The sequence below is a fragment of the Schistocerca piceifrons genome, chromosome 5 (genome assembly GCF_021461385.2).
Source record: "Schistocerca piceifrons isolate TAMUIC-IGC-003096 chromosome 5, iqSchPice1.1, whole genome shotgun sequence".
NCBI lineage: Eukaryota > Metazoa > Arthropoda > Insecta > Orthoptera > Acrididae > Schistocerca > Schistocerca piceifrons.
This window is the reverse complement of record NC_060142.1, coordinates 142768258-142840346: the sequence shown is the minus strand read 5'-3', so window position 1 is coordinate 142840346 and position 72089 is coordinate 142768258. Positions and strand designations below refer to the sequence as shown.

Here is a 72089-nt window from a genome sequence, read left to right as displayed (position 1 = left end):
TTCGCTCCCTGTATTTTACCCCTGCCACATTCAGAATTTGAAAGAGGGTATTCCAGTCAACTCTGTCAAAAGCTTTCTCTAAGTCTACAATTGCTAGAAATGTAGGTTTGCCTTTCCTTAATATATTTTCTAAGATAAGTCTTATGGTCAGTGTTGCTTCACGTGTTCCCACATTTCTACGGAATCCAAACTGATCTTCCCCGAGGTCGACTTCTACCAGTTTTTTCATTCGTCTATAAAGAATTCGTGTTAGTATTTTGCAGCTGTGACTTATTAAACTGATAGTTCGGTAATATTCACATCTGTCAACACCTGCTTTCTTTGGGATTGGAATTATTATATTCATCTTGAAGTCTGAGGGTATTTCGTCTGTTTCATACATCTTGCTCACCAGATGGTAGAGTTTTGTCAGGACTGGCTCTCCCAAGGCCGTCAGTAGTTCCAATGGAATGTTGTCTATTCCCGGGGCCTTGTTTCGACTCAGGTCTTTCAGTGCTCTGTCAAACTCTTCACGCAGTATCGTATCTCCCAATTCATCTTCATCTACATCCTCTTCCATTTCCATAATATTGTCCTCAAGTACATCGCCCTTGTATAGACACTCTATATACTCCTTCCACCTTTCTGCTTTCCCTTCTTTGCTTAGAACTGGGTTTCCATCTGAGCTCTTGATATTCATACAAGTGGCTCTCTTTTCTCCAAAGGTCTCTTTAATTTTCCTGTAGGCAGTATCTATCTTACCTCTAGTGAGAAGCCTCTACATCCTTACATTTGTCCTCTAGCCATCCCTGCTTAGCCATTTTGCAATTTCTGTCGATCTCATTTTTGAGACATTTGTATTCCTTTTTGCCTGCTTCATTTACTGCGTTTTTATATTTTCTCCTTTCATCAATTAAATTCGATATTTCTTCTGTTACCCAAGGATTTCTACTAGCCCTCGTGTTTTTACCTACTTGATCCTACCCCCATTACTGTCAATTGTTCCCTTATGCTCTCCCTGAAACTCTGTACAACCTCTGGTTCTTTCAGTTTATCCAGTCCCATCTTCTTAAATTTAGTTTCTTCAGTTTTAATCTACAGTCCATAACCAATAGCTTGTGGTCAGAGTCCACATCTGCCTCTGGAAATGTCTTACAATTTAAAACCTGGTTCCTAAATCTGTGTCTTACCATTATATAATCTATCTGATACCTTTTAGTATCTCCAGGATTTTCCATGTATACTACCTTCTTTTATGATTCTTGAACCAAGTGTCAGCTCTGATTAAGTTGTGCTCTGTGCAAAATTCTACCAGGCGGCTTCCTCTTTCACTTCTTAGCCCCAATCCATATTCACCTACTACGTTTCCTTCTCTCCCTTTTCCTACTCTCGAATTCCAGTCACCCATGACTATTAAATTTTCGTCTCCCTTCACTACCTGAATAATTTCTTTTATCTCATCATACATTTCATCAATTTCTTCATCATAGGCAGAGCTAGTTGGCATATAAACTTGTACTACTGTAGTAGGCGTGGGCTTCGTGTCTATCTTGGCCACAATAATACGTTCACTATGCTGTTTGTAGTAGCTTACCCGTACTCCTATTTTTTTATTCATTATTAAACCTACTCCTGCATTACCCCTATTTGATTTTGTATTTACAACCCTGTATTCACCTGACCAAAAGTCTTGTTCCTCCTGCCACCGAAGTTCACTAATTCCCACTATATCTAACTTTAACCTATCCATTTCCCTTTTTAAATTTTCTAGCCTACCTGCCCAATTAAGGGATCTGACATTCCACGCTCCGATCCGTAGAACGCCAGTTTTCTTTCTCCTGATAACGACGTCGTCCTCTTGAGTAGTCCCCGCCCGGAGATCCGAATGGGGGACTATTTTACCTCCGGAATGTTTTACCCAAGATGACGCCATCATCATTTAAGCATAAATTAAAGCTGCATGCCCTCGGGAAAAATTACGGCTGTAGTTTCCCCTTGCTTTCAGCCGTTCGCAGTACCAGCACAGCAAGGCCGTTTTGGTTAGTGTTACAAGTCCAGATCAGTCAATCATCCAGACTGTTGCCCCTGCAACTACTGAAAAGGCTGCTGCCCCTCTTTAGGAACCACACGTTTTTCTGGCCTCTCAACAGATACCCCTCCGTTGTGGTTGCACCTGCGGTACGGCTATCTGTATCGCTGAGGCACGCAAGCCTCCCCACCAACGGCAAGGTCCGTGGTTCATAATTCTATTACATATTGGAAAACTCAGATGGATAAGCCTCAAAATCTGAAATACATTTTATTGTTTTTCCATTCATAGCTATGATGCAGGATGGTTTCAAAGTTTAAAGTGTTCCAAGTAACCTCAAAAGGTAATAGCTTTTTTTCTGTATAAGGTTACATACGCACCGAGTCTACGATAGGTAAGTACGATCACACATGCTCGCGAATGTACGGGGGGTATCCTACAATCATCACTGTTGAAATAATGGAGGCGAAGACAATTTTGGTCGAATAGTATGAACTTCTGGCACTTCATATCACTTTCATATTTAGTTCTTCATTTTTAGCACCGTGGGGCTTCCAAATAGACCCTACGTGGTGCTAGTGATCATATACTGCAGCCTAAGGATTCTACTTTTTCGAAGTTAGGCGGCTATATATACAGTGTGATCAAAAGTATCCGGACACACCAAAAAACATACGTTTTTCATATTAGGTACATTGTGCTGCCTCCTACTGCCAGGTACTCCGTATTAGCGGCTTCAGTAGTCATTAGACATCGTGAGAGAGCAGAATGGGGCGCTCCGCGGAACTCATGGACTTCGAACATGGTCAGGTGATTGGGTGTCACTTGTGTCATACAGTATGTCTGTACGCAGGATTTCCACACTCCTAAACATCCCTAGTTCCACTGTTTCCTATGTGATAGTGAAATGACACATGAAGGGACACGTACAGTACAAAAGCGTACAGGCCGACCTCGTCTGTTGACTGACCGAGACCGCCGACATTTGAAGAGAGTCGTAATGTGTAATAGGCAGACATCTACCCAGACCATCACACAGGAATTCCAAACTGCGTCAGGATCCACTGCAAGTACTATGACAGTTGGCAGGAGGTGAGATGTGAGAAAACTTGGATTTCATGGGCGAGCAGCTACTCATAAGCCATACATCACACCGGTAAATGCCAAACGGCGCCTCGCTTGGTGTAAGGAGCGTAAACATTGGACTATTGAACAGTGGAAACACGTTGTGTGGAGTGACAAACCCAGTACACAAGCCGATGGCAGGGTGTGGATATGACGAATGCCCAGTGAACGTCATCTGCTAGCGTGTGTAGTTCCAATAGTAAAATTCGGAGGCGGTGATGTTTCGGTGTGGTCGTGTTTTTCATGGAGGGGACTTGCAGCCCTTGTTCTTTTGCGTGGCACTATCACAGCACAGGTCTACATTGATGTTTTAAGCACCTTCTTGCTTCCCACTGTTGAAGAGCAATTTGGGGATGGCGATTGCATCTTTAACACAATCGAGCACCTGTTCATAATGCACGGCCTGTGGCGGAATGGTTACACGACATTAACATCCCAGTAATGGACTTGGCTGCACGAAGTACTGACCTGAATCATACAGAACACCTTTGGGATGTTTTGGGACGCCGACTTGGTGCCAGGCCTCACCGACCGACATCGATACCTCTCCTCTGTGCTGCACTCCGTGAAGTATGGTCTGCCATCCCCCAAAGAACCTTCCAGCACCTGATTCAACGTATGCCTGCGAGGATGGAAGCTGTCATCAAGGCTAAGGGTGGGCCAACACCGTACTGAATTCCAGCATTATCGATGGAGGGCGCCACGAACTTGTAAGTTATTTTCAGCTAGGTGTCCGTATGCTTTTGATCACATAGTATACATAGTTATTGGTTTCTGGAGTAAAGTTCTTAAATTTCTCTTCCCAAAGGCGGGTCAGAGCTGGTATTAGTGTATCTTGGCTGAGGAGTGCCTTACGCACTTCCTGCTCTGTTTCTGTGACCAGTAATGTGTCTTATTTCTGTATACAGGGTGTACATAAAGTCCGCAAACACTTTCAATTATTTATTGCAAAAAAATGTGTGTGCAATCTTATGGGACTTAACTGCTAAGGTCATCAGTCCCTAAGCTTATACACTACTTAACCTAAACTATCCTAAGGACAAACTCCGAAAGTTTTTTTTTTTCCCCTCCCGGAGCTCTGCTTCATCACGTGGTAGATGCGGTTCATACACCAGATTTTTAATGTGTCCCCACAGAGAAAAGTCACACGGAGTGAGATCTGGTGATCAAAGAGGCCATTTCATGAAACAGCTGTCCCCTCCTGTAGCATGGCCGATCTATCGATGCAGCCGCTCTGTGTTCAGGTACCCACGAATTTCACGATGAAACTGGGCTGGAGCCCCATCCTGCTGAAAGATGAATGGAGAGTCCGATTGCATTTGAGGCATCAGCCATTGCTGCAACATGTCCAAGTAGGAATATCCTTATGAATGTCTCTTGTACGCGCTCCACATTCACTTCACTCACATTGGGACATCCGCTTCTCTTGCCGGGCGTAAGCAGCCCGCCGTAACGAATTTGTTGTGCCAGTGGTAAGTAGCCTTCCTTGTTGGTGGCTTCATACGGTACTTGGTTCTAAACACCCGTGGACAGCTGTAGCACACTTATTTCTGTCGAACTCCAACACATAGAAAGCTCGCTCTGCACGTGAGCTCGCTATGTTTGCGACTAGCGCTGATTATCGGCAAATTAGCAGACTCCGCTGTGGCGGTATACATGAATAAAAATTCTCAGGGTTCCTCTTCAAAATGACATATGTACGATATCTGTACAATTGTTGGTTCTTGTGTAATAAATAATTTAAAGTGTTCCCAGACTTTATGTACACCCTGTATTTCCCTTATGCTTATCAATCGCTAATAATGAGGTGGTGAAAAGACTTCCATCGAATATCATGCACTAGACTCTTGCAGTAATGGTAAATCTCTTGCTTCAGGTCAGTGTTAGCAGGCAAAGGGCATTAAATCCGGAAATCCGTGATCAGTATAAGTAAACAATCTGTACAATGTTTTAAACCCCCTGACATGCGGATTCTGATGCGCTGATTTCAGAAAAAAACTCCCGAGTTCGTGCGGTTGCCATTTTCTGTTAAAACTAACTGCGAGAAATAAAGAAAAACATATTTTCATAACATTATAATCACAGTTTTTTAAAAAGATTTTTTTATCAAAATCGTCACATCATATACACTTCTGGAAATTGAAATAAGAACACCGTGAATTCATTGTCCCAGGAAGGGGAAACTTTATTGACACATTCCTGGGGTCAGATACATCACATGATCACACTGACAGAACCACAGGCACATAGACACAGGCAACAGAGCATGCACAATGTCGGCACTAGTACAGCGTATATCCACCTTTCGCAGCAATGCAGGCTGCTATTCTCCCATGGAGACGATCGTAGAGATGCTGGATGTAGTCCTGTGGAACGGCTTGCCATGCCATTTCCACCTGGCGCCTCAGTTGGACCAGCGTTCGTGCTGGACGTGCAGACTGCGTGAGACGACGCTTCATCCAGTCCCAAACATGCTCAATGGGGGACAGATCCGGAGATCTTGCTGGCCAGGGTAGTTGACTTACACCTTCTAGAGCACGTTGGGTGGCACGGGATACATGCGGACGTGCATTGTCCTGTTGGAACAGCAAGTTCCCTTGCCGGTCTAGGAATGGTAGAACGATGGGTTCGATGACGGTTTGGATGTACCGTGCACTATTCAGTGTCCCCTCGACGATCACCAGTGGTGTACGGCCAGTGTAGGAGATCGCTCCCCACACCATGATGCCGGGTGTTGGCCCTGTGTGCCTCGGTCGTATGCAGTCCTGATTGTGGCGCTCACCTGCACGGCGCCAAACACGCATACGACCATCATTGGCACCAAGGCAGAAGCGACTCTCATCGCTGAAGACGACACGTCTCCATTCGTCCCTCCATTCACGCCTGTCGCGACACCACTGGAGGCGGGCTGCACGATGTTGGGGCGTGAGCGGAAGACGGCCTAACGGTGTGCGGGACCGTAGCCCAGCTTCATGGAGACGGTTGCGAATGCTCCTCGCCGATACCCCAGGAGCAACGGTGTCCCTAATTTGCTGGGAAGTGGCGGTGCGGTCCCCTACGGCACTGCGCAGGATCCTACGGTCTTGGCGTGCATCCGTGCGTCGCTGCGGTCCGGTCCCAGGTCGACGGGCACGTGCACCTTCCGCCGACCACTGGCGACAACATCGATGTACTGTGGAGACCTCACGCCCCACGTGTTGAGCAATTCGGCGGTACGTCCACCCGGCCTCCCGCATGCCCACTATACGCCCTCGCTCAGTCCGTCAACTGCACATACGGTTCACGTCCACGCTGTCGCGGCATGCTACCAGTGTTAAAGACTGCGATGGAGCTCCGTATGCCACGGCAAACTGGCTGACACTGACGGCGGCGGTGCACAAATGCTGCGCAGCTAGCGCCATTCGACGGCCAACACCGCGGTTCCTGGTGTGTCCGCTGTGCCGTGCGTGTGATCATTGCTTGTACAGCCCTCTCGCAGTGTCCGGAGCAAGTATGGTGGGTCTGACACACCGGTGTCAATGTGTTCTTTTTTCCATTTCCAGGAGTGTATAAACTATATAATATCGAGTGTTTTCGAATACAGAAAACAGTTTTGTTTCCCCATGATTATTTCTGAATTATGAAATATAACGAACCTGCGTCCGTGGCAGAAGACGTGTACAGACTTGAAATTCCAAGTGACACTATTGCCACTCGAGTGGCAATATCAACTGCCATATTCTAACCTCCTTAATTAATTTATTCCATCAACTAAGAATTATTCTGTGCACAGGGTCAACACATATTCTATCATGCGAATGACGAGACAAAATTAAGATATTGTGCGAATTTCAGAGTTAAAAGCTTTGTTGCTATCTAAAATATTTTTTTAAAAAAAACTTAAAAATTTACTTGGTTCTTTCATTATTTTGTTGCTGTCTGTAACCTGGTTGTCTTTCGTTGATAGTTGGAGTATGCTGACTGTTTAAGTTTTCAGGCCCATTGCGCCTCGTAGAGGAAGACATTTTATTCTTGTGTCGTTCGACACGCTTAATCCGCCAGTGTTTCGTCCTTTTACATTACAAACCAATCAACCAATCAACCGCCTCGCATTTTACGCGTCGTCCCCACAACAATCATGCTGCTCGAATTTCACGCTGGTCGGCACGCACCATGCAGCTTTAGAGTTCTACCGCACTGGGATCCAGGGGAGGTCTCCTGGCAGAGACACGAGACAGAAGCGTGGGATGCAATGGCGCCTCCCGCACCTGGCACCTACCTGAGCGTGGCAGCTCTGCCAGCCTGGGGGCGCTGCCAGTGGAGTTCATGGCGGCTTACGGCCGCTCCAGCACCTCGACGCGGGCAGCATTCATTTCACGCTAGGTGAGGAGAGCGCTACGTCAGCGTGACGTAGGCACGCGTCATCATGAGTTTCACGAGCTGTCCTATCGACTGTTGTGTGCGTCTTGAATCTGCACTGTTCATTGTTCTTAGTTGATTTACAACATGAAGGCAAAATTAAATGGAACTAGATGGTTTAATATTTCCAGCAACATTCGAAATTACTTCGAACTTAAGTTTCTCAGTTTAACGTTTCTGCCCACATGAATTATGTACAATTCATTGGCTTTTATAAAAATACGAAACACTTTAATTTCTCCCTATTTCACGTTTTTATCCACATGATTTACGCACGATTAATCGGACTAAAAAATGCCTAGACACTTTCGTTATGGTTATGATTCCTTCATTCAGATATTCTTTATGTTCATGAAACACACAATAACATCCCACATTCTTTGGATTGCAGATTAATAATTAATTATTTCATGTTCCTATCCACAGGATTTAGACACGATTCATCGGATTTTTTTAAATAAAATGGGGTAGCATTCATTTCGGGCTAGAAAAATAACAAGACGCTTTCGTTATTGTTATGATTCCTTCATTCAGATATTCGTTATGTTCATGAAACACACAATAAATCCCACGTTCTTTGGATTGCAGCTTAATAATTAATTATTTCACGTTTCTATCCACACGATTTATGCACGATTCATCGGATTAAAAAAAAAATTGATCAAAGCTTTTTTTTTTTTTTACTTTCGTTATGGTTCCTTCGTTCAGACATTCATTATGTTCCTGAAACACAAAATACCATCCTAAATTGTCGGGATTACAGCTTAATAATTAATTCAACTGGGATGAGCTTAACAGATAACTCCTGTCACTTCGTTTGTACACATGTATTTACATTTAGCTTTGACGTTATCGGTACAACCGCAAAGATCGATATACGCACTCATGTAGTCGATTCAGGTTATTTACGTCACGACGACGTAGTGTTACGACACTATGAAATAGGGTTCTCCTCACCTAGCGTGAGATGAATGCTACCCCCTGGACGCCAGCAGGGCTGCCGAGCGCTACCTGCCGCTGACCCGTACCTAGTTTTGTCCGCCCACAAGAGCGCTATGGATAGTTTTGACACCGAAACTTTTGTCTGTGAGGTTCAGATGAGATCAGCAACTTGGGACACTCCATCTCACAATTATTCAAAGCGTGAACCGGAAAAAAAGTATTGGGAATTACGAGGGTTATAAATAAAGCTCAGTTCGAAGAATATTCCTCTCCACATTACAATCACGTTCAAACTACTTACGATGGCTCACTTTGTGGAACCTGGCTGACTGGAGACCGTGGAAGTTATCGATCCTCAATTTCTTCATAACCTGTTCCTGATGCTCCACTCCAGCCGCAAGAGCTTTACACGACAGACAAAGAACGTTTGCTATCCGAGCTATACAGGGTGGTCCATTGATCGTGACCGGGCCAAATATCTCACGAAATAAGCGAAAAACGAAAAAACTACAAGGAACGAAACTTGTCTACCTTGAAGGAGGAAACCAGATGGCGCTATGGTCGGCCCGCTAGATGGCGCTGCCATTGGTCAAACAGATATCAACTGCGTTTTTTAAAATAGGAACCCCCATTTTTATTACATATTCGTGTAGTACGTAAAGAAACATGAATGTTTTAGTTGGACCACTTTTTTCGCTATGTGATAGATGGCGCTGTAATAGTCACAAACATATGTCTCACAATTTTAGACGAACAGTTGGTAACAGGTAGGTTTTTTAAATTAAAACACGGAACGTAGGTACGTTTGAACATTTTATTTCGGTTGTTCCAATGTGACACATGTACCTTTGTGAACTTATCATTTCTGAGAACGCATGCTGTTACAGCGTGATTACCTGTAAATACCACATTAATGCAATAAATGCTCAAAATGATGTCCGTCAACCTAAATGCAATACGTGTAACGACATTCCTCTCAACAGCGAATAGTTCGCCTTCCGTAATGTTTGCACATGCATTGACAATGCGCTGACGCATGTTGTCAGGCGTTCTCGGTGGATCACGATAGCAAATATCCTTCAACTTTCCCCACAGAAAGAAATCCGGGGACGTCAGATCCGGTAAACGTGCGGGCCAATCCACCTGTCATGAAATATGCTATTCAATACCGCTTCAACCGCATGTGAGCTATGTGCCGGACATCCATAATGTTGCAAGTACATCGCCATTCTGTTACGCAGTGAAACATCTTGTAGTAGCATCGGTAGAACATTACGTAGGAAATCAGTATACATTGTACCATTTACATTGCCATCGATTAAATGGGGGCCAATTATCCTTCCTCTCATAATGCCGCACCATACATTAACTCCCCAAGGTCGCTGATGTTCTACCTGTCGCAGCCATCGTGGGTTTTCAGTTGCCCAATAGTGCATATTATACCGGTTTACGTTACCGCTGTTGGTGAATGACGCTTCGTCGCTAAACAGAATGCGTGCAAAAAATCTGTCATCGTCCTGTAATTTCTCTTGTGCCCAGTGGCAGAACTGTACACGAAGTTCAAATGATAAGTGCACAGAGGTACATGTATCACATTGGAACAACCGAAATAAAATGTTCAAACGTACGTACGTTCCGTATTTTAATTTAAAAAACCTACCTGTTATCAACTGTTCATCTAAAATTGTGAGCCATGTTTGTGACTATTACAGCGCCATCAATCACAAAGCGAAAAAAGTGGTCCAACTAAAACATTCATATTTCTTTAAGTACTACACGAATATGTAATAAAAATGGGGGTTCCTATTTTAAAAAATCGCAGTTAATATCCGTTTAACCTATGGCAGCGCCATCTAGCGGGCCAACCATAGCGCCATCTGGTTTCCCCCTTTAAGCTAGACGAGTTTCGTTCTTTGTAGTTTTTTCGTTTGATGCTTATTTCGCGAGATATTGGCCCGGTCACTATCAATGTACCACCCTGTATAAGTTTTCATCGAAAACTACTTTCATACCGAAATGGCACAGCCACATCTCCTGCTGCAGCAACAGATGCTAATGGGCCAGATACCTCAGACAGGCTACAAATATTTTAGACCGATTTCCGACTTCTTGTCTGAAACTTTTATAATTTTAATTTCAGTTTATAATAACGTACTTTTCAAATAAAAACTGAAGAGCACTTCTATGTATAGTTTACAGTTACAACTAAAACTGTAAATATCGCTGCAGAAAACAAATAGCTACCGAGTACACAGGTCACAAAAATCTTTCCCTCTTATGAGATTACTTTCCTTAAAACCATGACTTTTTTCGTCAGTTAATTGCGGGAGATCTCCACTACCTCTTCAAATGAACAGTATGACGTTCTCGGGATATTGGAAAATTTAGCACTGTAATTTCTTAAATCATTATAAAGCGAGTCGAATAACCCATTAATTTCACGATCAGCAATTAAGGAATGTGCCCAGAAATTCTTTTCCTGCATTCCCTTTTTATTTCGAGCTTGCACACAAAACATGTAGCTCTTCTACTGAGCGGAGACTGAAGGCATTCCTCTGGCGTCTCATGCTGCCAGACCTGAGCACTGCCAGCAGACCTACCGTGGCGTCACAGTGCGGTAGGGCCCTTAGCGCACACGTTCTGCAGAGAGTAAGACAAAGCGATACGTGCGGCTCTTGCAGTACGCTCCAATAAATGCACTCTACATCGCAGGCGTTTCGCTTGACTCGTTATTTGATTAATAGTCTGCGCAAGCACGGTGGAACTCGTGGCTGAGACGTATTCGCTACTTTGGTCTTCAGTAATACACACCTCAAAAAAAGCTTTGCATCACCTCGAATCCGAGAGTTCCGGAACCTGTACAGAAAACTGGAATAGAGGTCAACATAAACATCATTTCCGTCCTTTCCATTGCTCATGAAAACCACACATTGCATGTGGTACCACCATTGAGACCTTCAGAGGTGTTGGTCAAGATTGCTGTACGCACCCGTACCTCTAATACCCAATAGCACGTCCTGTTGCATTGACGCATGCCTGTATTCATTGTGACATACTATCCACAAGTTCCTCAAGGCACTGTTGGTCCAGATTGTCCCATTCCTCAATGGCGATTCGGCGTAGATTCCTCAGAGTGGTTGGTTGGTCACGTCGCCCATAAACAGCCCTTTTCAATCTATCCCAGGCATGTTCGATACGGTTCATGTCTGGAGAACATGCTGGCCACTCTAGTCGAGTAATGTCGTTATCCTGAAGAAAGTCATTCACAAGACGTGCACGATGGGGACACGAATTGTTGTCCATGAAGACGAATGCCTCGCCAATTTCCTGCCGATATGGTTGCACTATCAGTTGGATGATGGCATTCACATATCGTACAGCCATTACGGCACCTTCCATGACCACCAGCGGCGTACGTCGGCCCCACATAATGCCTCCCCAAAAAAGCAGGGAACCTCCACCTTGCTGCACTCGCTGGACAGGCTGTGTAAGGCGTTCAGCCTGACCGGGTTACCTCCAAACATGTCTCCGACAATTGTCTGGTTGAAGGCATATGCGACACTCATTGCTGAAGAGAACGTGATGCCAATCCTGAGCGGTCCATTCGGCATGTTGTTGGGCCCGTCTGTACCGTGCCGCATGGTATCGTGGTTGCAAAAATGGATCTCTCCATGGACGTCGGGAGTTAAGTAGCGCATCTTGCAGCCTATTGCGCACATTTTGAGTCGTAAACGACGTCCTGTGGCTGCACAAAAAGCATTGTTCAACGTGGTGGCGTTGCTGTCAGGGTTCCTCTGAGCCATAATCCATAGGTAGCGGTCATCCACTGCAATAGTAGCCCTTGGGCGGCCTGAGCGAGGCATGTCATCGACAGTTCCAGTCTCTCTCTGTATCTCCTCCATGTCCGAACAAATCGCTTTGGTTCGCTCCGAGACGCCTGGACACTTCCCTTGTTGAGAGCTCTTCCTGGCACACAGTAACAATGCAGATGCGATCGAACCACGGTATTTGTCGTCTAGGCATGGTTGAACTACAGACAACACGAGATGTGTACCTCGTTCCTAGTGGAATGACTGGAACTGATTGGCTGTCGGACCCCCTCCGTCTAATAGGCGCTGCTCGCGTAATGTTGTTTACACATTTGGGCGGGTTTAGTGACATCTCTGAAAAGTCAAACGGACTGTCTGGAAAACTTTTTTCGATGTGTGTAGTTAACAGTGGCTTGCATTTCGGATGCACTATTCTTTCCTATTATTTTTCCACTATTTTTATTGCTACCGAAAAATTGAATGAATATTGACATAAATTACTACGTGATAGGCCTCTATATTACGACGCCACTTATATAATCAAGGAATTCATAATATGGTCGTAAAACATGACATGTTAAAGAACAAAACTCTACAGGCATAGGCACATTAATCATAGCAGCTCACTTTTCATACTTCCCGAGTCATAACCTTCTTCCCTCCAATAACATTTGAGTCAATATTGGAAAATGGTGAATTTTAATTTTAATCAATATGGCTGTCATGATTCCGGTTGATGTTTTTGATGTGGGAGTCAAAGTCTACGGCAGTGCTCTATTTTTTTCGAAATTATTTAAAAATTTCCAGTTCTTTGAAATGCGTCACTATTTTATAAGAATGCTTTGAGGTATGAAATATAAAACAACTAAAATATGAGTTAAAACTAACAACTTCTTGCCAGTTCTACTTTCCATAAAACGTTCTCCCTCCCCCTACACTCCGCCGGCCGCGGTGCCCGAGCGGTTCTAGGCGCTTCAGTCTGGAACCACGCGACTGCTATGGTCGCCCTTGGATGTGTGTGATGTCCTTAGGTTAGTTAGGTTTACGTAGTTCTAAGTTCTAGGGGACTGATGACCTCAGATGTTAAGTCCCATAGTGCTCAGAGCCATTTAAACCCTACCCTCCTTGTTTGTGTATACTAAATATGGGAGTTTATTTCTTTCCTCTCCTTTTCATTTTTCAGCATTTGTTTGACTGAGAGTTGGCTCCCAAAATGGCAAAACTCCAAACCGCAATAAAGCTGAAGCAACTACATCATCTGGTTTTCCCCTAAGCCAACCACAACACGGTTCACTATCTGGCTAGTGAATCAGAAATATCTGCTGTATTGGAAAAACAGCACAACTATTCCTATCGTTAAGATGAATGAAAGAGTACTAGCAGGTAATCAGACCCTGAAATGGTCATTGGTGTGACAATTGCTTTCAGAATGTGCAAGACACTTGATATCAGTGCATTTGATCACCATCAGATTGTAGCTACCTAATGCGTGGAACAGTCTGTCTTTGAGGGCAAGCCAGGAAGATTTTCATTTATCATGTTAGGGTTTACATAGATGGTGTACTGTGAGTGTCTCAACTTGGGAAAACTGCCACTGCAAGAGATGACTGTGACTGGCAACAAGGAGTAGGCGACATATGTCATTTACTACCACAGATTGTAACCAGGGTTAGATGAATCACAGTGAAGCAAATCATGTGTCAGTTCAATTCTGGACAACGGTAATTGGTGAGGAGCCTTACTATTCACAACAAAATTCTCGCTAAAGGTACAAGACATCACTGCACCATAGGTGAATATCTGCCCACTGTGTGTAACTGAGCACGAACTCTAACTAAATTTATATAGAAAAACTGTCACTGGATGCTCAGAGCATAGAAAAAGGTCACCTGGATTGAAAAATTAGGTACACATTGTAGCATGCCAATGAGTATATAGAAAACCACATAAGTTTATGTATCCCACTCATCAAAAGGAGACTGCTCTCTATATGCTCATGCTCAACTGGAACAGAAACTACGCCATATTGGAAGGGGGGGGGGGGGGGCACTTCTGTCACCACAGCAAATGAAATAGTTCAGTATGTCATGTAACTGCAATGTTGCCACACCTTGCACTGGCTGTTGACATGATAGCAGAGTTCAGGATGGTCACTGTGTGTGTGATGTGAGCATATTTAGTATCTGCCAGATCATCAGTGCATGATATAACAATGTGTTCAATGTGCTTGTCATAGTAGTTTTTCCACATTCCTATTTTCTTATTCATTATTAGTTTTGTTCCTGCATGCCCTCTAACTGGTTTTGTATTTATAACCCTTTATTCACCTGACAAGAAGTTCCGCTCCCTCTGCCACTGCACATTGCTGATTCCCACTATGAATAACTTCAACCTATCCATTTCCCTATTTAAATTGTGGAACCTACATATCTGATTAAGGTATATAGCATTCCATGCTCCGACATGCAGAATGCCAGTTTTGTTTCACCTGATGATGACACCCTCCAGAGTAGCCCCATTTGGAGATCCAAATGGTGGACCATTTAAGCTTTGAAATATTTTACCCGAGAGGAGTCCATCATCATTTAACCAAACAGTAGAGCTGCAGGCCTCGGGGAAAATAACAGCTGTAGTTTTCCCTTGCTTTCAGCCATTTGCAGTACCAGTGCAGCAAAGCCATGTTCACAGATACTGCAAGGTGAGGTCAAACCATGATCGAGAATGTAGCTCGTGCAATCAGTGAAAAGGTTGCTGCCCCTTTACAGGTGAATCTGGTCTCTTTACAGACACTCCTCCATTATGGTAGCATCTACAGTAGAGCTACCTCTATTGTTGAAGCATTCAAGACAGCTTTGCAATTTCTATGGTTCAGGGGTCAGTAGGAACATTGCTGTAATGTTGATAAATGAATTACATAAATTATTAAATAAAGAATGTTAGTGTCTCATACAAGATCCACATGGTATGATTTTTTTTAACCTCAAATACAGGAAATCTTTTACAATATGGGAATTTTGGCAACCTGTTTACGTGCTTTCCATTAATAAGTTAAAGCAAATGCCAAGATGGTTCCAAATCTGGCTTTTGTTCTGTTTAATGAGTCAGTTATTAACAGGACATTAAACTTAACATTCCTTCCTATTTTGCATTAGTTCAGTTACTACACTCCACAGGTGATATGCATCTTCAGAAATACAATGCACCAAGCTCATCACTCTGAACAGTGTAAGAATGGTTTGAGCAGCTTGTGTGGGACCCCAGATCACCTTACCTGTCATAATGAGGACATCTGGGACACCAAACAAGATGTGTGCAAACTAAACACAGCTACAATTAATTTCTATAAGTTATGGGTAGTAGTCGAGTGCTCATGGATCAGGATGACTCCTCGGCAGTCACATAGCATTCATGCCATGGTGTGTCGCCACTAGTTTTTTATGCAGTATGTTACACCAGTGTTACATCAAATCATTGCAGCCATCAAAATCATATCTGACCAACTACATGCTGCTACATAGATGTGTCTAGCTCAACTGCTTATGAGTGTATAGTGGAAGAACGCATAAAGTGTATTCTTTCATTACATGGACTGATACATATAAATATTGCAGTCACCATCAGATCTACGTCATATAGTCCTGCTTCTTAACACACATTACACTCTATTATTGTCACTGTTTCAACTGTAAAAGGGAGAACAACCATATTTATTAAAAATTCTACAATTCTAATTCAACCAGTTCATTTTACTTCATTATTTAACACATATTTGAACCAGCAAGGTTAGGGCCTTCAGGCCCTCTCTAACATCTAACCAGACTTCCTCAGTAAGTAAACATTCCAGTATGTATGATATATGTGCAATATATAATTAAAATGATAGTACAGGTAAAGCAGTAGTAGTAACAATAATGACAATATAATGTAAGAAATGTCAGTCTTATTAACATTAAGCAATTTCCTCATTACATTCTTGCCAATGTGGGCAAGAACCAAAAAAATAAATGTTGAGAAGAAGTTGACTGGTCAGAGGAAGAGCATGAAATAGTAGGATAAGATTAGCAGTTGAGATGGAAAAAAGAAAACAGAAGTAGTAAGGGATGAGAAAAATAGAGACTGGTGCCATGCCAATGGTAAGAGAGAAATCCTTGATCTTATCTTGAATGCAGAGCAGTTTTGCATAAGGTGCAAGTTACAGAGTGATTTGTTCCATAGTCATATGGCTGAAATGGAGGAGTTGGAGAAAGATTGAGTGTTGTGCAAAGGTAGAGCCAAGATGCTGGGCATATCTGATCTGGTATTGCAAGTGTAGAATGACAGGTATTAGATATGTTAGGAGAGGCACTGAGTACTCAAGTGATTAAGAAGCTGATGAATAAAACAAAGCGAGTGAAAAATCAAGCCACCTATCCAATCACATCCAAACTTGCTGAGAGTAGGGAGGACTCATATGGATAATCATCAGTTTGTTCTCTGCAACACATACTAAAATACACAAAGCTGTGGCATGAGTTATTTCTCATTTTAAATTGGAGGGATGTTTGGTGTTAAGACCCTTTCAGGTCAGTCTACAAATAATTACATTTCATACATCTAAAGCTGATGACATATTAGTCTCACAGATAAATTAAGGAGGAAGCCACATGTTTTAATGACTTCAAGATCATGAGCAAGGAATGAACAGGTGTACTAAAATACCGATCCAAGAAGGTGGTGACAAGTAAGGCTTGTAGTGTATTGTTTGACTGATGTGAACTGCCTTCAGAAACTTCCAAAATTTGCAGTAGCTAAAATTTCTAATGTCCAAGGAACATAACACAGTCATACTTGGCTTTTAGATGATATAGCACACCGATGTCAAGTGTCACCCAAACCGTATGTGACAATCATTGCAATAAAAAGCAAGTTGTACTTGCACTTATAGTGATCTGTAGATTATTAACTGAATTCAGATTCACTTACCAAACAGAGCTCAACAGTTTGAAGCCATGTATCATACAGCTTTTTACAGTATTATACTGAACAAAAACTGGATGTGGTTACCATTAACTTGGGCAAGTAGTCTCAGCAGCAACTGCTATTAGAAAGTTGTAAAGACTGAAATAATTTCCTTATTCCAGGTTTCTGGAAAGTAGTAAATATACAAGATATATAGAATTTCAGACAGAACTAAACCCTGTGGCAATCCATTGTTAAGTTTGTGATATATGCTATGAGTAATGTATGTTTGAATTTAGAAAAATTCATTACCAGCATATCATCATAATTTACGTCTAGTGTTAATCCGCTCATACTGATAAGCATAACTTCTTCAGGATAAAAGCAGCTACCTGAAAACTAACCAATACTCAAGCAGCTTTTGCACCTATGTCTTCAAGTAACTTCTTACTGACTTTAGAGGCCAGCTATGCACTGGCAAAGTTAAAAACTAATATAATATGAACATCAGTGTTAACTAGAATTTACATCCACAAGTACAAATATACTGCTAAATTTTATAGGAGTGGCTGATGAGGTACTCTAACTTTCTTTCTGTATGTTAGAGGCTTCTGATTTCCCAGCTGACATTTGCTCAACAAAACCTCTTTCTACCTTTTTTATGTATCCACAGCCCACCTACCTTGTAATAAGATATAATCCATTTTGTAGCACTTCATTTCTAAAAATGGATGAGAAAGAACAGCTCCATCATCCCTTTGAAAAGTTATAGTTAAATAACAAAATCAGTCAACTGGTTACACACATTACTTGTAAAGTGTCAGAGCAGCTAGTCACCTCACTGAACACTCCCCCATTTCCACCTGCGTCGCGTGCAACATTGATAGCACATTAAATTAACCATAATGTTGCAAATACGAGTGGAAAAGTTGCCATGAATGCCTTAAGATGGTAAAAAGGGCGCCAATTTGTATGGAGGAATGCACTACAGTCCTGGCAGCTTAGCAATGAGGGCACCACACCCACCACTACTCTACTGCCTTCAGCACTGTTTAGCTACACTTTGCTAATGCTAGGGGATGTCGTCATTGGCTTAGATTAGTGAAGAGTCACAGTTAGTTCTTTGGGGTCTCCCCCATTCATGGTGGTAACTGATGCCAGATAGTGGTTGTCTGGCTCAACAAACATTCGAAAGGAAAGTCTTTGATGCCACCATCATCCCATTGTTTTCATTTTTGCTCAGTTTTTCACAGACCTTAGTTGAGTTATGTAGCCGTCTGCAGCCGATTTTCACTGCTACCACTGCATCGACATGTTGGAAGTTTCAATGAGGAAAGCAGTCCCGTCAATCTCCCTTGTGGCATACTACACCATTTCCCCTCCAGTTAGGTAGGTGTGTGTGTGTGTGTGTGTGTGTGTTAACAACATCCTTTCTATCTTATACTGTGAATATACAAAGCAATGGAATTTGGGATTTAAGAAATCTCTTGTTGCTATTGGTAACAGCAATCTTAGTTTTCCCATCTTCCTCTGTGAGTGTACAACCACAGCTAAGAGTACTCGTGATACCTTTTTACACTATGGCACCATCTAACTAAATGCAGTCACTAGTAATTTTCCAACATACGATGTGCCAACAAACAGGTGATAAACTGGGTGAGAATTTTACGACGATAAATTTTCAGGCAAGAGAACTGGTTGAGATCAATTCATTGCATTCAATCTTGTAAATTTGCAATCTGACAAATAACAACAAAATGGAAAAATTCAAACAAACTAAAACTATTTAAACTGATTTACATGTATTTATTTCATGATCTGCTCGAAATAGGGAATGTGTACAAACAGACTTTATAAAGGCTCAGTAGCGTCACCTAACAGAAACCTATAGGACAAATGTAAGGATTTAGAAGCATATTTCACTAGGGGAAAGATAGATACTGCCTCCAGGAAAATTAAAGAGGCCTTTGGAGAAAGGAGAAGCAGTGGTGTGAATATCAAGAGCTCAGACGAAAAACTAGTCTTAAGTAAAGAAAGGAAAGCTGAAATGAGGGTGGAGTACATGGGAGACGAACTTGCAGGCAATATTATACAAATGGAAGAGGATGTATATGAAGATGAGATGGGAGACATGATACTGCAAGAAGAATCTGACCGAACACAGAAAGGCCCAAGTCGAAACAAGGTCCCTGGAGTACATAACATTACATTAGAACTACTGATAGTCTTGGGAGAGCCAGCCATGACAAAACTCTTCCATCTGGTGTGTAAGTTGTACGAGGCAGGCAAAATACCTCCAGACTTCAACTCTCAGTTTGATAAGTCATGATTGCAAAATACTAACACAAATTCTTCACAGGAGAAGAATGGAAAAATTGGTAGAAGCTGGCCTCGGGGAAGGTCAGTTTGGATTCTGGAGAAATGTAGGAACACACATGGCAATACTGACCTTACAACTTCTCAGAAAACGGGTTATAGAAAGGCAAACCTACATATATGGCATTTGTAGATTTCGAGAAAGCTTCTGAAGATGTTGACAGAAGCTCTCTTCAAAATTCTGAAGGTAACAGGGGCAAATTACAGGGAGTTAAAGGCTATTTACAACTTGTAAAGAAAGCAGATGGCAGCTATAAGAGTGGAGGGGCATGGCAAGGAAAGGAATGAGACAGGATTGTAGCCTGTCTCCATTGTTATTCAATCTGTACACTGAGAGGGGGGGAGGGGGGGAGGAGGAGAAAGAGGAGAAGGAATTAAAGTTCAGGGAGAAGAAATAAAAACTATTATGTTTGCCAGTGACATTGTAATTCTGTCAGAGACAACAAAGAACACTAAAGAGTAGTTGAGTGGAGTGGGTAGTGTCTTGAAAGGTGAATATAAGATGAACATCAACAAAAGCAAAACAAGGATAAAGGAACGTAATCTAATTGAATCAGTTGAAGCTGAGGGAATTATATTTCGAAACAAGATCTCATAGTAGTAGGAAATGAGATCTTAAAGTAATAGATGAGTCCTCTACTTGGGCAGTAAAATAATGGATGATGGCTGAAGTAGAGAAGATATAAAATGTAGACTCGCAATGGCAAGAAACGCATTTCTGAAGAAGAGAAATGTGTTGAGACTGAATATAGAGTTAAGTATTAGGAAGTCTTTTCGGAAAGTATTTGTATGGAGTGTAACCATGTATGGAAGTGAAACATGGATGGCAAACTGTTTAAATAAGAAGAGAATAGAAGCTTTTAAAATGTGGTGCTACAGAAAAATGTTAAGGATTAGTGGGTGGATCACTAACTAATGAGGAGGTACTGAAGAGAGCTGGGGAGAAAGGAAATTTGTGGCACAACCTTACTAGAAGAAGGGATCAGTTGGTAGGACACATCCTGAGACATCAAGGGATCACCAACTTGGCATTGGAGGGAAGTGTGGAAGGGTAAAAATCGTAGAGGAGGACCAAGAGATGAATACGATAAGCAGATTCTGAAGGATGTAAGTTGCAGTAGTCATTCAGAAATGAAAAAGGCTTGCAGAGGATAGAGTAGAACCGAGAGCTGCATCAAAGCAGTCTTCAGACTGAAGACCTCAACAGTGGCAATGGAATAAGACATGAATAAAATATTTTCTTTTCAAGTCCCATCATACCTAATAAAAGTCTCAAGCTTTTGGCACCTGCCCCCACTGTCATCATCAGGTGCACTGTTCCGGGGTGAGGGGATCAAATTATGAATAAACAAGACGACAAACTGTGCGCCTTCTAGCAGCTCCAGTTCATTGTGGAATCATGTAACAGGTGGCACAAGAGCTGATGCCACAATTGAAAGTGCCTTTCCCACCACCCTATAAGCATCAAGTATCTCTCTTTGTTTTCGCAGTGTCCAAAGTCCTTCACCAAGCCTTTCAGATTGGAGTAACCCTAAACACAACTAAAATTATTGCAGTTTAATATAATCATGGCCACACCATTTAATAATTGAATCGCCATATGAAGATACATGAGAATGTTGACATTTCCTCTTGAGACCCTTACAAGGGGACCTTCTGGGAGGTGCATTGAGTTATCAGCTCCCACTTTGCCTGCTTATAGTGTGCGTAGGCACCTATCACACACTAAAATTGTAGGTGCCAATGCAGCCTCGTTTTTGAAATATTGCCTGTTGAAGTTTGTGCAGCTCTTTATATACAGAAAAGTTGTACTATTGTGGCAAGTGAGTGAGTAGCCAAGTGGCAAGCGAGCGAGACTCCCATCTAGGCGACCCTGGTTCAAGACCCGTCTATGCTACTTTTGTTTTCTTTTTGTTTTTTCAAATACTTGCTTTAATTTATAATTACTCATTGAAATTTTGCAAGGAATTGATTAAAAAGATTTACAAGCCTCTAGAAATCAAAATTACAAATTGAATGTCACATTTTGTTTCAATCTTTTGCATTTTTTTTATTTTAACAGGAAATTAACCATAATTAAAACACTGGCATATATACGAGGGCAGTTCAATAAGTAATGCAACACATTTTTTTTCTCGGCCAATTTTGGTTGAAAAAACCGGAAATTTCTTGTGAAATATTTTCAAACATTCCCACTTCGTCTCGTATAGTTTCATTGACTTCCGACAGGTGGCAGCGCTGTACGGAGCTGTTAAAATGGCGTCTGTAACGGATGTGCGTTGCAAACAACAGGCAGTGATCGAGTTTCTTGTGGCGGAAAACTAGGGCATCTCAGATATTCATAGGCGCTTGCAGAATGTCTACGGTGATCTGGCAGTGGACAAAAGCACGATGAGTCGTTGGGCAAAGCGTGTGTCATCATCGCCGCAAGGTCAAGCAAGACTGTCTGATCTCCCGCGTGCGGGCCGGCCGTGCACAGCTGTGACTCCTGCAATGGCGGAGCGTGCAAACACACTCGTTCGAGATGATCGATGGATCACCATCAAACAACTCAGTGCTCAACTTGACATCTCTGTTGGTAGTGCTGTCACAATTGTTCACCGGTTGGGATATTCAAAGGTTTGTTCCCGCTGGGTCCCTCGTTGTCTAACCGAACACCATAAAGAGCAAAGGAGAACCATCTGTGCGGAATTGCTTGCTCGTCATGTGGCTGAGGGTGACAATTTCTTGTCAAAGATAGTTACAGGCGATGAAACACGGGTTCATCACTTCGAACCTGAAACAAAACGGCAATCAATGGAGTGGCGCCACACCCACTCCCCTACCAAGAAAAAGTTTAAAGCCATACCCTCAGCCGGTAAAGTCATGGTTACAGTCTTCTGGGACGCTGAAGGGGTTATTCTGTTCGATGTCCTTCCCCATGGTCAAACGATCAACTCTGAAGTGTATTGTGCTACTCTTTAGAAATTGAAGAAACGACTTCAGTGTGTTCGTAGGCACAAAAATCTGAACGAACTTCTCCTTCTTCATGACAACGCAAGACCTCACACAAGTCTTCGCACCCGAGAGGAGCTCACAAAACTTCAGTGGACTGTTCTTCCTCATGCACCCTACAGCCCCGATCTCGCACCGTCGGATTTCCATATGTTTGGCCCAATGAAGGACGCAATCCGTGGGAGGCACTACGCGGATGATGAAGTAGTTATTGATGCAGTACGATGTTGGCTCCGACATCGACCAGTGGAATGGTACCGTGCAGGCATACAGGCCCTCATTTCAAGGTGGCGTAAGGCCGTAGCATTGAATGGAGATTACGTTGAAAAATAGTGTTGTGTAGCTAAAAGATTGGGGAATAACCTGGTGTATTTCAATGCTGAATAAAACAACCCCTGTTTCAGAAAAAAATGTGTTGCATTACTTATTGAACTGCCCTCGTAAATTTGCCTATTTACCTGAAAATTGAGAGAAGTTGTTAAAATATTTCTTCAAAAATAGTCATAAAACCGTCATACAAATGTTGGGACAGGGTCCTAGAAAATTTTATACCTGTCAGATCGTTGACGCGTCGTCACGCCTAATCCTGTTTATGGCCTGTGAGCATCGGCTTTACCCTATTTGTACCTGCCGTTCAACGAATAAAGGGACTCTACTGTCTGCGTACAAGAGTAGCAACGGTTATAACTGCCGAAACTATTGTAAGCTTGGCTTTGAAGTGTGCAGACATTTATACTTTAAAATGGAGCAAATTGCAACTTGTTCACGAGTTGTCAGCGAGTGCAATTTTGACAAAATTGAACATTTGGTGGACGACCAAGGAGGTCTTCTGTGGGCTCCACCTAACAATGAAGAACAGCAGGAGTTAACAGACGCAAGGCATTGTCTATGGCAGTTACTTATCAGAAACAACTTTATACTGGAATCAGTGAGCTCCAACATCAGCGAGTGATCTTCATGAATCGGCAGAGAAATGTTCAAATGACTTCTAGACATGTACGGGACTATGACATTCATGGACCAAGAAGTGTTATTTTCCAACAATGAAGAGGTTGCGAGTCCTTCTGAAGCAAGCCATGATGAAAGTGATGCATGGAAAAAACGAGAAATAGAAAAAACACCTATTTCTTTGGATTCTAATGGAGAAGATGCTGGAGATGAGCGGACCAGAATCCCATATGCAGTGAAAGTCAAGGCCGTGAAGATGGCAGAACATCTAATGTGGTCATTGAAAACATTACAAAAACATTCAACGAGATTATTGAAAAGCAAAACCCCCTTGTTAAAGTGAAGATTCGAAACTGCAGTAGGAGGGATGCGAAATGATAAATTGGAAGTAATCAATTCACATGTTTACAACTGGTTTATCAAGGCGAGACACCAGAGAGCAGGCCTCATAACAACACGGATGCAATCACATTGTCTGGAAAACTGCTGCCTAAAGTATTTGTTTGCCTGCAAGAAGTGACTGGAACATTCGGCCCCGAGTCCAAAAAGATGTCGACAGATATATGGAGAAAACCAGAATGTTCACATCACAGTGACAAAGTCCGGAAAACTGCATAAACATACAAAAAGTATTTGGATGAAATATTTCAACCGTACATGGAAAATAATTAATTCATCTACATCGTTGACACGTGGTGTGGGCAAACTCCATGGACTTGCATCAAATGAAATTCAATGATGAAGATGGCCTACCAACTTGTTCTCTATTGATACCACCGCAGTGTACACCGTTTTGTCAGCCATGCAGTGTATATTTTTATCACCCAGTAAAGAATTACATTTGCCACTTCCAAAACTCTCCGTACCTATTGCAACACAACATAGAAATCACATCCACGGAGGACATGGTAAAAATCCATTCACTGGTACATGACCAACTGCAGGCTCCGATATATAAAAATAGGATAAGGTACGTGAATAAAGCATTATTTTCAATTTTTGGATAGCTTGCTTGGATTTTCAGATATGCTACAAGTTCATTGTTAATATTGTTACAGATATGCCTGGCATGTTGTGAAGCTAGATCCATCGCAAAAAGAAGTATTCCACAACATCAATGCAGTGGCATTTCCTGTGGACCTGAGAAAATACAGATGTGATTGCGACGAAAATGAATGTGCATTCGTACAATGTTCATGGTGTCGAAAGTACAAATGTTTTTATTGTTTTTGTAACAAGTATCATCCGTCTGAATGTACTCATCAAAATATAGGAAATATCGATTAACTTTCCATTAAATGAAACATATTTTTAATCCCTTATTTGTTGGTATTTTTTTTTATTCCCTACCTCAATGGAACAAAATTAAAAATACAACAAAAAAATTGAACAATAATAAAATATTTCAAGAAATTACATTATGGTTAATTTCCTGTTAAAATAAAAAAAGAAACTCAAAAGATTAAAACAAAATGTGACATTCAATTTGTAATTTTGATTTATAGAGGCTTGTAATTCTTTTTAATCAATTCCTTACAGAATTTTCATGATTAATTATAAATTAAAACAGGCATTTGTGGGGGGGGGGGGGGGGGGGGAGGGTGGGGGAGGCGGGGGGGAGGAAAGGAAACAAAAGTAGCATAGATGGGTCTCGAACCAGAGTCACCTGGGTGGGAGTCTCGCTCGCTTGTCATTTGGCTTCTCGCTCACTTGCCACAACAGTGAAACTTTTCTGTATATAAAGAGCTGCCCAAACTTTAATAGGCAATATTTCAAAAATGAGGCCGCATTGGCACCTACAATTTTAGGGTGTGATAGGTGCCTACCCACACTATAACCAGGCGAAGTGGGAGCTCATAACTCGATGCACCTCCCAGAAAGTCCCCTCATTAGTGTATCTACATCTACATGATTACTCTACAATTCACATTTAAGTGCATGGCAGAGGGTTCATCGAACCACAATCATACTATCTCCCTACCATTCCACTCCCGAACAGCGTGCGGGAAAAATAAACACCTAAACCTTTCTGTTCGAGCTCTGATTTCTCTTATTTTATTTTGATGATCATTCCTACCTATGTAGGTTGGGCTCAACAAAATATTTTCGCATTCGGAAGAGAAAGTTGGTGACTGAAATTTCGTAAATAGATCTCGCCGCGACGAAAAACGTCTTTGCTTTAATGACTTACATCCCAACTCGCGTATCATATCTGCCACACTCTCTCCCCTATTACATGATAATACAAAACGAGCTGCCCTTTTTTGCACCCTTTCGATGTCCTCCGTCAATCCCACCTGGTAAGGATCCCACACCGCGCAGTAATATTCTAACAGAGGACGAACGAGTAGTGTAAACTGTCTCTTTATTGGACTTGTTGCATCTTCTAAGTGTCCTGCCAATGAAACGCAACCTTTGGCTCGCCTTCCCCACAATATTATCTATATGGTCTTTCCAACTGAAGTTGTTCGTAATTTTAACACGCAGGTACTTAGTTGAATTGACAGCCTTGAGAATTGTGCTATTTATCGAGTAATCGAATTCCAATGGATTTCTTTTGTAACTCATGTGGATCACCTCACACTTTTCGTTATTTAGCATCAACTGCCACCTGCCACACCATACAGCAATCTTTTCTAAATCACTTTGCAACTGATACTGGTCTTCGGATGACCTTACTAGACGGTAAATTACAGCATCATCTGCGAACAACCTAAGAGAACTGCTCAGATTGTCACCCAGGTCATTTATACAGATCAGGGACAGCATAGGTCCCAGGACGCTTCCCTGGGGAACACCTGATATCATTTCAGTTTTACTCGATGATTTGCCATCTATTACTACGAACTGCGACCTTCCTGACAGGAAATCACGAATCCAGTCGCACAACTGAGACGATGCCCCATAGGCCCGCAGCTTGATTAGAAGTCGCTTGTGAGGAACGGTGTCAAAAGCTTTCCGGAAATCTAGAAATACGGAATCAACTTGAGATCCCCTGTCGACAGTGGCCATTACTTCGTGCGAATAAAGAGCTAGCTGCATTGCACAAGAACGATTCACAAGAACCAGGCTGATTACGTATCAATAAATCGTTCCCTTCGAGGTGATTCATAATGTTTGAATACAGTATATGCTCCAAAACCCTACTGCAAACCGACGTCAATGATATAGGTCTGTAGTTCGATGGATTACCCCTAGTACCCTTCTTAAACACTGGTGTGACCTGCGCAATTTTCCGATCTGTAGGTACAGATCGATCGGTGAGCGAGTGGTTGTATAAGATTGCTAAGTAGGGAGCTATTGTATCAGCGCAATCTGAAAGGAACCTAATCGGTATACAATCTGGACCTAAAGACTTGCCCATATCAAGCGATTTTAGTTGCTTCGCAACCCCTAAGGTATCTACTTCTAAGAAACTCATGCTAGCAGCTGTTGGTGTTTCAAATTCTGGAATATTCCATTCGTCTTTCCTGGTGAAGGAATTTCGGAAAACTGCGTTCAATAACTCCGCTTTAGCGGCACAGTCGTCGGTAACAGCACCATCGGCACTGCGCAACGAAAGTATTGACTGCGTCTTGCCACTTGTGTACTTTACATACAACCAGAATTTCTTCGGATTTTCTACCATATTTCGAGACAACGTTTCGTTGTGGAACCTATAGTCCATGCCAAATTTCGCGCGTCTGTAAATTTTAGTCAATCTTCGGGATTTCGCGTTGTTCTGAACTTCGCATGCATTTTCCGTTGCCTCTGCAACAGCGTTCAGACCTGTTTTGTGTACCATGGGGGGATCAGTTCCATCTCTTACCAGTTTATGAGGTATGAATCTCTCAATTGCTGTTGCAACTATATCTTTGAATTTGAGCCACATCTCATCTACATTTGCATAGTCAGTTCGGAAGGAATGGAGATTGTCTCTTAGGAAGGCTTCTAGTGACACTTTATCCGCTTTTTTAAATAACATTATTTTGTGTTTGTTTCTAGTGGATTTGGAAGAAACGGTATTGAGCCTAGCTACAAGGACCTTGTGATCACTAATCCCTGGATCAGTCATGATGATCTCTATTAGCTCTGGATTGTTTGCGGCTAAGAGGTCAAGTGTGTTTTTTCAACCATTTACAATTCACGTGGGTTCGTAGACTAACTGCTCGAAATAATTTTTGGAGAAAGCATTTAGGACAATCTCTGAAGATGTTTTCTCCCTACCACTGGTTTTGAACAAGTATTTTTGCCAACATATTGAGGGAAGGTTGAAGTCCCCACCAACTATAACCATATGAGTGGGGTATTTATTTGTTACAAGACTCAAATTTTCTCTGAACTGTTCAGCAACTATATCATCGGAGTCTGGGGGTTGGTAGAAGGAGCCAATTATTAACTGAGTTCAGCTGTTAAGTATAACCTCCACCCATATCAATTCGCACGGAGTATCTACTTCGACTTCACTACAAGATAAACCACTACTGACAGACACAAACACTCCACCACCAATTCTGCCTAATCTATCTTTCCTGAACACTGTCTGAGACTTCGTAAAAATTTCTGCAGAACTTATTTGAGGCTTTAGTCAGCTTTCTGTACCTATAACGATTTCAGCTTCTGTGGTTTCTATTAGCGCTTGAAGCTCAGGGACTTTCCCAGCACAACTACAACAATTTACAACTACAATTCCGACTGTTCCTTGATCCAAGCACGTCCTCTATTTGCCGTGCACCCTTTGAGATTGCAGCCCACCCCGTACTTTCCCGAGGCCTTCTAACCTAAAAAACCGCCCAGTCCACACCACACAGCCTCCACTACCCGTTGTTGTGGACTGGCAGGAGCCAACCCACAGGGTTTGGAGGAAGCCGAAAGGCACGCGTTTATGCTTACGCAGGCTGGCGTGAGGTCTGGAACAGGACAAGGAAATATGAACTTAGAAAAATGGACGCAGACGGTGGAAATACTTAACTTTAATCCATTAATGTTGAATGTAGCTCTTGTCTTTACATTCTTTACATTATCAATAGCAACTGATAATGGCGCCTTGCTAGGTCGTAGCAAATGACGTAGCTGAAGGCTATGCTAACTATCGTCTCGGCAATTGAGAGCGTATTTTGTCGGTGAACCATCGCTAGCAAAGTCGGCTGTACAACTGGGGCGAGTGCTAGGGAGTCTCTCTAGACCTGCCGTGTGGCGGCGCTCGGTCTGCAATCACTGATAGTGGCGACACGCGGGTCCGGCGTATACTAACGGACCGCGGCCGATTTAAAGGCTACCACCTAGCAAGTGTGGTGTCTGGTGGTGACACCACACCCGTGTAGCCGCCAGCTGAGTGTAGTGATGCCAGAATCAATACATAGACTGTAATTTGACTGCTGTTTTGTTATACCCATTTTCAGATACAACATTACAGGACATCTGATAACAGTGCATGAATCACTTCTTTTTCCTTACTTTTACAACAGCACAAAGGGTGCACGGAAATGATGTGCAATATTCTGTGCAATAATACTGCAGTACATGTGCTGTAGCAAGAACAAACACGATTTATGGAACATAGTACTTTATAAAATGGCTCTGAGCACTATGGGACTTAACTTTTGAGGTCATCAGTCCCCTAGAACTTAGAACTACTTAAACCTAACTAACCTAAGGACATCACACACATCCATGCCCGAGGCAGGATTCGAACCTGCAACCGTAGTGGTCGCGCCTAGAACGGCTCGGCCACGCCGGCCGGTGTAGTACTTCATAGAGCAACACATGAGAGGTGGTGCTTAACACAGAACACATTGACTGGACAACAGTAATACACCGTAAATAGGTTGAGCACTCATATGCAGTTGCTTAAATAATGCCGTTCCTTTGGTGCGCACCAACCCAGATGGCCTCTACAAGTGAACCTGCGAACTGTATGGAGGTGCACACACTGAAATTGCGTGTGTAATGAGCATGTATTGGCATAGTCACAAAAGGTATGTCATTGTAGTGGCAATGAATATAAAATAAACAAGCAAATGTGGGGAATTCTATTCAGTTCATTACATACTTAACACCCAAAGGTGCACTATGTAAAGGTGGCCATGATACGGCTATCTTTAGCAGCAGATAATGTGCCTAATAGCAGTGCACCATTTCAGTCCCCTTGCGTTTCATTTGCTGAAAAAGCATACGACTGGTTTGTTACCTGCAATATCAAAGAACCATTCAAAACCAGGAGTTAAGATTCATTTCCATGCTACATTCCTTGCAATTTTCTCGAACTATTTCCGTCATGCAATAAACCACGGCAACTACAAAAATCATAGATAGTATTTATTTCTTTTCTGTGAACTGAAAAGAATTAACAAGGCACTGGAATATTATATTACACTGTCCATAAATATTTGCTTGTTTAATTCAGACAGAAATAAAGATGACTTATGCTCAAGGAGGTTTGTCAATTAAAATTAATAGTAAGTCAATAATAAAAGAAATTTTGGGAAAATTTTTCATGGAGAAATTACTTCACAGATATCTGTATTGGCATTGCCTCATTTATTTCCATGTAATATGTAATTTATTAAAATGATTCTTCTTGAATCACAGTTTCAACAGTATTCTCATCAGAACAAAATAACTTTCTCATCAAACACAAAATTTATAAATTTACTCTACAGCAAAATTTCCATGTACTCTTATTGCTCCACAGCTACTTTCATTTATGTCATTTTATGTTTGTTAAATATCATAACGAAATCATAAATGAAATGAATGACACCTGCAGTTAGTAAATTCATTGAGCAGACTACTCTCTACAAAATATGTCACATTTGCGCACACAAATGTGGTAGAGAATAAAACCTGCCTCAATGCATTGATACATGGACGGCTATAATATAGCACAGAATCAGTCAAATTTATCCATACTAGAATTACAGTATTACTCAGGCTTGATAAAATTTATCCAACAACAAATGTTGATCTTGAAAATAGACTGGACGGCCCACAAAAATTATTTTTATCTAGACATTTTTAGAAATCATAGAGGCAGCTGTGACAGTAGTAAACGATTCTGATGAGAGTATACACTTGCAAAATTGTAAAATTACACAATTTCAACACTCCAATAAAGCTACAAAGGAATACAGGAGGAACTTCTGTAGATAATTACACAAACTGAACATGATCTGAAATGCATTTCCAAAGACAATATATAAAAAACATATTGTATTTTGTTTGTAAATTGTACACAGACGAAACAAAGAAAAATGACACTCATACTCTGAGACTCTACACATTAGGCCTTCTCAAACAGGCCTATGTAAAATATCAATTAATGGTAATAAATAAGAAAATAAATAAGACTATAAAATGTACACAATTCATTATCTGAGCCTGCGAAACTACAATGAACATATCACATATTATAAAGTACATATTTTATGAATCTCATAAGATCTTGCAGGACAGTATTGCTATATATTGTCATTACTACAAAACAGTTGAATGTACTGCAGACCTCATCCTCTAATGAAAGGAACATTGAAAAAATATACTGTTTAACTCATTAAAAGAGCCACCAATTTACAAAACTGGTTATTAGTATAGTTATTTGGTATAAAATATTCCATATGATTTGTCAGTCTAATACTCGCAACTCCTTCCAAAGAGAATGCGATTGTGGAATTCAGAGAATTAGTCTCATATTTTTGTTAGAAATTTCCAATCCAACACTAGGTGATTGTAGCATTTGGTAAACGTTGTTGGAGACATTCATTAGCTCCCAAGAGCTCTTCATCTGCAGACAGCAGAACATCAGATTCTGAATCATCTCGTTTTGCCCTTTTCAGTTTTCTGTATCTTATCTTTACCTTCTCAAGAAGACCCTTATCACTCTTGTAGCTTTTAAAATGAGTATGTCTCATAAGAAAATTGTCTGTGACCCAGAATATCAATGCCTGTAATGATGAAAATTTATATACATACTAAGTCACATGAAGCAATTTTATTAATTTCACTTGTTCATGTAATAAATACAAGAAAAATTTTGAATAATACTTACGTTTACAAAAAAGGGAATGATAAATATAACTAAGGCCAGCTCCACCTTCGGATTTGTTATTGGTGAAAGTATGAAATCCCTTACACTGTTCCAGAAGCCAAACTGGATCAGCAAAGTAATACATGCCTTTACTATGATCATCAACAGTACATACAAGCAACACTGCGCTAACCAGGCATTAACAGATGGGGGTTTGCCTGCAAATAAAATGTTGTTATAATGATGAAATTAGAGCTTAGAAGGTTAATCTTTAGACAAAGGATAAGTCAACTTACCATATTCACCAAAGTTAATAGCTTCCCACTTGTTTACTTTTGATAGATACTGTGACAGCCGAATGCCTATATAAATTATAAGCAGCCCAACAGAGGAGTCCAAGAGAAAATTAATTATGTACCTGAAATACAAACTCAGATTAATACTGTCACCTTCTATAGATACAATCTGTTACATTACCACTAAACAAAACTTGTATGACACTATAACTGGTAATCCTGAAAGACAAAAAGAGAATGAAAATGTGTTTAGCAAGAATGCTGAAGAGTAGAAGGGTAGACTGCATAACAAATGAATATTTACTGAACTGAGCTGGGGGAATAAGAGTTTCACAGCACAATTTGCCTAAAAGATGAAATACACTCCTGGAAATTGAAATAAGAACACCGTGAATTCATTGTCCCAGGAAGGGGAAACTTTATTGACACATTCCTGGGGTCAGATACATCACATGATCACACTGACAGAACCACAGGCACATAAAAACAGGCAACAGAGCATGCACAATGTCGGCACTAGTACAGTGTATATCCACCTTTCGCAGCAATGCAGGCTGCTATTCTCCCATGGAGACGATCGTAGAGATGCTGGATGTAGTCCTGTGGAACGGCTTGCCATGCCATTTCCACCTGGCGCCTCAGTTGGACCAGCGTTCGTGCTGGACGTGCAGACCGCGTGAGACGACGCTTCATCCAGTCCCAAACATGCTCAATGGGGGACAGATCCGGAGATCTTGCTGGCCAGGGTAGTTGACTTACACCTTCTAGAGCACGTTGGGTGGCACGGGATACATGCGGACGTGCACTGTCCTGTTGGAACAGCAAGTTCCCTTGCCGGTCTAGGAATGGTAGAATGATGGGTTCGATGACGGTTTGGATGTACCGTGCACTATTCAGTGTCCCCTCGACGATCACCAGTGGTGTACGGCCAGTGTAGGAGATCGCTCCCCACACCATGATGCCGGGTGTTGGCCCTGTGTGCCTCGGTCGTATGCAGTCCTGATTGTGGCGCTCACCTGCACGGCGCCAAACACGCATACGACCATCATTGGCACCAAGGCAGAAGCGACTCTCATCGCTGAAGACGACACGTCTCCATTCGTCCCTCCATTCATGCCTGTCGCGGCAACACTGGAGGCGGGCTGCACGATGTTGGGGCGTGAGCGGAAGACGGCCTAACGGTGTGCGGGACCGTAGCCCAGCTTCATGAAGACGGTTGCGAATGGTCCTCGCCGATACCCCAGGAGCAACAGTGTCCCTAATTTGCTGGGAAGTGGCGGTGCAGTCCCCTACGGCACTGCGTAGGATCCTACGGTCTTGGCGTGCATCCGTGCGTCGCTGCGGTCCGGTCCCAGGTCGACGGGCACGTGCACCTTCCGCCGACCACTGGCGACAACATCGATGTACTGTGGAGACCTCATGCCCCACGTGTTGAGCAATTCGGCGGTACGTCCACCCGGCCTCCCGCATGCCCACTATACGCCCTCGCTCAAAGTCCGTCAACTGCACATACGGTTCACGTCCACGCTGTCGCGGCATGCTACCAGTGTTAAAGACTGCGATGGAGCTCCGTATGCCACGGCAAACTGGCTGACACTGACGGCGGCAGTGCACAAATGTTGCGCAGCTAGCGCCATTCGACGGCCAACACCGCGGTTCCTGGTGTGTCCGCTGTGCCGTGCGTGTGATCATTGCTTGTACAGCCCTCTCGCAGTGTCCGGAGCAAGTATGGTGGGTCTGACACACCGGTGTCAATGTGTTCTTTTTTCCATTTCCAGGAGTGTACATTGGTATCACACAAGCTAAGATATTATGTAATAATTAATATGCCAAGGGAAGGAAGGGTAAGGGTAAAAACTGGAGATGATAAAGGCTTGAATACAGCAGGCAGGTTCAAATAAATGTAGGTTGTATTAGATTTACAGAGATTTAAAAAATCACAGTGCTGCATCAAACCAGTCATTGACTGAAGATGATAAAAAACAAAGCTGTTAACTAAAATTGGTAACTCATTTTCTAGTCTGAATAATATTAAAGTATTGAAGAATAAAAGAAAAAAATACTGACTTTTCAGAGAATGTTTATTTAAGTTCTTGATATCACTAATATGGCACAACAACTACACCAAGCTTTGAAAGTCAAATGTACAAACTATCTATCATTAGCATTTGTTGAATAATCTGCTACAGCTGTCCTCATTTTAACAATTAGTAAAAAGAAGACAGTTTTCTGTTTCCATAAATTACACTAGCCCTAAGATAATGCAGAATCAAAGGACTGAGATAATGTACCAATAGTTAAAAAATTATTTTAAGGACATAAATTTTCCTCTACAATACTGTGCACTTTACACGTTTTCATCTGTGACCACAGTTTAGGAATGCTTTTCATCTGTACCATGTTCATGAAAAGTGTTGCCATGTCTGAATCCAACTGTCAATTCCTTAACTGTTGAAAAGACAGAATACATTCCTTATAAACCTTCAACCTTGGATACTTTTTTATTACCAATATACAGACCAAAATACACTGAGCAGTGACATTAATGTGACCACCACATATGTTTGACGTCAATGTGCAATAACCGCTCACAGGTGCCAGGTGGCAGCACTAGCAGTGGAGGGTATATAAAGCCTGCAGGGCAGGACGGGTGCAGAAAACAGTCCATTTGTCATCATAATGCTAAAACAGAATGATTTAGCTTACGCCTAAAAGAACAATCATTAGCTTTCAGGTTAAGAGTGTAAGCAGTTCTTAAATGGCTGAGGTATTAAATTGTTTGTACGGTACTGTCATCAAAATATACCATGCAAGACAAAATGGTACTATCCATAACCGGTGCTGGGGCAACTGCGGTGCACCACAGTCCACAGATGACGGGGGTGAATGACAGCTGCAGAGATGTGTGTGCGCCAACAGATGTTCAACGGTTGAGAAACTGACCACCCAGAGGAATCTAGGGGGCTACCATCAGTATCTCCTCAATGACAATTTGGTGAACATTGCTGCCTCTGCAGCAGGCGCCAGGTTCATGACCCATGCTGACTACTGTTCATCGGCAACAAAGACTGGAATTTGCTTGCCAATACCACAACTGACATCCGCTAAGTGGTGACAGGTGGTCTTTTCAGATGAATCAAACTTTTGCCCAAAAGACATATAGCCTTTGGCATGTGCACCATGAAATGTCTGAAAGCAAACAAGGAGGGAGCATTATGGTCTGGAGAATATTTCTGTGGCATTCACTGGGTGACCTCGTCATTCTGAAAGGCACAAGGGATCAATATCTATGCACCTATCCTTCCAGACCATGTCCACCCCCACATGCAGTCCGTTTTTCCTCGGCACAATGGCATCTACCAGCAGGACAATGCAATTTGTCACACAGCTCACAGTGTACATTGTGATTCAAAGAGCACAAGGATGTGTTTATTGTACTCCACTGGCCATCACATTCCCAAGATTTACATGCAATCGAGAATCTGTGAGACTACCTCAATCAGGCTGTTCTTGCCATGGTTCCTCAACTGAGAAAACCTAGTGCAGCTGGCCATGGAACTGGAGTCAGCAACACTTCACAACCCTGTCGGTACCTTCCAGAACTTCACTGACACACTTCCTGCACGTCTCTCAGAGATCTGTGCTGCAAAAGGTGGTTTTTCGTGCTGTCTGGACAGTCTGATATCCAAAGTTTTCCACTGAAAAATCTTTAATTCTGGTCTTACTTTTGCATTAAAATCCCTCACTATTGTCTTTAGTGGAATTTGTTTTCATTTGTGTGTCATTAACTCTATAGAAATCTTCAACTACTTCATCAAACTGCGTAAAAATTAGTGCACACACACGAATAGTTTCCACAGATAATCTTTAATTTATTTTTAAAACAAGTGTGATTTACCTCGTATTCACGTCCACAGTCTCAATTTCTTTCAGAAAAAAAACACTTAGTCTCCCACAGACTGTTTAATTTACTGAAAAAAAACTGAACTTTATTTCATTGTTTATGTTGCATCACTAGCCAGGCTTGAATAGGTGGCTGCAATGTGGCATGAAAAGTGTACACAAATAAGTAAAAATTAAATCAGAACAAAATTACTGTAGTTTCACATGGAGAGCACTGTGTTCTCATAGTTCTTTTTATTGTATTTATATAAAAGGAGTTCTGTATAGGAACAAATTCCTGTTCCTATAAAACATGAGTCAGTTTTAAATATTACAAGACTCCTCATCAACATAATCTGCATCTGAAAATGACCACAGACTAAATCAGGGTAGTAAAATGAAATAAGTGTTAATGGAAAAGTTCAATTTGTTCCAATAAATTAAACAGCATATCGCAGGCAAAATGCTTTTGACCTTCAAAAAGGGTCTTATTAATCTGTCAGATTCCTTCAAAATCTTTAGTCTTAGTAAATTACGCTGTTCAAAATTAAGCCCATATTGAATTCCATTTTTGCTCTGTTTCTCTGTAGCAAGACTTACTCCCTGATTACAGTTCTAAACAGTGTTTATATTTTTCACCACACCATTGATAAATCCATTCCAGTCCAGTTTGTGTTATTTGACCTATTTCTGTCAATGCCAAACAACAAGAACAGTTTTCTACACCTTCCACTGTCTTACCCACCTATTTTCACCGCCCCCTCCCTCCCACCTCTGTTACGTTCAATGCACTTAGCCTTTCACTCTTATTAACTCACGCATGATGTTTAAGCAGTAATCTCTGTCATACATATTACAATTATGCTCTCAGGTTTTCAAGGTTCATCTGATGCAGCCCCTAACAATCAGTATTTCCTTCTCATCCCGTGCAGTAAGTCTCTGCCGACCAGTGGTACTGGGTGACTTTCCTGAAATCTACCCCTTTTCTTAAACTTCTCCAGTCCTTTCATTTCATCCCTCTTCCTTCCCCTTCAACCCTTCTGCCTCAAGGAGCCACTGACTCTGAAAGCTTGCCTTATTTATTACAACCTTCTTTTGTGTGTGTGTGTATTCTGCCACTGCTTGGTGTGTAGATTTTTTATCTATCCAATTAATTTCCAAATACACATTTCTCAGCAGAGACCTTAAAATTTGTTATCTCTGCCCACCACCAACTCTCCTCAATGTTGCTCACTGTTAATGAGCAGCAGCTAAGAGACTGGATCCAGAGCATAATACCATACACGAATGGCAGAAATTCACAGCCAAATACAAATCCTTTGTCCTATCGCTGTGCCATGAGCTGTTTCATTAGATCCATTCAGAACAAACTGAGCTGCTTATATGAGTTGGCTAAGTTGTTTGGTACTGAAAGGTATGTAAGAGATTGTGTGAAGTTTGGAAAGTAGGAGACAAGTACTTTCTCATGGACTGTTATTAAATCACTATAATTTAATAAAGTACATAAGCCAATAACAACTTATTGCTGTATATGAATATCCGAACATATATGCAATACTGATCCCTTACTTACCATGTGCAAGGATCACCATGGAATGTGCTTGCCAAATACACATTTGCAAGATGTATTACTAATGCTCCCATTCCCTGTTTAGAAGTATCATAGAACCAGATAAGCCATGGGCGTCTTTCATACCGTGGCTCACAAAACCGTTTCACTGTATAAACAGAAAAATAGTTTTAAGGATACAAGAAAACCCAATCCACCGAAAAAGAAAATCCTCTTTTTTTTCAAAAATTATGCTCTAAAATGTTAAAACTAGTTAAATATCAATTAGTCTTATTTTAACAAGAAAATACATAATTTCTGTCACTACTGCTTACTAACAGTCATTGTACAAGAGTCACAGCACAAAGCTTAGTTTGAGTTTGTGAGTGACATGTAGGAAGGTGTTTCTTCATCTCTCTTTTTCCAATTAGTAATAATATAAGAAATAACTGGGCCAACATCAGCTCAAACATTTCATGCCTCAAACATTAATATTCAGCTTTCACGAGATACAACAAGGAAACTTAGCTTGCCAGGCAACAGAAAAATTCTAACAACTGTCACTCTTTGAAACCAAATCAAAGAAAAGTGATACTGTGTCTGAACTGGAAAGAACTTTGCAAATAAATGTTACATTATCACCTCCAAAATATAAACACAGAAATGGCCACAATACGAAGTTGCCATTTACTTGATACATTACATCTGCACCTAACTTTCCAGGATGCGTTGCAGCAAGAAGTTTATCATTCTCACACTGGCACTGTCATTATCTGTCCAGTTAGTTAACATATTGAAATTATCATCACGAGAATTTCAATGGGAACTGGAGCAATGTTGGTGTGATAGCAGTTCACCTACTCTTAGTAGAGTTGAACATGTGAAAACAAAAAAACTACAAGTAACTGCAATTATTTTTCTGTGATCATTGTGGTGGTAGTGATGGCTTCTCCTGCTAGGTGCCTCCAAAGCATCACACTGTTGAATTATTTGACCAACCATCACTCGTGCTGAAATGTCAGTTAGGCCAGAGCGTCCTTTTTTTTAAGTTATTTCATGTGTTTGGTGACTTGCCAGGTGCAAATATGAAAGGACATATCAACACAAAACTTTTGTCAAAAATCATTACATGCAACAAGGTGTGGTGTTTTGGTTAAGACTCACAAACTGGGACCACCTGACAATCAAGAGGGAGGCTGGTTTATCCCACAGCCGAAGAAAGCGGGGAAAAAAAAGAACCTACAACCTCTTCAATTTTCTGTTCAGTTCTTCTGTATATTATTTTAGTCAATTATTTATGAGGATGATATATCAGACAGTTATGGTCTTCACATTTTTCTGCTCATGCTTTCTTATTCTACATTCACCAGCAAACATGGTGAGAACACAAGCACGAGTGTCCAGGCTTATTACTTGCTGAAATGCCATGAGAGATTTTCGCAATTATGATGGTCCCTTAATTACACATGGTCCACTCCCATTACATTAGGACAATGTTTATTGTTTACTGTTCATGGAAATTTTTCAACCTCAGCCTGAAATCTTCCTCGTGGTCTTCCATTTTGTGGTAAGTTCCATGAAAGGGTTTAGAGGGAGAGGTATTACTCCTATGATTAAACTTTGAGCTATTTAATCATTTGTCAATTTTCATCATGAGCTGAAAAATTAAGGTTCCTTGCTGTAGGTCAGTATTTTAATCTGTAAACTGCTGCCCAACTGATTCTGATAGCTGAGCCACATATCACAAATGGAAAGGGTGCCCCTTAAGACTGAATACTATAAGGAAATAGGGTATAATAAAGAAAAAAACCAAGAACCGAAGACTGATGACAAAAATCTGAAATGGAGACCCAACCACATGAATACAGACCCATATCCAACCATATCTATCACTAAACTCAATTTTCTGATAAGGAAATGAGTAATAGTATCTTTCTTGTAGTAATTTAACACTTTGGTTTCAACAGTAGTGTAGTGGTACCCACAGCTGGCTCTGTGATAAGGGTTGTGCCAGCAGTAACTTATACTACACAGTAAGTCTGGGTATTCAACAAGGTATCAAACCACTGTATCTGATCCACACTGACACTTGGGCTGATCTTCCTGTCAGAAGACATATTCATGTATGAACTGCATGCATCCAGTGTGAACGTGAAATAGGACAATGGACCCACCTCAAGAAATGCGATGACATTGACTCAAATTTTGTGATTATTCAAATTTGGTCAACTCAGGACCATGTGAAATAGACAATTTATGACAGTCTCTTTTCTAGATTCCCAATACTACTACTTTCTTGCTCTGTTGCTCTCTTCTTTCTTCTGTCCAAGACCCCCTCTTTTCTGTCTGTTATTCCCAACTCCTGTAGATATTTCTTAAATTCTACAAGTAATGAAATTTTGGTTTTGGATTTTTGTCAAAGATGATGAAGATTTTTTGTCAGTCTCGTCATCCATCCTTTTTAGGTGGCAATAAAATTAATCCATCACTTTCTCATTGTATTTATTATATTTTTACACCTGTTTTCATCTCAAAAGGTTTTGATATTTCACCAAAAATTTTAAATTTGGAAGTTGTATTATTTGGTTAACGATTGCCAGTGTTTTACTGTCAGCTCCAAATTCTTCTAGGACATTGTATATGTATCTCTACTGACTAATATCATAGGGTTTTCAAAAATCAACAAAGGATGCATAAAGATTTTGGGCTCGAAGTTTCTTGTATCTGATTATTAGATTTAATACCTGCACGACACATGATCTTCCTCTCCTAAACTCTCATGGTATTCTCCTAATTGTTCCTCCATTGGATTTTCTAATATATTTTCCAAAACTTCAGACAGGATTTTGTGTGTCACTGGGGCGGAGAGATATCTGTTGTTAACTGTTTACACTTGCTTGTCCCACTTTAGTCTAATGGTAGAATAACCAATATTCCCAATCTTATGGTATTGGTTCAGTCTCCCACATGTACTCAATTCCTTTATTAGCTGCTTCACAGTTCCATTGTCCACATTTTTCTACAACAGCTTTATCTTTTCACAGAACTTTATTGTTTTTTGTTCTTTAACAATTTGTCACTTTTCCTCCCATTTACACAGAAGAAATCATCTTAGATACATCCTTAAATTGGTTTCAGGAATTGGTAACATCAAAGGCTTTGCCTTAAAGACTGCCCTGGCTAGCCCATGCATCCCATAATTTCCAGAACGCCAATGTGATTTCATATCCAAAGCAAGTCATTGGATGATGCTTATTCTGTACAGGTCACTTAAGAACGATTGGATGTCATGTATCAGGATGATATGGACACTACTGAGAAAGTCATTGCATACAAGAGCTCAGATGACATGAATTATTATACTGATGAGAGCTTGTAGTAGAGACATCCATTCTGTTGTATAAATGCTACTTTCATTCAGTATAATGTGGTATTCAAAGGTACTATTATTTTTTCCTTCCCCTCTGGAGCAATCTGTGTAGATCAGGCTGAACTGAGTAGATCCGAAAACGGATAAACCTGCTGCTGCATCAACGATAATGCTGTGTCGGAAATCAAATTATGCTGCAGGACAAAAGGATATGCCACAGTAGTAATTACGGTGTTAGGATAGCAGTGTGAGTGTCCTAGGTAAGAGAGATCACTAATCAAACAGTGGCAAAATATTATATAGTTGGTCAACTTTATTTAAAAACAATTTCTATGTAATTGGATGTCTGTGTTATGGAAGCAGGCTGAATAACAAGGATATTCTGGTACTCTACTTATTTTAATTCTATAATAAATTAGGAGTTGTTGGCACCATCTGTTCAAGGAAGACCTTTACAGGCCTTTGTAGAAATATCCTGTTACAAACCAGATTTCGCTGAAAGTACAGAACATAACAAATCTAGACTGTGTGACCAAGCTGTAGGTGATACTTCCACAATCTAGATGGGTTGAGAATGATTATACACTATTATGAGAACTGTGCTATATTATAAATGCACAAATCAAAACCAGTGCCCAGTGCCGTAGACAGAGCTTGGACAAAAGGAACAAGGCATTATTGGTAAAGCTCTATTATCAAAACAACAGTAATGCTGCAGCTGCAATTTGAGAATATTGCCGGGTGAAAGGATTACAGATGGGTCCTCTTTCTCCACCTGCTGTGTGTGTGTGATGAAGTAGTTTGAATCAACTGGAGAACTGGGTGTAGTTTCGGGAAGAGGCAGGTGACCAGTTGCAACACAGGTGGTTGATGAAATCACTGTTGCTATGGCAAACAACGCTGCATGCAATTCCTGATCGTGAGGCAGTACGCGTGCTGTGTCATGACAGTTGAACATCACATGGTCAAAAGGAACAAGGCATGGACAAAAGGAACAAAGCATTATTGGTAAAGCTCTATTATCAAAACAACAGTAATGCTGCAGCTGCAATTTGAGAATATTGCCGGGTGAAAGGATTACAGATGGGTCCTCTTTCTCCACCTGCTGTGTGTGTGATGAAGTAGTTTGAATCAACTGGAGAACTGGGTGTAGTTTCGGGAAGAGGCAGGTGACCAGTTGCAACACAGGTGGTTGATGAAATCACTGTTGCTATGGCAAACAACGCTGCATGCAATTCCTGATCGTGAGGCAGTACGCATGCTGTGTCATGATAGTTGAACATCATATGGTCAACTGTATGGAAGGTGCTTTGAACCATTCTCAAATGGCATCCGTACAAGATCCCTATCATACAGCAGCTTGCACCACATGATGTACAACGACGTGTTGACTTCGCTCTCCACTTTCTCGTAAGGATTGAAGTTGACAAGGGCTGGTCTTGGACTATCCTATGGACAGACAAAGCTCATTTTTCTTTGGCGGGTGAGGTGAACTCTGTGCTTGAAGTTCCTCTTTACAGGAACGTGTCACCGTATGGTGTGGCTTCATGGCTACGTTCATCATAGGCCCATTCTTTTTTGAACAGGCTGGCACTCAAGGACCAAAGACGTGCAGCGTGACTAGCTAGGTTACTGTGATGTGCTTTGTCATCATGTTATACCCACCCTACAGAGGCACATTGATCTCAACAGTTTTCATGCAAGATGGGGCCCCACCGCACATTGCGAAGTTCACCTGCTTCTCCAAAACACATTTGGAAATGATTGAATTATGATCCAACTGTTTTCAAATGCTTGGCCAGCATGATCACCTAAAATCGCCTCCCTGTGACTGCTGGTTGTGGTGCTAGCTGAAGGATAAGGTTTACTCGGAAACATTCACACATGTGCTGATCTGAAGAGCAGCATATCAAGAGAAGTAGCCAGCATACCTACAGACATGCTTCGTTCAGCTGTACAGAACGCAATCCTGCACTTTCAAGACTCTTCTCAACACTGATAGTGTCATATTGAGCCTCTTTTGTAGTTGAACCAGTATGTAATGGTATGATGTACTGTAGCAGCACATTAGAAATGTTTCAATTTAATTGAGTCTGTATTATTTCTCTTCCCCATGTCCTTGACATTAATGCTACCAAGTCTGGTACTCTTACAGTACTTAGTTTCCATTTTATAATGTGTTGAATAGGGAAAGTTTAATTATAACCACCCAGTATTTGGTAAAGGCTTGGGGGCTGAACTGTTAACTCCTGTTACATGCAGCCAGTGCAGTTTACTATGACACACTGCTTCATGCAACAAACTGTATGATGTGGAGTGCTGTGTATGCCATAGAAACGAGCATTATGCCAGCCTGTGCGATGAATGTGCTTGGCTCATGCATGGCAAACCGTGGGTTCCCAAAAGCTTAGCCAGGGCAGAACAGCCTTAAAGTTTTCTTGTAAATAAGACTTTAGTGAGACTGAGTTCTGGTTATAGTTTAAATATGTGGTTATAGATAATACATTAAAGGATGTTTTAAATGATACTTTCGTTATGTAGAGTGTATATTATAGCAATGTGAATAGTAGCAATGTAGTGTGTCAAATTTCGTAGAAAACAGTGGTATCTTGTTATGCGATATTCCACATATTTGGTAGGCTGTGTACTTCGATATAGGATAATCTGGTGGTCTGAAGACCACTGAGGAATAGTTAGTGAATATCAGTTACCTCTCAGATTTAAGACAGACGTAAATAGTTGTGGTAAAGTGTAAATCATGTAACCGAAGTTTAATGGATTCCTTTTAGCACTCATCTGGATGACCTCCAACTTTTCTTTATTTAAGGTCAATTGCCAATTTTCGCACCATACAGATATCTTATCTAAATCTTTTCTCAATTTATTTTGATCTTCTGATAACATTAAAAGGCAAGGGTTCAAGAGGCAACAGTCTCAGATGATTAGGATTTCCTGCCTTTACGTCATAAGAAACTGATCTAACACAGCAATATGCGGAGGTACCACACAGATTTGAGTGGCTGTGATGTCATCAATTAAATCATCCAAGATCCCTTGAGATACAGTGAACACGATAGCAGAAAATCTGCCTACATTACTTTCCACACTAGAAATTTGACATAATGGGATAATGAGTCAGACATTAAGAACGATTATGGAGTATCAGAGCAGGTACACAAAGGGCAAAGGAGGGTATCTGAAAAGCAGCTGTGACCCTGTGAGTTATGTATTTGCATTTTTGGTGAATTGGTGATTTCTTACGAGGTGATAGTATTACGATGATGTGCTAGGGCAATGATTACATTGTATTGTGGAGGATGATGAAGTATTATTTGTATTATTTAACTCTTATGAAGATTAAGTTTTTGTTCGGGATTCTTAATCATGATAATGTAATGGATTCATTGAGCCATAGTTTAATAATTTTCTTACCAGTCAATACGCCTGAGACTGCGACCTTAGCAATGCTACCATAGGCTCCTTTGTTTTGTAAATAGTTTTCCTCATTTGTTATGTCATAGTGATAAGGCAACAGGATAGTATGCGTAGAGATTAACACAAATGAGTTCCTGCCGGTCAAGAAGTATTTACAGGGTGGTCCATTGATAGTGACCAGGCCAAATATCTCATGAAATAAGCATCAAACGAAAAAACTACAAAGAATGAAACTCGTATAGCTTGAAGGGGGAAACCAGATGGCACTATGGTTGGCCCACTAGATGGTGCTGCCATAGGTCAAACGGATATCAACTGCATTTTTCTAAATAGGAACCCCCATTTTTTATTACATATTCGTGTAGTACGTAAAGAAACATGAATGTTTTAGTTGGACCACTTATTTTGCTTTGTGACAGATGGTGCTGTAATAGTCACAAACGTATAAGTTCGTGGTATCGCGTAACATTCTACCAGTGAGGATGGTATTTGCTTCGTGGTACATTACCCATGTTAAAATGGACCGTTTACCAATTGCGGAAAAGGTCGATATCGTGTTGATGTATGGCTATTGTGATCAAAATGCCCAACGGGCGTGTGCTATGTATGCTGCTTGGTATCCTGGACGATGACATCCAAGTGTCCAGACTGTTCGCCGGATAGTTACATTATTTAAGGAAACAGGAAGTGTTCAGCCACATGTGAAAAGTCAACCACGATCTGCAATAAATGATGATGCCCAAGTTGGTGTTTTAGCTGCTGTCGCAGCTAATCCACACAGCAGCAAACAAACTGCGCGAGAATTGGGAATCTCAAAAACGTTGGTGTTGAGAATGCTACATCAACATCGACTGCACCCGTACCATATTTATATGCAACAGGAATTGCATGGCGATGACTCTGAACGTCGTGTACAGTTCTGCCACTGGGCACAAGAGAAATTACGGGGCGATGACAGATTTTTTTGCACGCGTTCTATTTAGCGACGAAGCGTTTTTCACCAACAGCAGTTAACGTAAACCGGCATAATATATACTATTGGGCAACGGAAAACTCACAATGGCTGCGACAAGTGGAACATCAGTGACCTTGGCGGGTTAATGTATGGTGTGGCATTATGGGAGGAAAGATAATTGGCCCCCATTTTATCAATGGCAATCTAAATGGTGCAATGTATGCTGATTTCCTACGTAATATTCTACCGATGTTACTACAAGATGTTACACTGCATGACAGAATGGCGATGTACTTCCAACATTATGGATGTCCGGCACATAGCTCGCGTGTGGTTGAAGCGGTGTTGAATAGCATATTTCATGACAGGTGGATTGGTCGTCGAAGCACCATACCATGGACCGCACATTCACCAGATCTGACGTTCCCGGATTTCTTTCTGTGGGGAAGTTGAAGGATATTTGCTATCGTGATCCACCGACAGTGTCTGACAACATGCGTCAGCACATTGTCAATGCATGTGCGAACATTACGGAAGGCGAACTACTCGCTGTTGAGAGGAATGTTGTTACACATATTGCCAAATGCATTGAGGTTGACGAACATCATTTTGAGCATTTATTGCATTAATGTGGTATTTACAGGTATTCACACTGCAACAGCAGGCGTTCTCAGAAATGGTAAGTTCACAAAGGTACATGTATCACATTGAAACAACCGAAATAAAATGTTTAAACATACCTACGTTCTGTATTTTAATTTAAAAAACCTACTTGTTACCAACTGTTTGTCTAAAATTGTAAGCCAAATGATTGTGACTATTACAGCACCATCTATCACAAAGTGAAATAAGTGGTCTGACTAAAACATTCATGTTTCTTTACGTACTACACGAATATGTAATAAAAAATGGGGGTTCCTGTTTAGAAAAACGCAGTTGATATCCATTTGACCTATGGCAGCCCCATCTAGCAGGCCAACCATAGCACCATCTGGTTTCCCGCTTCAAGCTAGGCAAGTTTCGTTCTTTGTAGTTTTTTCGTTTGGCGCTTATTTCATGAGATACTTGGCCCGGTCACGATCAATGGACCACCCTGTATATAAGAGGTGTGCAATATATGCACTATGAGAATGTGTGAGATGTGAATTTTATCATGTGATGGGTTTATAGAGAGGCTGTGTCATTAATACTAATGAATTTGGGGACAAAAGTTAGCTGCATAACATGCAAATATTAATTAGGAAGATTAGTGAGTTTATCCTGACAGGATGCATCCTTGGTCCTCACTCCCTTCCCATCTGGTGAAATGACAGCTACAACTGGAATAAAAAGAAAAGGTGGAAAAAATAGTGCAAACAAGGATCTAGAGATCCTGTGTCTGTTAGATAGTGGAATGAGTGTAGAGAAACGAGGGGAGGGGGTGAAGACACCAAAGTGCAAAGATTATTCAAGAGCATGTCAAGATGGAGAATGCAAAGGCTAAAAGCAACTGTGATGTACCAGTGCTTCTATTTCAGCCAACTCACAACTGGCAATCCAGTTGGCTGGGTTTTTTCTGGGAGGAAGAGAATGTAATGGCACAAATGAAAGCCAGCACCTAGTGCTGCAGACAAGACACCAAGATCTGGGCACTGACTGTCACAAGCCAATGACCTATGCTGATAGAAGCACCCTCCGCTAAGCAACTGCTTCCACACCAACATACTACAGCGAGTCAATGTCTACCCAGGACACTGACCACCCCTTTTGGGAAGCTTCCATGCTACGAGGGTTCATAAACAAGGAGGAACGCAGTCAGATGGAATGGTCAGCTCCAGACAGCTGAATTTAAACCCTTCGGTCAGATGAACACATCTTCGGCATGGAAGGGTTATGTTATGACACCTGCCGCGTGTCACTTATCGCTGCGAGATCAAAAACATTCCACTGACACAGTCATAATTAGTACATCTGAGCTATTCTGTGCCAGAGAATAGCATACGTGTGACATGGCCAATATTCTGCCACTTCAAGACCCCCTGCTGAGCAAAATGCTGCTTTCTCACAGTCAAGGAACAAACGCACGACCAACTGACTCCATGCTGCCGGAGCCCACCAGCCACTTCTCTAGCCAACGGTGGCGGGGTTGGCTCTGGGCAGTATCTTCATCATCTGCCTCCCTACAAGACATCGGTGACTGCCGCACACCAGAAGTGCAGCTATGTTCAGTTTACCACCCACTATGGCATCCGCAACTGAAGTGTCCACATTCATCGAGTAAGCAGCCTTCTTCCAGCTGAACATATACACCATAGGCTGTTCGTTATGCCTGCTGCTCAGATGCAGGATAACACCGGCTGACTATAGTCCTTGCCCTACACAAGGGCTCTCCCATATATCATTGAACAAACCTAAGAGAATAGTACAGAGCTGTTACATTAACACTCATGTCTCTCTACAGCCTGAGTCCCTCACCTGCTACATTCAATCTTCCTCTGCAATCTACATGACCCCGAACAAAACTGCTATATTCTGGAGTTACCTTATTTCTCCCTCACCGTCACATAAATCCAATGCATCCCAGGTGAGAGTCAAGCCCTCCTGGAAAACCCTAAGACTGCTCCCATCACCCAGTAGCGTTATTACACAATCTGCCCATTACAGTATACTCCCCAGTAGGTATTTCAGAGATAAAATAACGAGTTAAGATTCTGCATACAAGTAGACTTCAGTTGCTTGATGTCTGGTACTGAATATTGAGGAATAAGCACAACTGGTGGTGAAAGCACTTTCTTACAGTTGGTGATAAAATTATACTTTGGGGTGAGTGAACAAGTCCATCTCAGTAAAAATGCATAACCTGGGATTTCACGAATGAAATAAAGTTTCTATGATTCTTTATCATATGTCTGTGTTGCAGAAAAAGCTATTTAGGGATGACGTTTTACATCTACATCTTCGTGATTACTCTGCCATTCACAATAAAGTGCCTGGCAGAGGGTTCAATCAATCACCTTCAAGCTGTCTCTCTAACATTCCACTCTCAAACAGCGCGTGGGAAAAACAAGCACTTAAATTTTTCTGTGCGAGCCCCAGTTTCTCTTATTTTATCATGGTGATCATGTCTCCCTATGTAGGTGGGTGCCAACAGAATGTTTTTGCAATTGGAGGAGAAAACTGGTGATCAAAATTTCATGAGAAGATCCTGTCGGGGGGGGGGGGGGGGGGCTTTGTTTTAAAGATTCCACTCCAATTCACATACCATGTCTGTGGCACTATCTCCCCTTTTTCACAATAGTACAAAACGAGCCACCATTCTTTGAACTTTTTCAACGTCATCCATCAGTCCCACCTGATGCGGATCCCACACCGCACAGCAATACTCCAGAATAGGGTGGACAACCGTGGTGTAAGCAGTCTCTTTAGTAGACCTGTAGCACCTCTAAGTGTTCTGCCAATGAATCGCAGTCTTTGGTTTGTTCTACCCACAACATTATCTATGTGATCATTGCAGTTTAGGTTATTTGTAATTGTAATCCCTAAGTAATTAGTTGAATTTACAGCCTTAAGATTTGTGTGACTTATCGCGTAATCAAAATTTAGTGGATTTCTTTTAAGTACTCATGTTAAGAACTTCACACTTTTCTTTATTCAGGGTCAACTGCCACTTTTCGCACCATACAGATATCTAAATCATTTTGCAATTCGTTTTGGTCATTTGATGACTTTACAAGACAGTACATGACAGCATCATCAGCAAACAATCTAACAGGGCTACTCAGATTGTCTCCTATTTCGTTAATATAGATCAGGAACAATAGAGGGTCTATAACACTACCTTGGGGAACACCAGATATTACTTCTGTTTTACTTTATGACTTTCCGTCTCTAATTATGAACTGTGACCTGTGAGGAAGTGTCGAAAGCCTTCTGGAATCAATTTGACATTCCCTATCGATAGCACTCATTACTTCATGAGTATAAAGAGCTTGTTGTGTTTCACGAGAACAATGTTTCCTGAAGATGAAGTAAATATTCCTGAATTCCAATCAAGAACAACTGCCAAGATGAGAAACATAGAAGTAGATATCCTCGGTGTAGCAAAGCAGCTTGAATCACTTAATAAAGGCAAGGCCTCCGGTCCAAATTGTATACCAGTCAGGTTCCTTTCAGAATATGCTAATGCAATAGCTCCATATTTAGCAATTATATACAATTGCTCTCTCACAGAAAGTTCTGTACCTGAAGGCTGGAAAATTGATCAAATCACACCAATACCCAAAAAGGTATGACTAAGCAGCTAAAGTTCTGGATTTCATTGTCATTTCATTCTTCGAGAGCTGCAAGATCACCAATGGTATCTGTTCTTTCGGACATGTCCGAAAGAACACATACCGTCTTCATATATTTACTGTGAGCGTCCAATGGCAGCATTCTGCATGCATTATAATCTACATCCTTTGATGTGTGGGGGAGTAGAAGCAGTTAACATGATAGGTGGTTCCTTCTGCAGCCCATAGGGAGGAAGTGGTTCTGGATGTAAGACAACTCACCAACAACTGTTCAACAGCATCGAACAAAAGAGTGATTTACTAAATGGTGACCTGTCTACAAATAGCTACAATCTGCAATGATTGACGATGACCCCTGTCTACAACACGTTGGCTGTGGATGGTATCTCTAATGGCAGTAGTTTTCCTCATATTGACATTTTCTTGGTAGTTCGATAGTGGTAAATGAAAAGTCCCGAGCATTCTTGATCTCAGGGATGAACTGTCCCTTGCACCATACTCCCAAGACATGACCACAATATCTGACAGATGTTACACATCTTTCCCATGTTGCATGCAACTGTTATGCCATAGGCCAGGGCAAGTTCCGTGGATATCCCAGTCATGTGACATGATGAACTAGTCCATTGCCCCGTAATCAAACAGCACTGGATTTTTCTTTTTAGTTTTATTCCTTCTTTTACATTTGTTTCTTTCACCGAGGTCAAGGTAGATGCAAGCGCGCGCCCGCCCGCCCGCCCGCCCGCCCGCCCACACACACACACACACACACACACACACACACACACACACACACACACACGTGCGCACTCGCACAACAGTCAAAGTTTTAAGTATGACCATAACGTAGCACTAAAGTTTCAGTGTGTATAAGAACATGTACCTACACACACATGAAATGTTAATTACACAATCATTTTTTTAGGTGCTAATTAAAACTTTGTGACTACCTGACATGCCAGATCTACAATAATGCCTCTAAAGCAGACAACAGTAAGAAATAATTTACTGACATCTGTAGCTAAAAGTTTGGTGAACGGGGCAGATAGATCACGCAATGGAAATAATGATTAATCCAACAGATCTACACTATTCTGCAAATACCATATTGTTTGTGACTGAGGGTACTTCATGCATCAAAATCATTTACTATCCTTCCGATTCCATTTGTGGATAGCGTGCAGGGACATCAATCATTTGAGCTGCAGTTTTACCTTTATGGTCACTTTACAAGTTGCATATGCAAAGAAATAATATGTTGTTTATGCTTCTTGCAACATATCCTCTTACAATTTGCTCTACAGGGCACATTATCTCTAGTGTCCGTCACCCGAGTTGACCATATTCATGAAACACTTCTTAGTAAATGAACATACGATTGAATGGTCTGCTTTTCTTTGGGTTATTTCTATGAACCTTACCAGATAAGAGCAAGAGACTAAGTAGCAATACTCAAGACTTAGTCAAATAATGGTTTCCTATGGCAGCTCCTTTGCAAGTAAATTACATTCCACTAGCACACTTCCAGCAGATCTTACACTGGCATCTGTCACTTCTACAACTGGTTTTATGTGGTTGTTCCACTCTTCACAATCTCGAAAACATATTCTTAGGTATTTAATTTCCAGTTACTTACCTCCAATTGGGTAATCAAGCAATAAATAATACTTTTTGCCTGTTCATCCAGAATACATTAAATGTTTGAATGTTGAGAAGTAAATCAAATTCCTTACATCAAAATTCAATTTCCTAAAGAAATACCATACGTACAGCTTTTGACACGATGCACCAGGTTGTACATAACTCATTTTGAAAACTGTTATTTCCTTCCTCAGGAAGGAAAAAGTGATATCTTTTGGGATGTTTGGCAGAGTGTGTAGATCACTCAGACTCTAAGATGAGTGCAACCCATTCGTCGTGAGGATGAGTGGACATAAAGGTGAAGGAAGACGCAATAGGAGAGTGGAGATCAGAGAAAACCTATTGTTAGGGATTATGAATCATCTAAAATTCTCTAAATGAATTTGTTAATTGCCTTCTGAGGAAATTTCTGAGGACATGTGGCTCTACTGACAGTCTTAATGATGATGGCACACTTTTGGGTAAAAAGTTCCAGAGATAAAATGGTTCCCCATTTGGATCACAGAGTGGAGACTAATAATCAGTAGGATCCTGTCACGAGGAAAATCATAGTTGGCATTCTACAGATCAGAATGTGGAATGTTATATACCTTTGTGTGGAACATAGGTTAGGATCTTAGAGAATTTAAAAACAGAAATGTGCAGGGTGTAGTTAGATATAATGGGAATCAATAAAATGCAGTCGCAGGAAGAGGCCAATAGAGGATTAACAACACAAAATCAAATAGGGATAATACAGGAGTAGTTCTAACAATGAATAAGGAAACAGGAATGAACAGCATCATAAACTCATTATTACAGGCAAGACAGATACAACGCAAACATCCACCAAGCAGTTGTAGCACAACTTTATATGCCCACATGATGTGCAGATGAAGAGCTTGAAAGAATGTATCACTGAAATAAAAAATTATTCTGCCAGCAAGGGAGTCAAAAATTTAATTGTGGTGGTGGAATGGGACTGGAATTCAATATAAAGAATTACAGACAGATGGTAAAATAGCAGAACGACAATGATGGGGAGAAACTGAGTGAAAGCAGATGCTGGTTAGAAGAATTTTAACAAGAGTACTAATTAACCGCTGCTAACATGAAAGAAGGTTGCATATGAGGATAAAACTCAGAGACATGGGATTGTTCGAGATAGATTATATAATGATGCAATAGATTCTGAAAACAGATTTTAAGCTGCAAAACAGTCTACAAGGGCAGATATCAACTCTGTCTATAATTTACTGGTTGCAAACTCAAGATTAAGAAATAGTGGAAAGGTTCGAAATTAAGGATAAGCAGGCAAAGGGAATGCAGATTGACAAAGTGTGAAATTGCTAAGAAGAAATGACTGGAGAAGTAATGCAAAGCTGTAGAAGCTTACACAAGCGCAGGAATAATAAATGCCACCTAAAGCAAAATTAGAGAGAGACCTTTGGAGAAAAGAGAAGCACCTGTATGAATATTAAAAGCTCAGATGGCAAAACAAAAACAGGAAGGGCTGTAGAAAGCAAAGAAACTTTAAGACCATCTCTTAGAAATTGAAGTCTATAAATAGGATACTGTGAGCATAATTTGCCCAAGTACTGAGAGATCTAAGTTGAAAAAAATCCCCAGGAGTAGATGACATTTACTGACTTCTTTGGGAGAGCCAGCCATGACAAAATATCCCACCTGACATGTGAGGCAGATGATATATAGCCAGACTCCAATTCCAAAGAAAGTAGTTGCTGACAGGTGTGAAAATCACTGAACCATCAGTTCAACAACTAACGACTGTAAAATGCTGACAAAAATTATTCAGACACACACGGGAAAACTGATCGAAGGTAACCACAGGAAGCTCAATTTGGTCTCTGGAGAAATGTATGACTATGCAAGACAATACAGACCTTACAACTTAATACCGATATATTTATAGGATGTTCTTAGTGTTCAATGCAATACAAGCTTTGAAATTCTGAAGGTACCAGGACATAACACAGGGAGCAAAAGATTATCCACAACTTGTGCAACAACAAGACTGCAGTTATAAGAGACTAAAGGGAAATGCAGTTGAGAACGAAGAGAGACACGGTTGCAGCAACATCAACTGAACTTACCAATACCAAATGTTGACTTCACTCTGCGAAGTACTGATGATATAGCATGTGACATTATACACATGCAAAAAGAAGAATGGACACTGCAAAACATTTCTGTAATGTCTTGGAAACTAGGTTCTGGTGGCAGACTGATCTGTAGCATAGCCCAAGGTATACGAAAGGACAGGTTAGATTAGATTCAGTTTTCATTCCATAGACCCAAAAAAATGAGACGATTCTCATGTGTGTGGAACATGTCAGAAAGTATAAAAAAACATTTGAATATAATATTTACTACCCTGATCATTTGTCAGGAGATTGTTGAAACAGGTGAATAGAACAATGCGGTAAACTGGAACAGCCAATATTTATAGAATTAACTCGCTGTCAGAATGAAACAATGTTATGCACTATTAATAAATTTATCATACACAAAATTACCAATCTTCACTGTTGTGACCAAGTGCTGTCAAAACTGAAATCTAACAGACATATTTACTTAAGTTGGATTAACAGTATCTGTTAAGATATTCATCTATAGAGTAGAAGGAGTTGCCTATCAAAAAGTCTTTCAAACTCTGTTTAAACCATGCTTTATCTGAAATCAATTTTTCAATGGTTGGTGGCAATTTATTGAAAATGCGTGTTCCTGAATATTGGACCCCTTTTTTGGACCAAGGTAAATCTTTATGTAGATTGTCCTTATTCCTAGTACTGATTCTATGTAGTAAGCTATGTAGTGAGCTATGTAGTGAGCTATGTAGTGAGCTATGTAGTGAGCTATGTAGTGAGCTATGTAGTGAGCTATGTAGTGAGCTATGTAGTGAGCTATGTAGTGAGCTATGTAGTGAGCTATGTAGTGAGCTATGTAGTGAGCTATGTAGTGAGCTATGTAGTGAGCTATTGCTTGAAAATAGAGATGTATTACTTGCAACAAATTTCATTAAGGAATAAATATAATGAGAATCAGTGGTTAGAATACAAAGTTCCTTGAACATGTTTCTACATGGTGGTGTTGAATTTACACCACAAATGATTCTTATGACACACTTTTGACCCTCTAAAGTTTTGCTCGGTTTGATGAGTTGTTCCAGAATATGATCCCATATGACTGTAGTACATGACAGAATGAAAGTAAACAAAGTAGGCCTATGCAAGTTTTTTTATATTTATATCTCTTACACCTGACATCATTCCCACTGCAAATACAGAATTGTTTAAGCACTTAATCAATTCTGTGGTATGCCCTTCACAACTGAATTTAATATCGAGTTGTAATCCCAAAAACTTAACACTGTTAACCTCTTCGATCTGTATGTCCTCATATGTAATACACATGCAGGAAGGAAGTCTCTTACAGGTTCTGAACTGCACATAGTGGGTCTTCTCAATGTTTAATGACAGTTAATTAATTTTAAACAATTTATTAATGTAAGTGAAAATTTTATTGGCAGCTATTTCTATATCTGTACTTGACTTGCTACTTATTGCAATGTTTGTATCATCTGCAAACAAGATAAATTTAGCATCTGGCACTGTAACAGATGAGAAGTCATTAATGTACACAAGAAAAAGCAATGGACGCAAGATGGAACACCACATGTAATTAATTACCAGTTGGATGAAGGCTGACTGCTTACTGCACAGGTATTTCGGAATGACAGCCTTTGTATCCTGTTAGATAAGACTCAAACCATTTCACAGCATTGCAGTAACACCATAATATTCTAATTTACTTGAGAGAATGCTGTGGTTCACACAGTTGAAGGCTTTTGACAGGTCACAGAAAATGCCAGTAGCCTCTAATTTATTACCTAATGAATTAAGTACAGTCTCACTGTACGTGTAAACAGCTTTCTCTACATCAGAACCCTTAAGAAATCGAAACTGTGACTTGGACAATATATTACTTGCAGTCAGATGTTTAAGGAGACTGCTTGAACACAACATCTTCAAACATTTTTGACAAAGCCGGCGAAACTGAAATTGGTTGATAGTTTTATGGTATCTCTTTATCCACCTTCTTGCACAGAGGCTTAACTTCAGCATACTTTATCCAGTCTGGAAAAGTCCAGCTGATACAAGATTGACTACACAAATAACTGCGAGTACTCTTTGATTAACTTAGTTGACTTGTTATCATACCAACTCAAATAATTATATTTTAAAGATTTTATGATGGATGCTACTTCTTTTGGAGACGTGAGTGCCATTCCCATTTTACTGAAGTTATTTTTAAAGTCTGGTCTCAGATACTCCATTGCACTGTTGTTGTTGTGGTCTTCAGTCCAGAGACTGGTTTGATGCAGCTCTCCATGCTACTCTATCACGTGCAAGCTTCATCTACCAGTACCCACTGCAATGCACATCCTTCTGAATTTGTTTAGTGTATTCATCTCTTGGTCTCCCTCTACGATTTTTACCTTCCACGCTGCCCTCCAATACTAAATTGGTGATCCCTTTGATGCCTCAGAATATGCCCTACCAACCGATCACTTCTTCTAGTCAAGTTGTGCAACAAATCTCTCTTCTCCCCAATTCTGTTCAATACCTCCTCATTAGTTATGTGATCTACCCACCTAACCTTCAATATCCTTCTGTAGCACCACATTTCGAAAGCCTCTATTCTCTTCTTGTCTAAACTATTTGTTGTCCACGTTTCACTTCCATACATGGCTACACTCCATAGAAACACTTTCAGAAACGATTTCCTGTCACTTAAATCTATACTCAATGTTAACAAATTTCTCTTCTTCAGAAACGCTTTCCTTGCCACTGCCAGTCTACATTTTATATCCTCTCTACTTCGACCACTGCGAGTTATGTTACTCCCCAAACAGCAAAACTCATTTACTACTTTAAGTGTCTCATTTCCTAATCTAATTCCCACAGTATCACCTGATTTAATTTGACTACATTCCATTATCCTCATTTTGCTTTTGCTGATGTTCATCTTATATCCTCCTTTCAAGACATTGTCCATTCTGTTCAGCTGCTTTTCCAGGTCCTTCACTGTCTCTGCCAGAATTACAATGTCGTCGGCAAACCTCAAAGTTTTTATTTCTTCTCCATGGATTTTAATTCCCACTCCAAATTTTTCTTTTGTTTCCTTTCCTGCTTGCTCAATATACAGATTGAATAACGTCGGGGATAGGCTACAACCCTGTCTCACTCCCTTTCCAACCACTGCTTCCCTTTCATGCCCCTCGACTCTTCTAACTGCCATCTGGTTTCTGTACAAATTGTAAATAGCCTTTCACTCCCTGTATTTTACCCCCGTCACCTTCAGAATATGAAAGATTATTCCAATCAACATTGTCAAATGCTTTCTCTATACAAAAGCTAGATATGTAGGCTCGCCTTTCCTTAATCTATTCTCTAAGATAAGTCGTAGGGTCAGTATTGCCTCACGTGTTCCAACATTTCTACGGAAACACTGAGGTCGGCTTCTACCAGTTTTTCCATTCGTCTGTAAAGAATTCGCGTTAGTATTTTGCAGCTGTGACTTATTAAACTGATAGTTCAGTAATTTTCACATCTGTCAACACCTGCTTTCTTTGGGATTGGAATTATTATATTCTTCTTGAAGTCTGAGGGCACTTCGCCTGTCTCATACATCCTGCTCACCAGATGGAAGAGTTGGCTCTCCCAAGGCCGTCAGTAGTTCCAATGGAATGTTGTCTAGTCCCGGGGCCTTGTTTCGACTCAGGTCTTTCAGTGCTTTGTCTAACTCTTCACGCAGTATCATACCTCCCATTTCGTCTTCATCTGCATCCTCTTCCCTTTCCATAATTTTGTCCTCAAGAACATCGCCATTGTATAGACCCTCTACACACTCCTTCCACCTTTCTGCTTTCCCTTCTTTGCTTAGAACTGGGTTTCCATCTGAGCTCTTGATATTCATACAAGTGGTTCTCTTTTCTCCAAAGGTCTCTTTAATTTTCCTGTAGGCAGTATCTATCTTACCCCTATTGAGATAAGCCTCTACATCCATACATTTGTCCTCTAGCCAACCCTGCTCAGCCATTTTGCACTTTCTGTCCATCTCATTTTTGAGACGCTTGTATTCCTTCTTGCCTGCTTCATTTACTGCGTTTTTGTATTTTCTCCTTTCATCAATTAAATTCAATATCTCTTCTGTTACCCAAGGATTTCTATTAGCCCTCGTGGTGTATTTCTTTCCCCCGTTCTTGTCAATCGTTCCCTAATGCCCTCCCTGAAACACACTACAATCTCTGGTTCTTTTAATTTATCCAGGTCCCATCTCCTTAAATTCCCAACATTTTGCAGTTTCTTTAGTTTTAATCTACAGTTCATAACCAATAGATGTGGTCAGAGTCCACACCTGCCCCTGGAAATGTCTTACAATTTAAAACCTGGTTCCTAAATCTGTCTTACCATTATATAATCTATCTGAAACCTGTCAGTATCTCCAGGCTTCTTCCATGTATATACTATATCCCATACGGCTTTTATTTTGTTGACTGATGTAATTATCTTTCTCATAATAAAGCTGCTTCGATTTCTGAATTACTTGCTTCAACATTTTGCTGTGTTGTTTGTAATGCATTACAATTCTAACACCAGAGCTCTTCCTAGATAGTAGATACAGTTTCCTTTTTGTCCCACATGATATCTTTATTCCTTGTGTAATCCACAATTTATTTTTTGACTTTTGTGTGATTTGAGTTACCTTTAGGGGAAAACAAAGCTGACAATTTTGTTGAATGCTAGATAAACCAACAAATGTGAATATAAAATAGTAACTGTGGTTCAATACTGATCTATAGCATATCCCAAAGCCTAGATTAGATAGAAAAGTGACAGTTTGTTTTTGAGTTAGTGAAGTAGTATAAAAGGCTTCAGTTTATCTTTGTTGCCCAATATTATCCAACCTGTACACTGAAAAACCCCAAAAGTAAATAATGGGGAAATTTGGAAATGGAACAAATGTTCTGGGGGAAGAAAATAAATATTAGAAGTTTGATGATGACATAGTAATTGTATCACAGATGGTAAAGGACACTCAAGACCAGTTCGACAGAGTGGATAGTGTCTTGAATAGGTTCTGCTCTCTTTGAACTGTTTATCATCCACCTTTTACTTCTGTACAAGGCTGCACTCCTGGTAAATGGCTTCAGGGAAGAGTTAGATACCAGCACTACTGAAACATTTAACTTTTCTTTAACAGCTCCAATCATGAGGAGGGAGGTGTGTGCATTGTGGGCGTGACGTGGTGACCGCCCTCCTGTTAATGAGTCACATAGCCTGGCAGCCGGCCATTGTGTGGTGGTGGACAAGGTCAGCAGCACACGGGTAGGCCCCAGGGCTAATGGATCAGCTCCACATACAGGAAGTTGTGTAAAGCAAGGTGATGGTGAGGCAATTAGTTTAGAAAATTAGAAACTAAAATTGGGAGTTTTGTTATTTGAACAGAAAAATAAGAGACACTGGTGTAAGTAGAGTGAATATAAATTACACACTGGCAATAGCAAGAAGAAAATTTCTGGCAAAACAGTAAGCACTGAAAAAAAGTTAATGTTGCTGTAGTAATGGTATCTAAGTCTTTTCTGAAGGCATTTATCTGGAATGTAGTCTTGTACAAAAGTAAAAGGCATGTGATAAAGAGTTTAGACAAACTTTTTCAAATATGATGCTGCAGCAGAATGCTAAAGATTAGATGGGTAGATGAGACAACTGATTTGGAGTTAGTAAATCAAACTAGTGAGAAAAATATTTATTGTACAAACTGACTACAAGAAAACATTGGTTTACAGGTCACACCCTGTGTCATCAATTTGGTACTTGACAGAAGAGTAGGTGTAAAACCTTAGGAGACCAAGGCTTTAGAGTAAAAAGGTTCAAACTGATATAGGTTGCAGCCGGTATAAAGAGACTTGCAAAGGATAGACAAGCATGGAGATCTACATACAGCCAGTCTTTGGACTAATAACAAAACAACAAATATGAAAGTTGAAAATGTTTGCATGTATTCTAATGCAAGATACAGACAGAAAGAGGTACAGGGTTACACAGTGGGGAAAAAATTTGGCTCAGTACGGATTGAAGATTTGGAATTTATTTTTTAGCAGAAAGGAAACTAGAGCCATCAGGACAAAAAACGTTCACACTATGAGAAAATAGTATAAAAAATCCTAATCTAATGTGACAGCAGTACCTAAATGAACAGCAAACTGTCCTCATTAGATACTGAAAAAACATGCCCATCTCATATAGAAGTTCTTTCTTTCTTACTGTTATTCTCCATAGGAAGAGACTGCGCACATGTTTGATTTGATGTATCTTCTATTATTTATGAGTAATGTAAGGGAGGCAAGTATCTGCTTCAGTACAATATAACAATCTCACCATACCACATCTGAATACAACATTAGAGAGAAAGTCATCTCTACGACTACTGTATCTTCATTGTTATCCATCCGATATTTCAAAGTACGTTAGGCAGCTCATCTCCGTAAATGTAATACTCCCTCACAGACACGGGGTGCTAGTATCGTAATGACAACAGGTACCGCTATTAAAAGTGACGATTCAAAACTTACACCAAACTGAGTCCTGAAAGAGGTCATTTGGCAGTTTCGTCCTGACTCTATTTCTGCCTCCTCGTATAATTAAATAAGTAAATTCTAACACGTACTAGACCGTATCCTCCACACAAAAATTAGGGAAATAAACATCTGCCACGCAAAAGCAAAGCGAACTACTGTATCACAGTTTTACATACTTACAAATAAGGCACGTAAAGGCCAAACAGGCTAACAGTATCTGTAGAAACCATCCAAGAGAATCAGTGAGAGCATTTTTTCCGCAGTGTGGGTCGTCCAGCTTCACTTCAACATTTGTTGTATTCATTTGTAAAAGTGAAAAACACTTTTAACTTAAAAACATTATTTTATATTTAACGGCTAGGAGACACAGACTGTAATTTTTACAACAGTATGAATTATGAAATTAATGTGAAGCTGGTCGCTGTGTCTCTCAATATTACTGACTCCTCTTATGACGCTGCTTATTCACTGTACGCAACAACCACCATGCTATCTTCACATCAACTGACATTTAATCCAAAGATGTTTCAAGGTATGAAGCCACAAACCAAAGATTTTCATACTGCCATAGCCCACTCAACCACGGCCGCCTGTATTAGAGGCCGGAGGACTGAAATGTGGCAACGTTACGTTAAGGCCTACCGCATGGCTGTGGCTATAAGCCAGCGAACGGAAGCAGTTGTTTACGTACTTTCGCGGTGTCTTGTTTTATCCGACATTACAGTGTAATTATGTTATACTGGACTCTGCAAAAATTATAGCAGGTAGTCGTGACTACAGTAGAAGATATAACACAATGTAAGTATACAATTCTGTGAAGTTTGTAGTATTTTTACATGTATATGTGCAAGTGTGCTACGTGAACGACTTTCGTCTACACAATTGCAACAAAAGTTCTACTATATTCTAGATACAATTCGAAAATAAAGTTTTGAATTCACAAGGTTAGTATCAGAATCTTCTCCTAAGTGATTTGTGTTAATATTATTAATATTTCTACACATTTGATTCTATTGTAGACTTGTGTTTCGTGATGTCCAAGCAGTAGAAAAAACCAGTCCACTCAAATTCTCATTTGCTATTTTTACATAATAGTATTTTGATTTAAGATGTTAGCAATTAATGCATCATTCTATTTGCAGATGCCAGAAAAATGTTGTGTTCCTGGTTGCAACAGCAACTACAAATCCAGCAATGAAGAGGGTTACATCTCAGTGTTCAGATTCCCTACTGAAGAGGAAAACAGAAAACGATGGACAAGAAATATCCCCAGAAAGGACTCGACTCCATCAAATGGAAGTGTTGTTTGCATTAAACATTTTGAAGAAAGTGACGTATCAAGAGTGGAGATTTACAAGGATTCTGATGCGAACTGTCACGAGTTTCCTCGTCAAAGGCCAGCTTTTACCAGAAGCTGTGCCAAAAATATTCCCTGGGTTACCATCGTATTTAAGTAAGGTGCAGCCTCCAAGAAGGTGTTTGTCATGTTTTATATAGGAAGGAATATGATAATACATTCCAAATAACAGACTGAAATAATTGCAAGTCTGCAAATAATGTTAGTAGGCAACTCACAAAATTGTTTGCTGAACTTGTATATCCAAATCTCGGGTAAGAAACGTCATAATATGAAGAACATGTGAGTTATTGAAAAGTTCATCGTTGCAAGGAAACGAGAATAAAATGCGTAATTCCGACATAAAGTCGGCGTAATACTGCGAGAAATTAGCTTTTCTAGGTTACTGTCTTATTTATAGGGACCAAATCTACAAAAAAAAGAAAGTGATTGCGTATTTATATCTGACACGTCTTCTCCATTCGACGAAATCTAAGCATTAGTCTCGGCCTAGCTGGTCACGCTAGCCGGCCTACTGACGTCACAGGCTACGTCGTTGTCAGCTTGACGACTCCGGCCTCTAATACAGGTGGCCGTGACTAAACACAAAAGCCAGAGCCACAGGATAGCATAACAGTCGCGACACTTCGCCTGGATTTTGTTGCCTACTGCTCCAGCAGCGCGCCAAACGGCCAGTAAGTAAAACTGTGGAGCTCGGCACGATCGTGAAAGCGAAAGCGAATGTTAATTGCTTATTTTGATTTATGTAATAGTTTTCACAACGCGATCGTCTGTAGAGTAATAAATAGCAGCAACAACAACAAGAATATGCCACATGTCTTTTTTTACGTTCCCTAAGGACCCTGAGAGGTATATACTATCGTGAACTGTATCGTCAGGATTCGCTTGCAAACTACAGGTGCATTAATGATTTACTGTTTCGTTTTAGGAGCAGAATAGCTAGTGAATAGCAGACGAAAAGATCTTATGAAAAAAGATCCTATTTACCTTTGTTGTTCCCTTTACTTCGAACCAAACCAGTTTATGAATGCAGACAATAACAAACTCGTGTGGAATGCAGTACCCACACTGTTTGACATCCCAATAAGCTACCTCAACTGACGATGAAGAGGAAATTGCCATAAAGGTTTGATAATGCGTCTAAAGCAGTAAAACAGTCCTATGGCACAGAAGCAGCCAGCTCAAATCTCCATGCCAGTGCCACATTCCTCTGAATCGTCAACACAGATCTGCTTTGACGATGAAGTGATCAGTTTAAGTGCAGTTATTTGTGTCCTGCAAAAGCGTGTGAAGTGTCAGAATGTGCAAATCACCAAACTTCGTGCAAAACTATTACAGGACAAAGAAAGTGCCTCTCATTTTAAGTATAGACAGCAACAGAAAGTGTATCAGAAGGATCAAGTAAAAAAAACAACTAACTAAATTTGAAAACCATAGGATCCTGATATTTAAATACAGATGCCCTTGATTTGTTGTTAAGTCAGATGAATATCATTGAAGGAGAAATGTGCTGCAAGATGGAAAGACGAAAATAAGCTGTTTACTTGTTGTATATCATAACCTCACTTTTAACAGTTTTGTACTGGGCTAAGCAAAGTGCCATTGAATTGATGTTCGATTTAGAGTGAACACTTGTTCATTTGAGCAGCTGCCAGAGAGTTACCTTCAGGAGCCAGAAAACTGGTGTTAATACACATGTTCAGCTACTTGGCGTTTCCTGCTTGGAATTGCAAACATACTGGTGCATCATGTGACCATGTGAAACACTGTGGCATGGTAGGTCTGTTTGAGCAGTTGCCAGAGGACTACTTTGAAGAGAAAGAAAACAGGCTTTCCTGTGCACACTCAGCTTCAGTGACATAGGAACACCGTGCTCGGTGTATGCTTCTCATCGTATTTCTGTTTGGAATTTCGTGGGTACTAATCATCATGTGACCATGCGCAGCACTGTTGCATGCTGTTCAGAGAGGACATAGGGAGTTACTGTACTTAGAGCAATTGTTTTATCATATCCTTTCCAGATGAGAAATAGAAAATAATGAAGCAGTTCTTGGCATAATATTCATTTCAAAACTAGACTCTAGAGGAGAAAGTACACTAATATTTGCCCGGCTAGCCACGTGGTGTAACACGCTGCTTCCCAAGTGGGAAGGCTTGATGGTCCTTGGCGTAAATCCGCCGGGCAGATTAGTGTCGAGGTCTGGTGTGCTGGCCAGCATGTGGATGGTTTTTAAGGCAGTTTTCCATCTGCCTCAGTGAATGCAGGCTGGTTCCCATTATTCGGCGATTGCTGAATAAACGCTGTCTCCACATATGCGTACACCATAGTTACTCTACCACACAAACATTAGGGTTACACTCATCTGGTATGAGACGTTGAGACGTTCTGGAAGGGGTGGGGGAGGGTGGTCTACTGGGGGCCGAGCTGTACGGTAACCCTGGGTTTGGTGGGGGACGGCGGTGGGGTGAGTGGACTTTTGTAGCCTGTTGTGGGGTTGTGAACCACTGAGGGCTACAGTGGGGACAAAGACTGTCCATAGTTTTTAGGTCCCCAGTTCAATACACACACCCTAATATTTTACTGTGTGATGACTTTGAGGTAGATTTTTAATTCATACTCTGCAATACTGTTGTGTACCATTATGAAGTAGGCTTACATCTTCATAGCACTGTAAAAAGCTAGTAAGAAGGAATTCTAATTTCTTGCAAAAATAAATAAAGTTGCTTATGTAGAACAGAAGTAAGGACAATAAGTTATTTCATGGCTATTTCAAACCATACAAAACTTAGCAGGGTCATCTGTGAACCCAAGAAACTGAATAACTGGGAGTTGATGTTATAAGGTAGGAATAAACAGAAAGCTATGAACAGAATTACATGTTAAATCATAGTGTGCTGCTAGTCTATAAGTTATCAAAGAATGGCATTATGTAAATTTAAAATGAAACAACACAAATTAAGAGCTAATGTCAAGTGTTGAAAAATGTCTTCGGATCGAAAAAACATCGTTTCACAGAAGGTATATTTGTAAAAGGTACCATTTATTTTGCTAAAACTGTCAGTATACGTGAAACAAAATATTTTATTCAGTACTACTGACGATATTTGCATATGTTCGTACAAATACAGCATTAAGAGATCTTAGACCGCGTAATAAAAGAAACAAGACATAAGAAAATACTCCAAGAGCATCGTAATTCCGTAAAATACACTAAAATGTATTATTTAGCTTAAAGTTCACATTCGCATGCCCACATTCACACTGAAGTACCTGGTATTAAGCTCTTCATTGTAGTTTTTGGGTGTCAATTTGCTTCCCTGTTGTGACATAATTCCATACATGCTAGAAAATTAAAATGTGCATTTGAAACTTAACGAACAGCTGAAACTATCAGTAGTGTAGAACAGAACACTTTACTTCGAATTAATTGACAGCCTTTGCAGAATAGAAGATAGATGATTAATAAAAGTCAAATTTCTTTAGCAAACAGACAAAAATAACTTCATTCTTCTGCAAGACAATGAATGCTTTATTTACTAATAACATGGAAATAAAATAAAATCAGAAAACTGAAGCTAATAATATATTATTTTAGTCTTCTATGATTATTCGAATATATTTAAATTCAGTTGGTAGCTCCCACTCAGAGAAACCCGTTTTGTTTGCATTTGATATGAGAGCTGTTTTCACGAAGATAAAACAGCAAAATAATGAAACATAAACATGGGTCAAGTGGAGGCAACATCACACTACAACTCAGACTGCTCTGCACATGCACGAATTTGGCAGCTTAGGTGTGACAGAAAAATTTTTCCAGGTAGCATCTACTCACTGCTCAAACAGCTAACAGCCACACTCGAAGTAGCCAGAAGCAGGAGAAAGTGCTGCAAAAATGTGAGTCTAGCTCCCAACATGTGCCTGAGCCCACAGACAATTCCTCAAACGAACCTGTTGTTACATATCATTTGTGGCAGAAAGAGTGCCAACTGCAAGTGCCATTGGTTGTGACTTGTTGAGTATCTGTCTCTTCACGATCTTTGTGTATACTAGGAAATAAACAGCCAAATTATGTGACAAGGAAGAATATGAATGTTATTGCTCCTCATTTTACTTGCAAGAATTTAAGCTGTCCTTTTAGGTTCCAGCCTTGTCACACTCTCCAAAATCATCACGTATTAATTAACAGCCAAATTTTTTGTGACAAGGAATAATATTAACGTTATTGCTACTCATTTCACTCGCAGCAATTTAAGCTGTCTTCTTAGGTTCCAGCCTAACTATACACGCTCAGAAATCACCACATGTCCGCAATTAAACAGTCAAATCTATCCATCGTTTTCTAATCAGACAGAAATGTAAATAACATCGAACATTGCACAGCGTACATGTCTTACATTTATAAGAAGGTCCCATAATCCGTTAACAATGCTAAGATGAAAAAAATTAGCATATAGCAGTAAGTAAACCTACTTCCAATTTATGAAAATTTAAGCACTGACAAATTCGCAAAATCTCCAACATGAAAATCGAAAAGTGCTGCTGACAACAGATGTCAATAACACTAATAAACCATTAACAGTAAAAGCTGGAAGTACATCTGCAGTAGCCCCTTCTGAAATTCCTGCAGGTTTTCGGGCCTCAGCCGACCGAAGTGGCTGTGCGGTTAAAGGCGCTACAGTCTGGAACCGCAAGACAGCTACGGTCGCAGGTTCGAATCCTGCCTCGGCCATGGATGTTTGTGATATCCTTAGGTTAGTTAGGTTTAACTAGTTCTAAGTTCTAGGGGACTAATGACCTCAGAAGTTGAGTCCCATAGTGCTCAGAACCATTTTTTTTTTTTCGGGCCTCAATTCCTTCGTTAGTGGGGAATGTATGACACAGCCTTCATCCCATCTTCCCAGACACAAGTGAACCCGACAGCATCTGGTTTTTCATTGTCATTATTTTGCTCTAGTCCCCAGACAGTGCCCAGGCAATGGTTCCACCAACAACTGCTGCCTCCATGTGTAAAATGCTGTGTAAACGTACATTTAGATAAACATACTCTTACGCTAACAAGTGTCAATATAAAACGAATAGTTCAGCCAATAATTCAAAACAGTAAGAATATAATTCTGTGATGCTTACATGAGAGAGCAACAATTACTTAATAAATGATAATAACAAAAATAAAAATAATTACTTAATAAACTGGCATCTTAAGGTCTCAGAAATTTTTAATTTCAATGAACGACTTTACAAAAAAAAAAGCTACAGTCCCCTTTAAGATTCATGCAGTATTACCATCTAGTGCACATACAAGCATTTGCACCAGGACTATCCTGCATACATTGTGTAATCAGGTGATGTGAACTAGCCTGTAGTTCCAAATATGCATGCTTGGGTAACTATTGCATGGGTGTGCACCATAGGTGCATTGTGTAATAGAGGTTTAATACACCCTTTACTCTAACGCATATCTCGCATCTTTCGTTGTTTGGGCACTTGCAGTGTTAGTTGACCCCTTTGATCTTTTTGTATTACTCAAATGCTTCTGATTTAGATAATGGAACACTGCAAGAAGTACATATTTCTTTCATGCTTTGCACTATGTGATTTGAGAATTTATTGTCATTGTCAAGTACAAATATTTACGTAAGTTTAAAATGCATTAAACCAATCTTGACCACAATAAAATATTTATTTGTAAGGATAACCATTTTAGTCAGAATGTGATCATATTTAGACAACAATAGGTAGTGGATGTGAATGGAGAAGACATTGTGATTCCACAAATATCAAATAATATTTTATTGTAGGCAAGACTGTTTTTAATCAGTTTTACGCATTTTAACTAGATCAGTGATTTTGTTCAGGAGAAATGCTCCCAAAAATTATTTGAATACCATTCTGTATAGTGTTTGTATGTGTGTTGTGCCTCTCTTGCATTGTACTATGTCTTTTTGTAGTTATAAGGCTCTGTGCCATCTCCATTATGCAGAAAACAACACACACAGTTTGAAGTGTCACAAACAGTGTGAGGGATGGTTTGACTGTGTGTGGTTTTCTGTGTAAGGTAGGAGCCATAGTACGCTATAACCTCAAAAAGATGGCTAAAGTGCAAGAGAGGCAGAGCAACACACACCACACTAATGTAGATATTTGCTCTAGACATTGATAAATTCTTGAAACACATCACGTTAAGCAAGATAAAAAAATAACTTGTGCAGTATTTCATTATTTAAATAATAAATGACACAGTTGCAGGCTTTACAAAAACATCAGTGATGATGAATAAAATTGAGTCAACTGTTTCCGCTTTCCACTCGTGATCGGTACCTCTTGGAGCAGCATTGATGCAAAATGTTAAATGAGAATTCTGTATTATTCTTGACGTTTACCACTTTTCTCATTAACATCCTGCTTCTTGATATATTTTGATTAGATGTTTAGGACGACAGATTGGATAGATTGTTGCAGTGGATTTGGTAACACAAATTTTGTTGCTGACTGACAATACAGAGCAAATACTTAGTAGCAATGTTAATTAACTACAATGTACTTAATGCCCTAACATTACAAATGCTAGAAATTATCTAGTTTTAACTAAAACTATGACTGGTTTAGTTGGTAGGCACTTGTTATAAATCGAGATGCAGCTTAATTTCACCAACATATGTGTAACAATATAGTATAAATATTTCTACCTATGCCACCTCCCCTCTAAAGTGAGCCAAGTTAATGTGTACATATCATTTATAGCAACAAGTATGGTATGTGACACACAATTATTGGACCTTGTGATCTGATCCTTGTGTGGGAGAGGGAAAATTTATTCATTTTGAAAGTGGAATTAACAGAGGACAATAGGATCCTTTTGCTTTAAATACTCCAAGATTCATATATACACTCCTGGAAATTGAAATAAGAACACCGTGAATTCATTGTCCCAGGAAGGGGAAACTTCATTGACACATTCCTGGGGTCAGATACATCACATGATCACACTGACAGAACCACAGGCACATAGACACAGGCAACAGAGCATGCACAATGTCGGCACTAGTACAGTGTATATCCACCTTTCGCAGCAATGCAGGCTGCTATTCTCCCATGGAGACGATCGTAGAGATGCTGGATGTAGTCCTGTGGAACGGCTTGCCATGCCATTTCCACCTGGCGCCTCAGTTGGACCAGCGTTCGTGCTGGACGTGCAGACCGCGTGAGACGACGCTTCATCCAATCCCAAACATGCTCAATGGGGGACAGATCCGGAGATCTTGCTGGCCAGGGTAGTTGACTTACACCTTCTAGAGCACGTTGGGTGGCACGGGATACATGCGGACGTGCATTGTCCTGTTGGAACAGCAAGTTCCCTTACCGGTCTAGGAATGGTAGAACGATGGGTTCGATGACGGTTTGGATGTACCGTGCACTATTCAGTGTCCCCTCGACGATCACCAGTGGTGTACGGCCAGTGTAGGAGATCGCTCCCCACACCATGATGCCGGGTGTTGGCCCTGTGTGCCTCGGTCGTATGCAGTCCTGATTGTGGCGCTCACCTACACGGCGCCAAACACGCATACGACCATCATTGGCACCAAGGCAGAAGCGACTCTCATCGCTGAAGACGACACATCTCCATTCGTCCCTCCATTCACGCCTGTCGCGACACCACTGGAGGCGGGCTGCACGATGTTGGGGCGTGAGCGGAAGACGGCCTAACGGTGTGCGGGACCGTAGCCCAGCTTCATGGAGACGGTTGCGAATGGTCCTCGCCGATACCCCAGGAGCAACAGTGTCCCTAATTTGCTGGGAAGTGGCGGTGCGGTCCGCTACGGCACTGCGTAGGATCCTACGGACTTGGCGTGCATCCGTGCGTCGCTACGGTCCGGTCCCAGGTCGACGGGCACGTGCACCTTCCGCCGACAACTGGCGACAACATCGATGTACTGTGGAGACCTCACGCCCCACGTGTTGAGCAATTCGGCGGTACGTCCACCCGGCCTCCCGCATGCCCACTGTACGCCCTCGCTCAAAGTCCGTCAACTGCACATACGGTTCACGTCCACGCTGTCGCGGCATGCTACCAGTGTTAAAGACTGCGATGGAGCTCCGTATGCCACGGCAAACTGGCTGACACTGACGGCGGCGGTGCACAAATGCTGCGCAGCTAGCGCCATTCGACGGCCAACACCGCGGTTCCTGGTGTGTCCGCTGTGCCGTGTGTGTGATCATTGCTTGTACAGCCCTCTCGCAGTGTCCGGAGCAAGTATGGTGGGTCTGACACACCGGTGTCAATGTGTTCTTTTTTCCATTTCCAGGAGTGTACTATGGATTTCTGCAGAAAAACCTCTCAAAGAATAAAATTACCCTTGGATGTATTAAATTTTCACAAGTTTTAGCTGTACTGTCCCTACAAAAGGCTAGCAGGAATCTAGTAGTTATTTTCTTCAAGAAGGCTGTGAGACTAAACACAAAGAGCACTGCACATGCACATGCTTATCTGTTTGGAGCAAAGGTATTAAAAACTTTGAAGCATGGAGGTATAAAATAAAAAGAGAGGCCCTGATGTCACAACTTTGAAGCCACGAAATTTAGTTGGTAGTATCTTGATCTCACCATAATACCGCCTTTCTAAGCTTGTGTGTATTGGATCGTGTCAAGTTTTTTGAAGGATTTTGAGCTATAATGGCGATGTGCATAGTGTTTGGGTGTATGAAGCATTCTGATTGTGACGTGAAATCTGAAGGAATAACATTTCAAGTGTAAGTTGTCTCGGTAATGTGTTATTTTGCCAGTTTTGTTGCCAACAAGCTTGTACTGCTTCTTTACTTACACTATAGCATACTTTTCTCTGGTATTGTTTCACATATTTTCAAAAGAAGGAGGTCGGATAGCTGTGCTGGATGCTACTATGAGGATAAAGAAATGGCGAATGTCTAAATGGTGCTCTATATGTTCTCAGCATTTTCGAGAAGAGGATGTTGACAAAAGCTCACTTTGAACCGTTCGTCTTAGGAAAAATGATGTGCCATCAAATTTTCCAGCTCTCCCAAAACATTTCCAAAATGTTTGTTACTTCATATATTTCAAGTTCATTTTTGTGTTAACATATACAAACCACAGTCAATGGAAAAATCTTGAATGATTTTCTTTCTCAATATTCATGTTCTGAGAAAATATACTCATTTTAAAATCCAAAAGTAATTTAATAGGCCTAAAGGAGTAGTATTCAGCCTGTGTGCAATGGTAAACCATGAATGACTGCCAGGGGCACCAAGGATTTGTTTCATAGTTAACAATGAGAAGACAGTAGAGGGAAATTTCATTTCTGGTATAACCTGTGTGATCTTGGAAAAATTCCACTTTAGATGTTGGCCAGCCTACATAATCAGTCATGACCTCAAATTTTGATTTGATTTATTGGTTCATCTTTAAGCATTTACCATACAACTGATCTCATTTCACATAGATCGTGTAGGCACATAATAAGTCATACATTTCTAACATGCTGAACAATTAATATATGTGGTTTATAGTGAATACACTCAATAATCATTAAATATAAGTACATCATGCAGAAACACAAAAGGAAAAACACTATGTGTAACACAATACAAATACTGAGAAAAACATTTTAACAAATATAAGTGAGATATGCTTGGCACACGTTAATCATTAAGTATTGATGCCTTAGGAAAATAAAACACAACAGTACTATACAATAACATTTTCAGAATAGCTCAAGTAATATATTGGTCATATCATACAGCAGCTCTAGTTGACCAGATCAATTTTATTACATATTTTGATTTCTGCTATTGTAGTGACAGTTTTTTTGTTTAGACCAGCTTTTTGCAATATATCTGAAGACATCCAGTGATACATTGTGTGCTGTAGGTGGTTGTTGTTGTTGTGGTCTTCAGCCCTGAGACTGGTTTGATGAAACTCCCCATGCTACTCTATCCTGTGCAAGCTTCTTCATCTCCCAGTACCTACTGCAACCTACATCCATCTGAATCTGCTTAGTGTATTCATCTCTTGGTCTCCCTCTACGATTTTTACCCTCCACGCTGCCCTCCAATGCTAAATTGGTGATCCCTTGATGCCTCAGAACATGTCCTACCAACCGATTCCTTCTTCTGGTCAAGTTGTGCCACAAACTTCTATTCTACTCAATCCTATTCAATACTTCCTCATTAGTTATGTGATCTACCCATCTAATCTTCATCATTCTTCTGTAGCACCACATTTCGAAAGCTTCTATTCTCTTCCTGTCCAAACTATTTCTCGTCCATGTTTCACTTCCATACATGGCTACACTCCATACAAATACTTTCAGAAATGACTTCATGACACTTAAATCTATACTTGATGTTAACAAATTTCTCTTCTTCAGAAACGCTTTCCTTGCCATTTCCAGTCTACATTTGATATCTTCTCTACTTCGACCATCATCAATTATTTTGCTCCCCAAATAGCAAAACTCCTTTACTACTTTAAGCGTCTCATTTCCTAATCTAATTCCCTCAGCATCACCCGACGTAATTCGACTACATTCCATGATCCTCGTTTTGCTTTTGTTGATGTTCATCTTATATCCTTCCTTCAAGACACTGTCCATTCCGTTCAACTGCTCTTCCAAGTCCTTTGCTGTCTCTGACAGAATTACGATGTCATCGGCGAACCTCAAAGTTTTTATTTCTTCTCCATGGATTTTAATACCTACTCCGAATTTTTCTTTTGTTTCCTTCACTGCTTGCTCAGTATACAGATTGAATAACATCGGGGAGAGACTACAACCCTGTCTCACTCCCTCCCCAACCACTGCTTCTCTTTCATGTCCTTCGACTCTTATAACTGCCATCTGGTTTCTGTACAAATTGTAAATAGCCTTTCTCTCTCTGTATTTTACCCCTGCCACCTTCAGAATTTGAAAGAGAGTATTCCAGTCAACATTGTCAAAAGCTTTCTCTAAGTCTACAAATGCTAGAAACGTAGGTTTGCCCTTGCTTAATCTAGCTTCTAAGATAAGTCGTAGGGTCAGTATTGCCTCATGTGTTCCAACATTTCTATGGAATCCAAACTGATCTTCCCCGAGGTCGGCTTCTACTAGTTTTTCCATTCGTCTGTAAAAAATTCGCGTTAGTATTTTGCAGCTGT

At 40.7% G+C, this 72089-nt stretch overlaps 1 protein-coding gene across 1 annotated transcript; it reads right to left on the bottom strand.

Moving 5' to 3' along the window:
• Positions 1 to 30034: 30034 nt before the first annotated feature.
• On the bottom strand, positions 30035 to 60096 carry LOC124798217 (store-operated calcium entry regulator STIMATE-like). The gene is made up of 5 exons (XM_047261524.1): positions 59767 to 60096; positions 37295 to 37439; positions 31840 to 31961; positions 31565 to 31761; positions 30035 to 31460 (listed from the first exon to the last, which is right to left on the bottom strand). The coding sequence occupies exons 1-5, from the start codon at positions 59888 to 59890 to the stop codon at positions 31236 to 31238; spliced, it is 813 nt and encodes a 270-aa protein (XP_047117480.1). The 5' UTR covers positions 59891 to 60096; the 3' UTR covers positions 30035 to 31235.
• Positions 60097 to 72089: the final 11993 nt, after the last annotated feature.

Excerpts from the sequence above, each read along its gene's own strand:
- LOC124798217 (XM_047261524.1), bottom strand. The coding sequence starts at position 59,890 with ATGAATACAACAAATGTTGAAGTGAAGCTGGACGACCCACACTGCGGA. Across the intron at positions 37,440-59,766 it reads GGCCTTTACGTGCCTTATTT|TGAAACGGTTTTGTGAGCCA; the intron begins GTAAGTATGTAA and ends CTGTTTATACAG. Across the intron at positions 31,962-37,294 it reads CATGGTGATCCTTGCACATG|GTACATAATTAATTTTCTCT; the intron begins GTAAGTAAGGGA and ends TTTGTATTTCAG.